Source organism: Erythrolamprus reginae, chromosome 1 (genome assembly GCF_031021105.1).
Source record: "Erythrolamprus reginae isolate rEryReg1 chromosome 1, rEryReg1.hap1, whole genome shotgun sequence".
Taxonomy (NCBI): Eukaryota; Metazoa; Chordata; class Lepidosauria; order Squamata; family Dipsadidae; genus Erythrolamprus; species Erythrolamprus reginae.
This window is the reverse complement of record NC_091950.1, coordinates 13,008,282-13,079,946: the sequence shown is the minus strand read 5'-3', so window position 1 is coordinate 13,079,946 and position 71,665 is coordinate 13,008,282. Positions and strand designations below refer to the sequence as shown.

At 44.2% G+C, this 71,665-nt stretch overlaps 2 protein-coding genes across 5 annotated transcripts in view; both read left to right on the top strand.

Moving 5' to 3' along the window:
* S1PR4 (sphingosine-1-phosphate receptor 4) overlaps positions 1 to 4,785 on the top strand; it is an 8,856-nt gene extending 4,071 nt beyond the window's left edge. The window contains exon 2 of the mRNA XM_070732232.1: positions 1,591 to 4,785. Coding sequence (XP_070588333.1) covers positions 1,918 to 3,204 — 1,287 coding nt within the window. The 5' untranslated portion in view covers positions 1,591 to 1,917 and the 3' untranslated portion in view covers positions 3,205 to 4,785. The remainder of the gene's footprint in view (positions 1 to 1,590) is intronic.
* Positions 4,786 to 12,738: 7,953 nt separating this feature from the next.
* NCLN (nicalin) lies at positions 12,739 to 61,286 on the top strand. 4 transcript variants are annotated; one of them, XM_070744695.1, is made up of 15 exons: positions 12,739 to 13,103; positions 25,071 to 25,261; positions 26,200 to 26,344; positions 30,519 to 30,613; positions 33,644 to 33,724; positions 38,513 to 38,616; positions 38,735 to 38,823; positions 43,648 to 43,787; positions 49,935 to 50,113; positions 50,665 to 50,752; positions 54,762 to 54,800; positions 54,945 to 55,105; positions 56,531 to 56,584; positions 57,958 to 58,036; positions 60,696 to 61,286. In XM_070744695.1, exons 1-15 carry the CDS (start codon positions 12,917 to 12,919, stop codon positions 60,753 to 60,755), a joined length of 1,692 nt encoding a protein of 563 aa, XP_070600796.1. In that variant the 5' UTR covers positions 12,739 to 12,916; the 3' UTR covers positions 60,756 to 61,286. The 4 variants fall into 4 exon arrangements, with proteins under 4 accessions (XP_070600796.1, XP_070600772.1, XP_070600782.1 ...); XM_070744671.1 differs by having other exon boundaries at positions 12,790 to 13,103; positions 49,935 to 50,125; positions 54,942 to 55,105; positions 60,696 to 61,261; XM_070744681.1 differs by having other exon boundaries at positions 12,795 to 13,103; positions 49,935 to 50,125; positions 60,696 to 61,266.
* Positions 61,287 to 71,665: the final 10,379 nt, after the last annotated feature.

The window sequence follows — 71,665 nt, the reverse complement described above, 5'->3', positions numbered from 1 at the left end:
GCATTGATATATGTATGGCTATGAGCTAAGAAAAAATAATTAGAAAAAAAAATAATTCAGAAGCAGTCAATATAAATTGTAAAGATACAAGCAACAAAGTTACAGTCATAGTCATTGAAGGGTTAGAGTTGTGCATGTGTAAGCTTTGCGGTGCCATAGCTGGGTTGGCAGGACCACAGAGTGAGACTCAATCCCCATTCCCCAGCAACTACAGGTATCCTCAGTTTTATGACCGTAACTGAGCTGGTATAACCGGCAGCCTCTCCTTTATAGTCCAGTACAGTGTGTCTGTGTATGTGTGTGTTTGTGCCACAAATAGCTTTGGGAGTTAAGTTTACTATTCTTTCTTTTGTTCATTCTTTTGTTTCCCTCATTTCCATCTCTCATTCTCTCCCTTCATCATTTTCTCATTTCTGTTTCTTTTTCTCCCTTTTTCTCTCTCCTCTTTCTCTTCCTTTCTTCCTCTCTATTTTCTTCTCTACCTTTTTCTTTCTTTCTCTTTCTCCCTTCCTTCCTCTTTCTCTCTCCCTCCTTCCCTGCCTCTCGCTTTCTTTCTCTCCCACCCTTCCTCTTTTCTCTCTTCCTTTCTCTCTCCCTCCTTTCCTCCCTCTCTCTTCCTCCCTCCCACCATTTCTTCCTTCCTTTCTTTTTTCTCATCCTTTCTTCCACTTTTTTCTTTCTCTCTCTTCCTTCCTCCCTCTATTTCTCTCTCCCTATTTTCTTTCTTTTTCTTTCTTTCTTTCTTCCTTTCTTCCTTTCTTTCATATTTGTTTGTTTTTTATTTATTTATTTGTCCGACATCTATGCTGCCCAATCCCAAAGGACTCATGACGGTTAAGCAGTTAAGTTAGTAATATGGTTGTTAAGTGAACCACTGCAGGTGTTAAATTGGTCACACCGTCGTTAAGCGAATCTGGCCTCCCCCACTGACTCCACTTGTCAGAGGTCACCAAAGGGAAATCACACGACCCCCAGGATTCTGCAACAGTCATAAATATGAGACGGTTGCCCAGCATCCAAGTGTTGATCACGTCGCCACAAGGATGCTGCAATGGTCATTAAGTGTGAAAACCGGTCATAAGTCACCTTTTTCAGGGACTTTGAACAGTCACTAAGTGAACGGTGGTAAATCGAAATAAAACATAAAATCAGACTTCTTTGAGGGTTTCCCCCCCCACCTAGCTTTCTTCCTGTCAGAAATTGCATTTTATTCCACTGGAAAACCACTACAAAGAGCCGAGAGGTTTGGAGTTTCTCAAGTGTCTTTGCATCCTCAAGGTCATGTACTGATCAAAGGGAAGAGAGCAGTAAACTGATTGCGCCGCACTATTGGGAAACCATCCCGCAGATTTCTCAAGGCCTTTTAAATAACCGGGGTCGCGTGCTGGCGAAGCAAGAAAAAAGCCGGTAAACTGATTGCGTTGCATCCTGAAACGATGCCAAAACTCAAAATTAAAAAACAGCGTGCTGAACGCCTGGAGAAAAGGCTTGGAAACATTGCCGGATTCTATTGCAACATTTTTAAATCTGCTTTTTGTTTTTGTCCCACCCTCCCTTTTCTTCTTCTTCTTCTTCTTCAATTTCCACCAGGCTTCCTTCTTGCGGTCTGCGGGCGCCACTACCAGGAATCGTTCTGCAACTTGGCTGGGCGAAGAATTTAAAGGTGGCTGGTGCATCGGTTCCTCTACGTGGAGATGCCCGACCGGACTTTGTGTCTTCCAATCCAGCTTCTCGGAAGACGGATTCGGACACCTGGGTTTTGCAACCTGTGTGTGTGGCTGCTGTGCTGAAAGATACTCTCTTTTCCTCCTCCGGTAAAGGCAGCTGTGGTGTCGGTTGCCACGTCTTTCTCCAACCACAAGCCCACCTGGGTTTGTGCAATTCCTGGTTTGAACAATCATTTCTTTCCTCCACAACATGACAGACCAAAGCCAGCTGTCCTCCTTCTCCTCCTCCTCTTCCTCCTTTTCCTCTTCCTCTTTCTCCTCCTCCTCCCTTACTTCTTCATCCCCTACTTCTGCCTTCAAGCCACCTCTTGGCTCAGTCCGTGGCCAGCGGTCCTGCTCCCTCCTGACCGCCACTGAGGACTTCAACATCATCCTCTACCATTACAACCTCACCGGACAGCTGAGCCACCGGCGTCCCGAGGAAGGCCACCTCAACGCCCTCAAGATCATCATCATCGCCGCCAGCTGCCTCATCATTCTGGAGAACCTGGTGGTCCTTCTGGCCATCCTCTTGAAGGTGAGAAGCCGGCGTTGGATTTTCACCTGCCTGGCCAGCATCTCCTCCAGCGACCTCCTGGCCGGGATCGCTTACTTGATCAACCTCTGCCTGTCGGGCCGGTTGACCTTCCAGCTGTACCCCTACATGTGGTTTCTCCGCGAAGGCATCCTCTTCATCGCCTTGGCAGCCTCCACCTTCAGCCTGCTGGTGACGGCCATCGAGCGCTTCAGTGCCATGGTGAGGCCCATCGCGGAGAGCGAGTCCGTCAAGACCTGCCGTCTCCGGAACTACATTTTCTTCTCCTGGTTCTTGGCCTTCGTGATCGGACTGCTTCCCTTGATGGGATGGAACTGCATTTGCGACGTGCCGCGCTGTTCCACCTTGCTGCCCCTTTACGCCAAGAATTACATCCTCTTCACGGTCATCCTGTTTAGCATCATCCTGGTGGGCGTGGTGAGCCTCTACTGCTCCATCTACTGCTGGGTCAGGAGGCGGGTCAAGCAGGGCTTTTCCAACGGAAGCCGGAAGAGATCCCTGCGGCTGCTGAAGACGGTCCTCATCATCCTGTTCACCTTCCTGGTTTGCTGGATCCCTCTCTTCCTGCTCCTGCTGATCGACATCTTCGACAGGAGCAAAGCCCTGAGGCTGCAGCAGGTCTTTGGCTGGTTTGTGACCTTGGCCGTCTTCAACTCCCTCATCAACCCCATCATCTACTCCTTGAAGAGCAAAGAGGTGAGGAGAGCCGTGGTGGAGCTCCTCTGCTGCTCCTGCATGGCGGCAGGGTGGCAGGGCCCCCGCGGCTGCCTTGCCCCCAGCGACCACTTCCCCAGCTCCTCCACCGAGGTGGGCAGCTCCTTGAAGGTGCGCGAGAGCTTCCGCAGCCCCGTGGTAGAGAAACGGGCCACCAGGAAAGAACCTCTCTCCAGCAACTCCAGCGTGCTGAGCGCTTTGGTGGGCCAACCTGATGCGCAAGGTTAGAAGATAGGCCTTCTTCTGCAACATATCTTTGAATGGCCGATGCCCGACGATGAGGGACGTGGCTCAGTCCATTGCCCTCTCCGTGACCAGTGGCCAGCCAAGGCCTGAAATGCAAAGGACGTCCTGTTCCGAGCACGTCTTCCTTGAGCAACCTCGACAGTGCACGTTCTGAAGTGGTTCCTTGTTCTTGATTTCCTCAGCTGATGTCACACCTGCCTTCCCTTCCATCCTGCTCTTTGGCCTTGATCTCTGACCTACCTAACCCTTTGCTTTCACCAACAGATTTCTTGCGGGACCCACACTCTTGGGGTCTCTATAGGAACGTGACTGAACCTCAAAAGCTAGAGCTGCATATTATCCCACGTTACTTTATCAACATGCAAATTCTTCTAACGGGTCTGAGAAAGATGAGGGAAACTCTTTTGTTAAGATAAGAGGACAGGGCGTTCTCAATTTACGTTTGGTGGCCATTCAAAGTCACAAAGGCACTGGGGGGGGAAAGGGACATTGTGACTGTTTTTCACACTTGCGACCATTGCATCTCCACAATCACCTGATCAAAATTTCAGGCACTAGGCGATTGACTTGTATTTAGAACTGTCGCAGTGTCCGGGGGGATCACGTGATCCTCTTTTCTGATCTTCTGACAAGCAAAGTCAACAGGGAAACACCCGATTCACTTAACAATCGCATTACTCATTTAACAATTGCAGTGATTCACTTAACAACCACGGCAAGGAAGATAATAAAATGGACCAAAACCCACGCAACAACTGTCTCACTATTGTGGTTGCAAACCAAAGACTACCTTGGGGCATTCTTACTGGATTGATACATCCAGTATTTTTTTTTTTAATTAAGTTCCAGCAATCGGAACAAGATAGATAAGTTTACTTCAACTCCAACAGTACAGAGGGACAATATCTGTATTTTATTAAGCCTTATTGTCCATCCATCCAGATGCCAACTGAAGTGGTCAAGGGATTATTTCAATAGAATTCTGTATCAATAGAATTTTTTTTGCGCCATGTGTGATTGGAAACAAAAGGAATTTGTGTTTGGTGCATATGCTCTCAGTGTACATAAAAAAAAAGATGTATTTGTCAAAAAATCATGAGGTACAACACTCAATGATTGTCATAGGGCACAGATAAGCAATTTCACACTTGTTTTAAAAGTTTCAACAATTACAGCACTGGCCAGTTCTTTGTAGAAAGTACAGTAATCCCTTGCTACTTCGCGGTTTTAAATCCATTAAAAATTCCTGCGGAAAACGAGGGATCAGTGTATTTTCAATGGTATATATATATATCGACTAAATCCCACTGCTAAAATACTGTATATGTTCTTTTGCCCTATGTAAGGCAGTTGAAGTTTCTTAGACTGAGTGTATTTTTTGTTTCTACAAAGTATTCTTTTATTCATGCACTGCATTTGTCTTGCAAACCCTGGTAAACTGAAACAGCCATGAATAAGAAATCTGTGTATATATGTATGTTTTCCTTTTTTAAAAAAACAAACAAACATGCCTTCAAAGTTTCTTCTTGAAATGGCAAAAAAAGTTAAATAAATAAGCTAAAAGTACTATGTGTGGTCAGAAATAGTCAATTTTGTGTTTTGTGTATTGGGAAGAGGGACAAATGCAAATTTCCAAGTGGTTTTTCCAAACTCAATAATTTTTAAGGTTGTGGGCCTTACGCAGAGGTAAAATCAGTAGCGGGTTGCAGCCGGTACGGCTGGGATTGGGGCTCCGGTAATGAACATGGAGAGGTGCACTCACCTCCGCACCCCGGACGCATGCACGCGTGAGATTTGGCTTCACACATGCACAGCAAGCAAAATCTCACACGAGGGCGCTAAAGCGCGTGAGATTTTGCCAATTTTTGCCGTTTTTTTGCTTCTGCGCATGCGGGGAAGCACAGAAATTGCTGAAAATAGGCAAAATCTCACGCACGAGAGCATCCTCATGTGAGATTCTGCTTGATGAGCATGCGCAGAAGCCAAATCTCACGCCGACGAGCACACACATGCCTGCTGGTTGCGCATGCACCTACGACAGCCCAGAAAAGTGTACCTGTAGCAGCCAGTAAGTACAACTCCACTTGGGTGAAATGCAGTGAAGGGCTACCAAAACTTTTACTACCACACTGTGGGCGTGGCTTATGCATTTTCTTTCAACGTCTTTCAGTGCAAATTGGGTGCTCTGGGGTGGAGCTCCATTTTTGCTACGCCACTGCGTTCCCCCTCATCCAGGAAGCAGCCCACCCCTGCTGAAATGCTACCAGTTCAGCCAGCTTCAGGCATACCGGTAGTGTTGGCTGCCAGTGGTTTGGAGAGCCAGTAGTGCAGAGCAAACCTCTGCCCACCTACTGCCATTTTCTTTTTTAAACCCTCTGCGCACACGCAAAGCTTTCTGTGTATGCACGTAGGGTGAAAAAGCATGTGCAATTTGCACAGCTTCTGAACTGGTAGAGAAGGTAAGAACATAAGAACCTAAGAAGAGCCATGCTGAATCAGGCCAAAGCCCATCGAGTCCAGCATTCTGTGTCCCATAGTGGCCCACCAATTGTCCTTGGGGATCTTGAGCAGAAAGAGAAGGCAAGACCCTCCCTTTCCCTTGACCCCCAACAAATGGGACCCAAGGGAATCCTGCCTGCCTCCACCAACATAGAGGTGGCACATGGACATACGTTTCAACAACCACTAATAACACTTGGCATCCATGAATCTGTCTAATCCTGCCTTGAACCTCTCCAGGCTGACAGCTGTCACGACCTCTTCTGGAAGGAAATTCCATAAACCAAGGACCCTCTGGGTGAAGAAATATTTCCCTTGGTTTGTCCTCACTTTCTTACCTATGAGCTTTAGGGAGGGCCCCCTCGTCCTAGTATTGTGTGATAGAGAAAATAATTTTTCTCTATCCACCTTTTCTATTCCATGCAGGATTTTATACACTTCTATCAAGTCTCCCCTTAAACGCTGTCTTTCAAGGCTGAAGAGACCAAGGCGTTGCAACCTGTTATCATAAGGGAAGGGCTCCATTCCTTTGATCTTTCTTGTTGCCCTTTTTTGCACCTTTTCCAGGTCCATTATATCCTTCTTGAGGTGCGGTGACCAGAACTGTACACAGGACTCCAAGTGTGGTCTCACCATCGATTTGTATAGAGGCAATACAACACTTACTGACTTATTTCCGATTCCCTTAATAATTATGCCAAGCATGGAATTTGCTTTTTTTTACTGCTGCTGCGCACTGGGTTGACATCTTCATTGAGCTGTCCACCAAAACCCCAAGATCCCTTGCTTGGGTTGTCTCAGAAAGTTTGGTCCCCATCATTTGGTAGGTATAATTGGGGTTCTTTGCCCCGATGTGCATAAATTTGCACTTGTTTAGGTTAAAATGCATTTTCCACTTTGTTGCCCACTCACTCAATTTTGAGAGATCCTTCTGGAGCTTCCGACAATCAGTTTTAGTGATTGTCGTCAGCAAACTTTGCTACCTCACTATTTACTTCTACATCCAGATCATTAATAAATAAATTAAAAAGTAAAGGTCCCAAAACTGAACCTTTCTTTCTTTCTTTCTTTCTTTCTTTCTTTCTTTCTTTCTTTCTTTCTTTCTTTATTTATTTGATTTGATTTGTATGCCGCCCCTCTCCATAGACTCAGGGCGGCTAACAACAGTGATAAAAACAGCATGTAACAATCCAATACTAAAACAACTAAAAATCCCTTATTGTAAAACCAAACATACAAATATATCATGCATAAAATTGTAAAGGCCTAGGGGGAAAGAATATCTCAGTACCCCCATGCCTGATGGCAGAGGTGGGTTTTAAGGAGCTTACGAAAGGCGAGGAGGGTGGGGGCAATTCTAATCTCCGGGGGGAGTTGATTCCAGAGGTACCTTGGGGTACACTGTAAGTAGATTTCACCGCTGTAAACTGTAAGGTACAGTAAGTAGATTTCACCGCTGGCCTTATGTCTATTCTCAGTCATCCAAGACATGGTTGCCCCAAAGATGCTTTTTTTTTTTTTAACGTTTTGCTTCCCATCCAAGAAACTTCTTCAGTTCAGTCAGAACAGAATTTGCTTCTTGGATGAGAAGGGAATCGTCTTCGAGGAAAAACAATGTTCAGTTGAAAAAACTTTAGAAAAAAAGCACCTTGGAGCATTCTGGCCTTCAACTCCCAGGAGGCGGGCTGGGACGTTCTGGGAATTGAAGTCGACACATCGTCAAGTTGCGAAGGTTAAGAAACATTAAGAAATTTTAGCAATCAATGGATGGAAAGTACGAATTGCACAGCATGGCGGAGAAAGGCCCGATTAGAACATTTTGTGCTGTACAAGTGTGTTCCTCGAAGTTTTGAGAAATTCCAAGGGAACATCTTTTCTTAAGTGAGAGGAAATGTAATTTTTTTGGATCTTACATTACTCATCCATTTACAAAAGATTATTTTGCATCCGGAGCAGCTGTTGACCAATACTCACCCATGATGTTGTAACTCTTAGCGTTTCCTACTGTGGAATAGGATTTTATAGGTTAATCATACAAAAAGGTACAAGGACCCCAAAACTTTGGTGCTTGCAAAGTACACTGCTCAAAAAAATTAAAGGGAACACTTAAAAAACAGAATATAACTTGAAGTAAATCAAACTTCTGAGATCAAACTGTCCACTTAGGAAGCCACACTGATTGACAATCAATTTCACATGCTGTTGTGCAAATGGAAGAGTTGTGCAAATGAAATATTCAGTGAGAACATTTCATTCATTCAGATCTAGGATGTGTTATTTGAGCGTTCCCTTTATTTTTTTGAGCAGTATATTTACAAACTATATATACAAACCGTTCCATGCATCTGATGCAGTGAGCTGCATTTCAAAAAGTGTTTCTGCCTTTGAATTTGAATATAATTTTGAGTTGCAAAAGGGGCTATCAGACTTCTGATGTGGGCTATCCTAGATCACAGATCTCCAACCAATCTCCTATCCCCAATCACAGATCTTCAACTCCGTCTGGGGAATTCTGGGAATTGAAGTCCTTCAGGCTTAAAGTTGCCAAGGTTGGAGACCCTATGTAATCCTGGCCTGTTGTAAAAATTGATTGTTTGGTTGGTGCAGCAAGTCATTTTTGACTCTTAGCCGTCCCATAGATTTGTGTTAAAATAAAATGGGCATAAAATAAAGGCAGCCCTCAGCTTATGGCCACAATTGAACCCAAATATTCTGCTGCTAAGGTTATGAGTTTTAGATCACGCTGCCTGAGGAATTCTGGGAATTGAAATCCACCTGTCCTAAAGCATGCTGGCTGAGGAATTTTGGGAATTGAAGTTCACCCATTTTAAAACATACTGGCTGGAGAATTCTGGGAACTGAAATACGCCCGTCTTAAATTGTGCTGCCTGGGGAACTCTGGGAATTGAAGTCAACCTGTCTTAAATTATGCTGGCTGGGGGAATTCTGGGAGTTAAAATCCATACATCTTAAAGTTGCTGAGGTAGTGAAACATTGCCCTAGGGTACCATACACTGTTTACATCCACTATTTACAATACAAGTAGTCCTTAACTTACAACCATAAATGTGCCCTAAATTTCCATTGCTAAGAAAAAGGCAGTGGTTTCATACAATGTGCTCCATTTTATGACTTTTTTTGTCAGGGTTGTTAAGCGAATTGCTGCAGTTGTTAAGTGAATCATGCAGTCAGGAAGTGAATCTGGCTCCCCTTCTTTCACTGGTAGGAAGTCAGCTGAGAAGATTTATAACTGGTGACTCCGTGATCTCAGAACACTGCAACCCCCATAATTGCATGCCAGTTTAATTTATTTAACTATTTATGCCACCCTTCTCCTTAGACTCAGGGTGGCTTACAATATATTAGCATTTAGCAATAGCACTTTTTAACAGAGCCAGCCTATTGCCCCCACAATCCGGGTCCTCATTTTACCCACCTTGGAAGGATGGAAGGCTGAGTCAACCTTGAGCTGGTGATTGGTGATGAGATTTGAACCGCTGAGCTGCAGATCTAGCAATCAGCTTTAGTGGCCTGCAGTACTGCACTCTACCCACTGCGCCACCCCGGCTCATTAAATTAATTTAATTTAATTCAATTTATATGCCTTCCAATCCCAATGGGACTCAGTTGTCAAGCGCGCCCCTTTTGATCACATGATAAAATGGGGTCATGGATCCTGCAACAGTCATAAGTGTGGGAAAAGGTTATAAGTCATTTTTTTTCAATGCTGCTTTAACTTCAAACGGTCACTAAACAATAGTTGTAAGTTGAGGACTATATGTACATAATGGTCAGTCAAATACAGAAAAGATTGTTTTGACTGGAGAGTTTGCTCACAATCAGGAGGCTGTGTGTTCAATCCTAGGTAGCAGCAGATATTCCGCTCTCTGGGCACAATGAGTATCTATAAGGATACTCAAGTAACAAGTAGGATGCTTGGCTGCATAGCTAGAGGTATAACAAGCAGGAAGAGGGAGATTGTGATCCCGCTATATAGAGCGCTGGTGAGACCACATTTGGAATACTGTGTTCAGTTCTGGAGACCTCACCTACAAAAAGATATTGACAAAATTGAACGGGTCCAAAGACGGGCTACAAAAATAGTGGAAGGTCTTAAACATAAAACTTATCAGGAAAGACTTCATGAACTCAATCTGTATAGTCTGGAGGACAGAAGGGAAAGAGGGGACATGATCGAAATATTTAAATATATTAAAGGGTTAAATAAGGTTCAGGAGGGAAGTGTTTTTAATAGGAAAGTGAACACAAGAACAAGGGGGGCACAATCTGAAGTTATCTGGGGGAAAGATCAAAAGCAACACGAGAAAATATTATTCTACCGAAAGAGTAGTAGATGCTTGGAACAAACTTCCAGCAGACGTGGTTGGTAAATCCACAGTAACTGAATTTAAACATGCCTGGGATAAACATAGATCCATCCTAAGATAAAATACAGGAAATAGTATAAGGGCAGACTAGATGGACCAGGAGGTCTTTTTTCTGCCTTCAGTCTTCTATGTTTCTATATCTGATGCAATGGAGATAGGAAGGGCATCCAGCCAGTAAACACTCAGGTCCATTCGGTCAACCCAACTCCATCCTGAGCCAAGGGATCACGACAGGGGTCTTCAAACTTTTTAAACAGGGGGCCAATTCCCTGGGTGGGCATAGCAGGTTACTGAAGAGATGTTGCTGCCTGGGTGAGGGTTAGAGACTTCTCTCTGTGTGTGTGTCTCCCTCCCCCCACCCCAGAGGCCATGCCATTTTGCACCTCCTCGGTCTCCAGTACCATTCTTCTACCTAAAAAGGGGCCTGTTTTTCGCCTCCTCGCCCTCCAGAAGGCGAGTGGGAGCTGGTGGGTAGGGGTGGGCGGGCAGGATAGCTTTGTGGTCCTGCCTGGGCCAGAATAATGGCTTCGGCAGGCCATAGTTTGAGAACCTCTGGATTATGGGATTATTAAAAGAAAAAAACCTGTACAGCTCTAATCCCTGTGGAATTAGCCATTTCTTCCCATGCAATGACAGAACTTGGGTAGGCTTTTAGGCAAATTGTAAATCCCAAATGACACATGCACAATTAGTAGTTCATTTTTACATGACAATGTGTCTGTCTTCTGGATAATTTCCTTGAAGAGTTTTGCACATTATATATATTCACTAACATGAAAAAATACTGGAAATCAATAAACCTGTTTTTTTTAAAAAAATATTATTCCCTCATTTTTTTGATAGCTGCTACTGGGATATTAACAAAATATTTTAAACTGGACTTGCTTTCTGTTCTATAGACAACAAACAAATATTTGATTATGTTTTGTGTATAAAAAAAGCAATGGATATAAATCAGTGTTTTTCAAACTTGGCAACTTAAAAGATGAGTGGATTTCAACTCCCATAATGCCCCAGATAACAGGCTAGTGCTAGCAAACCTTTTCTTCTTTGGGTGCCAAAAGATTGTGGGTGCGTGCTATCGCACATGCGTGAGTGCCCACAATCGTAATTCAATGCCTGCGGAGGGCGAAAACAGCTTCCCCTGCTCCACAGAGGCCCTCTGGAGACGGGAAATGGCCTGTTTCCCAACTTCTGATGGGCCCAGTAGACTCATGTTTCGCCCTCCCCAGGCTCCAAAGGGTTCCCCGGAGCCGGGGGAGGTAAAAACGCCCTCTCCCATGTCCCGGAGGCTCCCTGGAAACAAAAAACACCCTCCCGGAGCATCTGTGCGTGGCCGGCACACACAGGCTTGCCATCCCTGACATAGGCATTCTGGAAGTTGAACTTCACAAATGCTGACTGGGGCATTCTGGGAACTGGAGTCCATTCGTCTTAAATTTGACAAATATGAAAATAACTTTGATAAAAGTATAGTACTGTACAATTGAGAACTCCTGGGGGGGGGGGATGAAAAGGAACCCAGAATTTCAGGATCTGTACATCTTTCAGTTTACATATATCTATGGCAGGGTTCTCCGACCTTGACAACTTTTAAGACTTGTGAACTTCAATTCCCAGACTTCCTCAGCCAGCTTTGCTAATTCCTCAGTAAGCTTTGCTGGCTGAGGAATTATGGGAGTTGAAGTCCACAAGTCTTAAAGTTGCCATGGTTGGAGATTGCTGATCTATGGTCTTGTAATTGTTGCTAGGGATGGAAGGATGATAATTTTTCATCGCGTATTTTTCTAGCTTGCATTGCAGATGCCATTATGGACCAAATGTTTTTAGAAGCCTGCAATATAAAGAAGTACAAATAAAGAGACAGAATGGACGCGCGTTTAAATTACGAAGTTCACTAAATCACTCTGAAGTAATGATTCCTATCTCTTTCGGCCTTTTTCCCATCAACCAACGCGCGAATAGCTTCCCAGCAAGCTTTGCGCGACTCAATGGAGAGGTCGGGACGCCGCTTTAGGGATAGTTCTATTTCCCATCGTGCCTTGCGCACTCGGACCAAAAAAAAAGGGGGAGCGCCGTTTTAGATTTTCGGCCTGCCCTGCGCATGTCCTATGCCGCGAGACTCTGCGCATGTCCTCAAAAAAGACGATCCCAACGGCGAAAGAATCGGGGTGCAGGCTATGAAAGACTCCATTTCCCAGCATGCCTTATAAGCGAGCGTTCGCTTCCCCCCCCCGTCTCCTTTCTCTCTCCTCTAGAGCAGTGTTTCCCAACCTTGGCAACTTGAAGATATCTGGACTTCAACTCCCAGAATTCCCCAGTTAGCATTCGCTGGCTGGGGAATTCTGGGAGTTGAAGTCCAAATATCTTCAAGCTGCCAAGATTGGGAAACACTGCTCTATGAGCTCAGGGAGATAAACTACATTGACACCCCTTCCCCGCATCCCGCCGAACGCACAACTTTAGAGGAACCGCAGAAATTCCCTCCGGAGAAGCACCTCAGAAGTAGAAGGGTGTGTGTGTGTGTAAAAACGCGCCTCCGTTTCTCAGCCTGCCCGGCTCCGGCGAAGAAGGCGGTTGAGAGCCGCACGCGACCCTCGCTTCCCAGCGTGCCTTGCGCCGGAGAGGAAAGACGGTTGAGAGCCGCACATGATCCCCGCTTCCCAGAGGGCCTCGCGCTGGGGAGGGATGAGGAGGCGGGGCCAGGCGGTCGGACTCCACTTCCCGGCGTGCCCCGCGCCCCTTCTCTGGCTGAGGTGTTTCTCCTCCTCGTCCCTTCGCGCCCGGGAGCTGCCGCCGCCGTCGTCATGCTGGAAGAGGCCGGCGAGGAGGTGCTGGGCTCGGTTCTGCTGAAGGCCTCGTGCCTGCCGCTCAGCTTCCTGCTGGTGTTGCCCGCCGTCCTGCTGCTGCTGCTGGGCCCGCCGCCGGCTTCGGCCGCCCACGAGTTCACCGTCTACCGCATGCAGCAGTACGAGCTCGGGGGGCAGCCCTACGGTCAGTGAGGGGAGGGGGGCTCTCTGTCTTCTCCGGGGCCTCCCCCCTCACAAGCGCCGGACCCCAGCACCCATCCGCCACTCCCCTCTCCCACCAGGGCTGGGGACGATGGGAGCTGGAGTCCGGCCTTCTCTGGGCCCTGAGAAGCCCCCCGGGGGTGGGGTGGAGGCCTGGCTTTCGAGAAGCCTGGCGATAAAGACCCAAGGCCCCTTCCAACGCTGTAAACCCTCCCCAGCTTCGCCTTGGCTAGCCTGATAGGGGAGGGGGAAGCAGCTGATTCATGGGCGCCCCTTTGCCCCCCCCGTCTGAAAGCACCCCCTCATTTTGAAATAGGGGACCCCGCCCCCCCAAATAGGCCTTCCAGAAGGTTCCCTCTTTGGGACAATTGGCCCTGAAATTCAAGCAGGGGGCAGCTGGTAGATGAGGGGGTCCCTGGTGCTCTCTGAGACGTTTCATGACCCAACTAGTTAACGTCATCACTGCTCGAAGGGAGAACAGTTTGTGCAGAGGAGGAGGACTGTGGGGTTCTTGGTGCTTTCTGAGCTTGGTGGTTTTCTTGCAGATGGTTCATGACCCAACTAGTGCTAAAAGAGGAGTGGGGTTTACAGAGAGGAGAGGAGGACTGTAGAGCAGGGGTCTCCAACCTTGGCCACTTTAAGACTTGTGCACTTCAACTCCCAGAGTTCCTCAGCCAGCACCCCTGCTGTAGAGTGCTTGATGGCCTTTAAGCTTGATTGTTTTCTAGCTGATATTTTATTACCCACCTAGGTAACATCATCAGTGCTAGAAGGGGAGTGATACCAGGTTGTCTTGGTCTCTTCAGCCTTGAAAGACGGCATTTCAGGGGTGACTTGATCGAAGTGTATAAAATCCTGCGTGGTATAGAAAAGGTAGATAGCGAAAAATTATTTTCTCCATCACACAATACTAGGACGAGGGGGCCCCTCCCTAAAGCTCACAGGGAAGAAAGTGAGGACAAATCAAGGGAAATATTTCTTTACCCAGAGGGTCCTTGGTTTATGGAATTCACTTCCAGCAGAAGTTGTGACAGCTGTCAGCCTGGATAACTTCAAGGCAGGATTAGACAGATTCATGGATGCCAAGTGTATCATAGCTGGTTATTGAAACGGATGTCCATGTGCTGCCTCTATGTTGGTTGAGGCAGGCAGGATTCCCTTGGGTCCCATTTGTTGGGGGTCAAGGGAAAGGGAGGGTCTTGCCTTCTCTTTCTGCTCAAGATCCCCAAGGACAATGGGTGGGCCACTGTGACACAGAATGCTGGACTCAATGGGCTTTGGCCTGATTCAGCATGGCTGTTCTTAGGTTCTTATGGGGTTGAGGAAAAGAGAGGGAGGAGGAAGGAAAAGGGGAGGAGGAGGAGCAGGAGAAGAGAGGTGGAGGAAGATGACTATGGGGTCCTTGGTGCTCTCGGAGTGTGATGGTTTTCTTACAGGCATTTCATTGCTATGCTAGGTAGCACCGGCAGTGCTAGAAAGCAGTGGGGTTTGTGGACTGGAGGAGGAGAGTGCTCTCTGAGCTTGCATATGTTTCATCATACAACTAGATAACATCATTAATGTTGGAAGGGTGTGGGGTTTACAGAGAGAAGGGAGATGGCTGTAGTGCTTGAGGCTCTCTGAGCCTGATTGTTTTCTTGTGACTGTTTTATTACCCACCTAGGTAACAACATCGGTGCTAGAAGGGAGAGGAGGAGGAGGAGGAAGAATGTGGGGTCCTTGTTCTCTGAGCTTGGTTATTTTCTTGCAGACCTTTCATGACCCATCTAGCTAATATCATCAGGGCTAGAAGGGGGTCGGGTTTATAGAGAGGAGGGGGAGGAGAGTGCTTGATGCTCTCTGAGCTGGGTTGTTTTCTTGTTGATGTTTTATTACCCACCTAGGTATCCTCATCAGTGCTAGGAGAGAGGGGTGGAGGAGGACCACAATGATGAGGACAATGCCTGTGGAGTCCTTTGTGCTTTTTGAGCTGTTTTCTTGCAAACATTTCATGACCCATCTTGGTAACATCACCAGCGCTAGAAAAGGGGCAGACCTGGTGGAGAAGATGAGGTGGACTGTTTATTTATTTTATTAATTGGGCTTATATGCCGCCCCTCTCTGTGGACTCGGGGCGGCTCACAAACACTTTGGTTAAAAGATACAATATAAAACATTCCTAAGCCAATTAATAGAATAATTACTTTAAAAATTTGTCTTAAAACTAGTCATTTAAAAAACGAACAATCATATCCATACTGTCGCATTCAATACATTTACTGGGCAGAGGCTGGGGTCTAGTGACCCCCAAGCCTGCCGACATAGGTGCGTTTTCAAGTTCTTACAAAGGGGGAGGGGGGCAGTATGGATCTCTGGGGGGGACGGGACTGTTGTGGGTCTTTGGTGCTCTGTGAGCTTTTTTTTGGTAGACGTTTCACGACCCTCCAAAGCAGTGATTTTCAACCTTTTTTGAGCCGCGGCACATTTTTTACATTTACAAAATCATGGGGCACATTGGGTGGGTGCGGGCTAAAAAAAGTTTGGACAAAAAAATTCTCTCTCCCTCCCTTTCGCTCTATTTCTCCCTTTTTCTCTCACCATCCCTTTCTTTCTCTCTTTCTTCTTTCCTCTTTTTTGCTCTTTCTCTCTCCCTCCTTCCCTCCCTCTCTTGCTCTCTCTTGCTTTCTTTCTCTCTTGTTCTCTTTCTTTCTCTCTCTCTCTTGCTTGCTTTCTCTTGTTTTCTTTCTCTCTCTTTCTCTTTCTTTCTCTTTCTCTTGTTTTCTTTCTCTCTCTGAGCTTCGCGGCACACCTGACCATGTCTCGCGGCACACTGGTTGAAAAACACTGCTCCAAAGTAACATCAATACTAGTAAGAGAATAGGGTTTGCTGTCATTTTATATACTAGTGGCCGATGATGTTACCTAGTTTGGGTCATGAAATCATCTGCACGAAAACAAACAAGTCAGAGAACACCAAAGACCCCCCTCCCCCGCCATCCCTTTCTCTCCACCTTTTCTAACACTGATGATGTTACCTAGTTTGAGTCGTGAAAAGCCTGCAAGAAAACTCAGCTCAGAGAGCACCAAGAACCCCATGGTCCTTGTCTTTAAGGCTAATAGAAGGCAGACCCTTCATGACCCAAACTAGTTGTCATCACACAATGATTTTACTTAATTTGAGTAACGAAACATCTGCAAAAAAACTAAGCTCAGAGAACACAAAGGACCCCTGATTTCAGCCCTGAGTTATGAACATTCTCCTTTATGGGGGAGGGTCTGCCAAGAAGCTCTTCGGGGAAGGGAGGAGCAAGCATGACACAGCTGCTTACTTCACCTGGGTCTATCTGGCTGGGTCCACCCTTTGGCTGGAATTTCTGCAAGGTCTGGACAAAGGTCCTACTTAATGCAGCCTAACTGACAATGCCAGGATCCAATCATAGCAATGCAGGGGTGATCTTTTGGTCAATGGACCTCTCTTCTGCACTTAAGTAGGATTGTCAGACAAGTTGGAGGAAGTTTGGTATGTGAAGGGCCTATGTGTTGAAGCCATCTCTCCACCTCTCCACTGAAGGAATCCAGGTGCCCCTTGAAACTACAACCTGAATTTTCTCATTTCTTGGAACTTTTTTCATTTTCTATTGGAATCTTATTTCCCCCACTATAATTTTGTGAAGCTTTTTTTTATATAACCTTATATAAATAAGACTCAGGAGGGAAGTGTTTTTAATAGGAAAGTGAACACAAGAACAAGGGGACACAATCTGAAGTTAGTTGGGGGAAAGATCAAAAGCAACATGAGAAAATATTATTTTACCGAAAGAGTAGTAGATCCTTGGAACAAACTTCCAGCAGAGGTGGTTGGTAAATCCACAGTAACTGCATTGAAACATGCCTGGGATAAACATATATCCATCCTAAGATAAAATACAGGAAATAATATAATGGCAGACTAGATGGACCATTAGGTCTTTTTCTGCCATCAGTCTTCTATGTTTCTATGTTTATTTAGAGAGAGCTTGCTCTTTCGGGGTGAGTCCGAGGCAAAAGGCCTAAGTAACCCTGGCCTGTTCTAAAAATGGATTGGTTGGTTGGTGCAGCAAGTCATTTTCGACTCCCAGCCACCCCATAGATTGGTGGGAAATAAATGGGCACATAATAAAGGGAGTCCTCATCTTATGCCACAATTGAACCCAAATATTCTGTTACTAAGGTTATGAGTTTTGCCCCATTTTATGACCTTTCTTGCCATGGTTTTTAACTGAATCACTAGAGTTGTTACTGATTGTTAAGTGAATGTGATTGTTAAATGAATCTGGATTCCCCGTTAATTTTGCTTGTCAGAAGGTGTCAAAAAGGGATCACACAAATCATAAATACATGCCAGTTGTCCAAATCTTAATTACAGGACACTGGGGACGTTGCAATGGTCATAAGTGTGAAAAACATTCATAAGTTGCTTTGTCCAGTGCCATTGTAGCTGTCACTAAACAAACAGCTCTAAATAGAGGACTATCCCTAAGCAAGAAAAGCTAGCTAAGATTAAAGCAGAACAGCAGCGTAATTTAAAGTAGCGTCTTACTACATGGAGAAAAAGCTAGCCTGAGAAAGCTTTCTAATATTAAGAAATAGTTCTACTTCAGTAGTGGGTTATTGCAATAGTGCATTGCACTGTGATGTAATTCAGTGCTCTTGCAGAATTGCATAGGGAAGATAAATGCGGCAGGAACTCAAGCTACAATTATGGCCTGTTGTGTCTTCAAATATTGCAGTCTTTCTGTCAGATCCCTGTCCATGTAGGTAGTCCTCGATTTACAACACAATTGAGCCTCAAATTACAGGTGTAAGTCATGCTGGTCATTAAGTGAGTCATCATGTGGCCGTGATCGACTTTCCAATCTTCTTTGCAGTGGTTATTGAGCGAATGCAATCCATTGTTTTGTCATTTATGTTTCAAAAGTGCTTCGGTTCTGAAGCAGCAGCAAAATGTCTTCAAATGATCTATGATCCCGCTATATAGAGTGCTGGTGAAACCGCATTTGGAATACTGGGTTCAGTTCTGGAGACCTCACCTACAAAAAGATATTGACAAAATTGAACCGGTCCAAAGACGGGCTACAAGAATGGTGGAAGGTCTTAAGCATAAAACGTATCAGGAAAGACTTCATGAACTCAATCTGTATAGTCTGGAGGACAGAAGGAAAAGGGGGGACATGATCGAAACATTTAAATATGTTAAAGGGTTAAATAAGGTCCAGGAGGGAAGTGTTTTTAATAGGAAAGTGAACACAAGAACAAGGGGACACAATCTGAAGTTAGTTGGGGGAAAGATCAAAAGCAATGTGAGAAAATATTATTTTACTGAAAGAGTAGTAGATGCTTGGAACAAACTTCCAGCAGACATGGTAGATAAATCCACAATAACTGAATTTAAACAGCCTGGGATAAACATATATCCATCCTAAGATAAAATACAGAAAGTAGTATAAGGGCAGACTAGATGGACCATGAGGTCTTTTTCTGCCGTCAGTCTTCTATGTTTCTAAAGAAAAACCAGGAAGTCCAATTGTCCTGGATGTTTTTGGCTGGAAACTGGCAATAAACTCCGGTTTCCAGCCAAAAATGTGTTAAATGTTTGATGATGTGACTGAGGGAGTCTGGAAAAGAAGAATAGTTTCTGGAATTGGGTAATGAAAAGGACTAGGGGGTGACATGATAGCGGTATTCTGATATCTCGGGTTGCCACAAAGAAGAAGGTGTGTGTGTCAACCAGTGGAACCACTTGCCTCCAAAAGTTGTGAATGTTCCAAGAAGAAATTGTAAAATCATTTGTCTGAAGCGATACAGAGTTTCCTGCCTGAGCAAGGGGTTGGACTAGAAGACCTCCAGGGTCCCTTCCAACTCTGTTGATCTATATTCTAAAATGGTTGTAAATGCAGGATGGTTGCTGAGTCCCAAAATGTATGGCACCTATTGGAACTTCAGGTTTGGGTTTTGAGTGCCTTTGGGAGGAGTTCTGTCTTAACTTTGAATGGTGGCTGAGCCTCTGGTTTTTATTTATTTATTTATTGACTGATTGATTGATTGTTTGTTAGAGTTGGAAGGGACCATGCGGGTCATCAAGTCCAACCCCCTGCCTAAGCAGGAACCCTATAGCTTCCCAGCCAAATGGCAGTCCAATTTCCTCTTTAAAATGTCCAGAGTATTGGAGTTCACAACGTCCGCTGGTAGGTTGTTCCACTGGTTGATCGTTCTGACCGTCAGGAAGTTCTTCCTTATTTCCAGGTTGAATCTTTCCTTGGTCAGCTTCCAGCCGTTGTTCCTCGTCCGGCCCTCGAGTGCCCTGGAGAATAAAGTGATCCCCTCCTCTCTGTGGCAACCCCTCGTATACCTGCAGACTGCTATCATGTCCGCTCTGGTTGTCAGTCAAAGACTCACATGTATTATGGAACTTCAAAACTCATGGAGGAAACAACTTTTTAAAACAGAGGTCTTCAAACTTGGCAACTTTAAGACTTGTGGACTTTGACTCCCAGAATTCTTAGAGTTGAAATCCACAAGTCTTAAAGTTGCCATGTTTCTTAATTGCCAGGTCTGGTTTTTATCTCTGCCTGTGGTTAACTACCTGTTATTAAAGCCTGGGCCATCATTTGTTATTAGTTGTGACATCGTGTCCGACCCATTGCAACCCCATGGACAACGTTCCTCCAGGCCTTCCTGTCCTCTACCATTCTCTTTTCAAGCTCACGCCGACTGCTTCAGTGACTCCATCCAGCCACCTCGTTCTCTGCCGTCCCCTTCTTCTTTTGCCCTCAATCGTTCCCAGCACTAGGCTTTTCTCCAGGAAGTCCTTCCTTCTCATTAGGTGGCCATTAGAGCAATACAATCCGGTGATGGCAACCCTATGGCACGGGTGCCATAGGTGGCACGTGGAGCCATATCTGCTGGCACACAAGCTGTTGCCCTAACTCAGCTCCAATGTGCATGTGGGTGATTTTTGGCTTGCACAGAGGCTCTGGGAGGGCGTTTTTGGCCTCCAGAGAGCCTTAGGGGGGGGGGGATGTGTGAGGGCAAAACACAAGCCTTTTGGGCCCACCAGAAGTTGGGAAACAGGTTGTTTCCAGCTTCCAGAGGGCCTCGGGGGGGGGGGAGCTGTTTTCACCCTCCCCAGGCATTGAATTATGAATGTGGGCACTCTCGTGTGTGTGTGTGTGATAGCACACTCTCAGGCTCTTTCAGCACCGGAGGAAAAAAAGGTTCACCATCACTGCCTTAATCTATGATCCTTCCCTGCACAGAGGTGGCTTGTGTAACTATTTCTCTGTAATGTAAAAAAGGAAAAGCAATGTTTCTTCCTTTCCGCCATAACGTCTTGCCGACACACATCACAATATTGCATTGACGTTCTTGTTAATGCAGGTAGACTTTTGACAGTTTGTTTAGCATCTGTTCAAAGTTACAACGGGACTGAAAAAAGGGACTTGGGACCATTTTTCACCCTTCCAACCATTGCAGCCTCTCCGTGGTCACACGATCAGATTTCAGATGCATGTTCAACTGGTTCACATTTAGGACAGTTGCAGCATCTCAGGGTTACGTGATCACCTTTTGCAACCTTCGGACAAGGCAAGTCACTAAGGGAAACAGATTCGCTTAACAACGAGCTGAGGTGGCACACTGGGTAGAGTGCAACACTGCAGGCCACTAAAGCTGACTGCTTGATCGGCAGGTCAGCGGTTCAAGTCTCATCACTGGCTCAAGGTTGACTCAGCCTTCCATCCTTCCGAGGTGGGTAAACTGAGGACCCGGATTATGGGGGCAATAGCCTGGCTCTGTTAAAAAGTGCTATTGCTAACATGTTGTAAGCTGCCCTGAGTCTAAGGAGAAGGGCGGCATAAAACCCCCCGAATAAATTAATAATAATAATAATAATAATAATAATAATAATAATTCTTCATTAGATTTGTACAACAACAATGATAAAAACAATATTATAATGGCACAAATCTAATATTAAAAAACTAAAAACCCTATCATAATTAAAAACCACACAGCACATACATACCAAACATAAATTATAATAAGCCTGGGAGAAAGATGTCTCAAATCCTCCATGCCTGGCGTTATAGGTGGGTCTTAAGTAGTTTACGGAAGACAAGGAGGGTGGGAGCAGTTCTAATCTCCGGGGGAAGTTGATTCCAGAGGGCCGGGGCCACCACAGAGAAGGCTCTTCCCCTGGGGCCCGCCAGATGACATATATTATTATTATTATTATTATTAATAATAATAATAATAATAATAATTTATTAGATTTGTATGCCGCCCCTCTCCGAAGACTCGGGGCGGCTCACAACATAACAGTAGTACAGTACAGTACAGTTAGTAACTGTGTTACTAAGCAACAATGGCAAGAAAGGTGGTAAAATGGGGCAAAACTCATTCAAGTGTCTCGCTGAACGACATAAATTTTGGAGTCCACTGTGGTTGCAAGTCACGGACTACTTTACACATTCAGGAGTGGAATCTGTCCAGTTCCTGTTGGACACTTCAGCTTGGTGTGGGTTTATGTCATACATTGTGATGTGTTGGCAATGCATCTTGTACCCATTTACTTTGATATCAGAAGAAAGATCAGAAATTCTGGCAGGTTCTGAATTGCTTTTCCAATGTTATGTGGGTTTCTTTATTAACACACATATACTTTATTTATTTTATTTTATTTATTCATTTTGTCCAATACACAATACATAGAAGAGAATAGACATGAGGTAATATATATAAAGAAAAATAGGAAGAAAAAAAGGAAGACAATATATATGATATATGAAATAAAGGAAAGACAATTGGACAAGGGACGAAAGGCACACCGGTGCACTTATGTACGCCCCTTACTGACCTCTTGGGAACCTAGAGAGGTCAATCGTGGAGAGTCTAAGGGAGAAATGTTGGGGGTTAGGGATTGACACTACTGAGTCTGGCAATGAGTTCCACGCTTCGACAACTCGATTGTTAAAGCCATATTTTCTACAGTCAAGTTTGGAGCGGTTAATATTAACTTTGAATCTGTTGCGTGCTCTTGTGTTGTTGCGGTTGAAGCTGAAGTAGTCGTTGACAGGTAGGACGTTGCAGCATATGATCTTGTGGGCAATACTTAAATCGTGTTTTAGGCGTCGTCGTTCTAAGCTTTCTAGACCCAGGATTGTTAGTTACTGCTTAGTTAGAGTTAGTTAGTTATTGTTACTGCTGTTTGAAAAAGTAAATCTGGCATTTATTAAACTTGCATGGCACCCGGCTCTACAATAATTTATGGGCATCCAATTATATGAAACAATAAAACCACAAATAAGGGTCATAAATTTAAAGTTGAATTAAACTAAAGCTCCTCAGAATGCAGAGGGAGAGAGCAAAGGGTACACCGGAAGGAGGCAGGGTGTCACACACTCTTATTCACCTCCAAAGTGCCACATCCCCATTTTGGGAGGGAGGGGGAAGGGACTTTAAAAAAACCCAGCCCAGGCACACTTTCGGCTCTGCCTGCCTTGCTGTTAATAAACTAGACAAATTGAAAGTAACGAGAGCTGTAATATCTAACCTAGTGGAAGAAAAAGTGCTTAAATATGTTAAAGGGTTAAATAAGGTCCAGGAGGGAAGTGTTTTTAATAGGAAAGTGAACACAAGAACAAGGGGACACAATCTGAAGTTAGTTGGGGGAAAGATCAAAAGCAACATGAGAAAATATTATTTTACTGAAAGAGTAGTAGATGCTTGGAACAAACTCCCAGCAGACTTGGTTGGTAAATCCACAGGAACTGAATTGAAACATGCCTGGGATAAACATATATCCATCCTAAGATAAAATACAGAAAATAGTATAAGGGCAGACTAGATGGACCAGGAGGGCTTTTTCTGCCGTCAGTCTTCTATGTTTCTATGTTTCTATTCTTGCTCCCCCGCTCTCCGTTGCTGTAATAAACGTGGGAAATCTCTAAAGATCTCCTCCTCCCCAATTAAAATCCGTTAATGAGCTCCTCCCTCCAATAGTTTTGACTCCAAAGGGAAAAGGAGATTATATATGTGGAAACGCTAGAACATAAACACACATACAACCACGCCCAGTTTATATACCTTGTCAGCGCTGTCCAGTTTTCATTTTTTCCCTTTTCAAAAGCAAATTTTTTTTCACACTGAAATTTACTAGGTATGTCTTCCACCCCCCCCCCCACCTGATGATTTTTCTTAGTTCACCTCCCAGCTCTGCTGTTCTGCATATTTCAGCAAGTTTGCTGTTCAACCCAGTTGAGAATAGAACATAGAAACATAGAAGATTGACGGCAAAAATGACCTCCTGGTCCATCTAGTCTGCCCTTATACTATTTCCTGTATTTTATCTTAGGATGGATCAGTGTTTATCCCAGGCATGTTTAAATTCAGTTACTGTGGATTTACCCACCACGTCTGCTGGAAGTTTGTTCCAAGCATCTACTACTCTTTCAGTCAAATAATATTTTCTCACGTTGCTTCTGATCTTTCCCCCAACTAACCTCAGATTGTGCCCCCTTGTTCTTGTGTTCACTTTCCTGAACAATTCTGAAATAGTCCCAAAGGTGCTTTTTCAAGAGGCAACTGGGCTTGTTTGGTTTTTCTTTGAAGACATTTTATTTCTCATCCAAGAAGCTGAAATAGCTACTACATATCCTCTGTTAGTTCTTTTTAAATGCATTCTTCAGAACACATGATAGGACGGATCCATCCATACCCTTGTTAGGGAATAACAAAGTTTGAAGGGGCTTTGGAGGTATTCTAGTCCAATCTCCTGCTTAGGCAGGAAACCCTACACCAGTGATGGTTAACCTTTTTTTCCTTGGGTGCCGAAAGAGAATGGGCCCCCATCCATAATTCAATGCTTGGGGAGGGTGAAAACTGCTTCCCCCGCTCCATATAAGCCCTCTGGAGGCTGGAAACAGCTTGTTTCCCAACTTCTGGTGGTCCCAGTAGGCTCGTGTTTCATCCTCCCCGGACTCCAAAGGCTTCCTTGGAGCCAGGGGTGTGTAAAAACGCCCCTCCCCATCCCCTTGGAGGCTCTCTGGAAGCCAAAAACACCCTCCCAGAGCCTTTGTGCAAACCAAAAATCAGCTGACTGGCACACACATGCATGTTGGAGCTGAGCTAGGGCAACAGCTCATGTGCCAGCATATATGGCTCTGCGTGCCACCTGTCGCACCCAGGTCATAGTTTCGCTATAGAAACATAGACACATAGAAGTCTGACGGCAAAAAAAGACCTCATGGTCCATCTAGCCTGCCCTTATACCATTTTCTGTATTTTATCTTAGGATGGATATATGTTTATCCCAGGCATGTTTAAATTCAGTTACTGTGAATTTACCAACCACGTCTGCTGGAAGTTTGTTCCAAGGATCTACTATTTCAGTCAAATAATATTTTCTCATGTTGCTTTTGATCTTTCCCCCAACTAACTTCAGATTGTGTCCCCTTGTTCTTGTGTTCACTTTCCTATTAAAAACACTTCCCTCCTGGACCTTATTTAGCCATCACTGCCCTTACACCATTTCAGACAAATGGTTATCCAATCACTTCTTTAAAACTTCCAGTGTTGGATCATGTGACCCTTTGGGAAATTGCCAACCTTGCCCAAGAGCTATAATCTTTTTGTAAAAGTTTCTGTGAACTGCAGTGGTGTAGTGGCTAGAGTACAGTACTGCAGGCTACTTCTGCTGCCTGCAGTTTTGACTGTTCAAACCTGACCGGGCTCAAAGGTTGACTCAGCCTTCCATCCTCCCAAGGTTGGTAAAATGGACCCAGATTGTTGGGGGCAGCAGGCTGCCTCTGTAAATCGCTTAAGGAGGGATGTAAAGCACCATTAAGTGATATATATAACTCTTAAGTGAGTTTGCTATTGCTATTTTGTGGCTCCAAGATCCCCAATCGTTAAGTCTCTCCTCTCTTTTTGGCAGGCACCCGGAACGCCGTGTTAAACACCGAGGCGCGCACCGTAGAGGCAGATGTGCTAAGCCGCCGCTGTGTGATGATCCGGCTGATGGACTTCTCATACGAACAGTATCAGAAAGCTCTTCGACAGTCAGCCGGCGCCGTGGTGATAATCTTGCCGCACAACATGGCATCGGTGCCTCAGGATGTCATCCGGGTGAGTTTCCTGTTCTGAGTGCGAATCACAGGGCTAAATCTAAGTTGGACGTTGGCAACCTTCCTCCTGCGGTGTAGCCTTTTGCCGTGTGTAAAGCCATCTACCGCCATCTTTTTGTTAGAATTCTGCCGGATACTTGAGCCATGTCACCAGGCTGGTTTTCTTCATAATACAGGCAGTGATGGGCTACTACGGGTACTGTCAGGTATGCAGAACTGGTAGAAAATTTTTGATTTTTTTTTCTTTTTTTCCCTTCTGGGCTCTGGCTAAGTTTTTCCTATCGCAGTTAATGAGGTTGAATGTGTATAATTTTAGAAGAGCTGTGTGTGCGTGCGTGTGTGTACATACACATACAGTTTATATAGTAGATAATGCATATTTTTGTGTGCCTGTGTGTAATATGTCTGTACACATATAGCATATACGCATAGAATGAAATAGTATACAGTGATACCTCGTCTTACGAACTTAATTGGTTCCGGGACGAGGTTTGTAAGGTGAAAAGTTTGTAAGATGAAACAATGTTTCCTATAGGAATCAATGGAAAAGCTATTAATGCGTGCATGCCCAAAACTCACCCCTTTTGCCAGCCGATAATAAATAAATAAATAATAAATAAACAAATATCTGTTTATTTGTTTGTTTGTTTGTTTGTTTGTTTGTTTGAAGCAGTAGTAGTGACCTGCAGATGGGCCTGTGCACTCGCTTCGGCTCTATGCCATCCTAGTTAGCCATGTTTTTAAGCCATGCGCGTGCGAGCGAAGGCTGCGCCATTACTCATCTTAAAGTGGCCAAGTTTAAGAAAAAACTGGTGTGGTGGACTCTGCAGCCTCTTCAGAAGGTTGGCCTTAATGACTCCTTCCAGCTCCATCCCATGAAGATAAGCCTTGCCCTTCTTGGCAATGCTGAGGCTGATTCCCTGTTCTTCTCTCCCGAAGCAATTCATGGACATTGAGCCAGAGATGTTGGCCATGGAGACCATAGTGCCCGTCTACTTTGCCAAGGAAGACGACGAGCTGCTCTCCATCTATGAGCAGACCCAGGCCGCTTCGACATCGCAGGGCTCGGCTTCGGCTGCCGAAGGTCAGTGTTTTGGGAAAGTTTGGTTGGGATTCGCCTCTCCCCCGGTGTGGACCTCTCCAAAAGATGTATTGACCGGTGGCCTTTCAGTTCAGGACATAGAAACATAGAAGACTGACGGCAGAAAAAGACCTCCTGGTCCATCCAGTCTGCCCTTATACTATTTCCTGTATTTTATCTTACAATGGATATATGTTTATTCCAGGCATGTTTCAATTCAGTTACTGTGGATTTACCAACCATGTCTGCTGGAAGTTTGTTCCAAGGATCTAAGGACTAACCTCAGACAAAGATTAAAAATAAACATTGTTAAATAATTAAAAAATAATGCATTAATTTAAAAAGAAGGCCAAAATCAGATAAACCCAAAGGGCATATGGATTGGACCACTGGGTCTTTTTCTGCCATATGTTTTCTATGCTTCTGTCCTTTTTTTAAAAAAAAAGATTGAATAGGCTTCTTTTTGAATTGCATAGGATACACTCTTGTCTTAAATGTGTGACTTGTTTTAAACTGACGTTTGGCCTCTGGATCCAAAAATAACCACAGTTTTTGTCTATCATGTCAACTTTTTAAGCTACAGGATACCCTCAAAAGTCATACAAATAGAATAGAATAGAATTTTATTGGCCAAGTGTGATTGGACACACAAGGAATTTGTCTTGGTGCATATGCTCTCAGCGTACATAAAAGAAAAAGAGACATTTGTAAGAATCATGTGGTACAACACTTAATGATTGTCATAGGGGTCAAATAAGCAGTGAAGAAACAATCCATATTAATAAAAATCTTAGGATACAAGCAACAAGTTACAGTCATGCAGTCCTAAGTGGGAGGAAAAGGATGATAGGAATGATGAGAAAAACTAGTAGAATAGAAGTGCAGATTTAGTAAAAAGACAGTGTTGGGGGAATTATTTGTTTAGTAGAGTGATGGCATTCGGGGAAAAACTGTTCTTGTGTCTAGTTGTCTTGGTGTGCAGTGCTCGACATTTTGAGGGTAGGCGTTGCAACAGTTTATGTCCAGGATGCGAGGGATCGGTAAATATTTTCCCCGCCCTCTTTTTGACTCATGCAGTATACAGGTCCTCAATGGAAGGCAGGTTGGCAGCCATTGTTTTTTCTGCAGTTCTGATTGTGCATATAAAGGAAACAAAGTAAAAACTTACCAAATATAGTGTTGACAGAGAATAATTTTATTCATACAAAGGCTATAATAGTTAGTGCAAGTTAAATTGTGTTCATACAAATAGTTGTTTTTTAATCGAATGCTAATTATATTAAGGTAAAGAAAATTGCTTAAAGCTTTTTCTGGAGTGTTTAATTTGTGGACATTCTCGCTTGATGCGCCAACAATAGTCAGCCATCATATGTACATCCCATCTGCCTTGATACTGTGCCTCCATGACTTTCAAATCTTGGTGGAATCGTTCACGCTGCTCATCACTGACTGCAACAAGATTTTCCAGGAAGTTAGCAAGAGGGCTATGTAAAAAATGCAATTCGATGCTCATGTTGCCTAATTAACTATACAGTGATCCCTCGATTTTCACGGGGGTTGCATTCCCAGACTGCCCGCGAAAGTTGAATTTCCGCGAAGTAGAGATGTGGAAGTAAAAACACCATTTTTGGCTATGGACAGCCAAAAACTATCCCCGCGCACCCTTTTCCAAGGCCGCACAAGGAGCCGGGCTTGAAGTTGGGGGCGGGGAGCGATGAAAGTGCGGAGGCCGGCAAAGACTGTTTTGAATGTCGGCCGCCCCCGCCCCCTCAGCGCCTCCGGTCCCCTCGCCGCTACCCCCTGCCCGCCCGATCCGCCCATCTCACCGGCTTTCTTTGGGCATGGGTCCTCCTGCAGCAGCGCTGGCGGCTACGGCTTCTTGTCCTCCTCATTCGGCCTATCTGAGCGCTTTGAGAATGCCCGCCCCGCCCCTCTCGCAGTCCCTTAGCTGAGAGTGCTTTCGTCCCAGCTGTCAGCGAGGGGGCTGCAGGAGAGGCGGGGCAGGCGTTCTCATAGAGAGAGAGCAACAGACAGAGCGAGATAGAAAGGCGAGAGGGAGAGAGAGAGAGGGAGAAAGAGAGAGAGAGAGAGCAAGAGGGGGGAGAGTGGAAGAGAGAGAGAGAGAGAAATGATAGAAAAAAGGGAAGAAAAAAAGAGAAATGAGAAAATGATTGAAGCAGAGAATGACAGAAAAGAGAGAGAAAGAGAAAGAGAAGTGACTCTTGGTGATGACGTATGACGTCATCGGGTGGGAAAAACCGTGGTATAGAAAAAAACGGTGGAGTATTTTTTAATTAATTTTTTTTTAAACTGTGGTATAGCCGTTTCGCGAAGTTTGAACCCACGAAAATCGAGGGATCACTGTATTATATATATATCAGGGGCAGAGAAAAAACTTGATGTGGTAGAAGAAAACTAACTACAGTTTTGAATCCAGCATGCCTAATTAACTATAAAAAAGCTAAAAAATCCAACTCAGCAGAAATTGTGTTACAAATTGTTCCCCAGTGATATAGGTAGTCCTTGACTTATGACCGGTTGCTTAATGACTATTCAAAATTACAACAGACCTCAACAGGGCTACTTACAACTCTGATTCTAAGTTCCAACAACCAGCCACCACCCTTGCAGTCCCACGATTGCATTTGACATAGTCTGCAACCAGCCGACATTCACAGTCATTTGCAGTGTTGCAGTTTATGCAGGGTTTTTTTTTTGCCACAAACTGGCATTTGTTTTCAAATTCTGCTGAAACACCCCCCCCCTTCACTATGGACAATGGACTTACTTAATGGCTCCGATCATTCACTTTGATCACCACAAGAAACATGATTTATGAACATATCTCAGGGACCGCCTTCTGCTACACGAATCCCAGCGACCAGTTAGGTCCCACAGAGTGGGTCTCCTCCGGGTCCCGTCAACTAAACAATGTCGCTTGGCGGGACCCAGGGGAAGAGCCTTCTCTGTGGCGGCCCCGGCCCTCTGGAACCAACTCCCCCCAGAGATTAGAATTGCCCCCACCCTCCTTGCCTTTCGTAAGCTGCTTAAAACCCACCTCTGCCGCCAGGTATGGGGGAATTGAGATACTCTTTCCCCCTAGGCCCTTACAATTTTATGCATGGTATGTCTGTATGTATGTTTGGTTTTTATAATAATGGGTTTTTAACTGTTTTTAGTATTGGATTATTATTATATGCTGTTTTATTATTGTTGTTAGCCGCCCTGAGTCTGCGGAGAGGGGCGGCATACAAATCCAATAAATAAATAAATAAATAAATAGTTCTGAGCTCCACAACAGTCATAGGTCAAAGACTATTGTATCTGCAGGAGTTCAGCGGGGAAGCATTTGCAATGCATATAGAAGCTCTTGAGGCCAGCACATGGGACTTCTGAATCAGGGGACTCTTTGCTGCATGTAGAAGTGCCACACTTCTACACTGGTTAGAAGCAAATTCGTGGGCTGTCCATTTCTTATAGAACCAGTAGTAAACTGCGGGTGACGTCACAGAGCTAAATTGTCAGTGCTGGTCTATTGATGGTGCCATCTTTTTAATTTATTTTATTTTGGGAATTTTTTGCTGAGTTTTTGACACTGCGCCTGCACCACCATTTTGGTTTCAACTTCCCCCCCCCCACTATTTTTTGCTGTTTTTTGCAAGTTACTGAGCATCCCAATTTTGATCTTGTGGCCATTGTAAAAGGTCACAACTGTGACAAATTGTCCTAGGACACTTTTTTCAGTAACGTTGTAACTTTGAACAGTCACCAAATGAATGTCATGGTTTGTCACCTTTGGGACAGCCATGACCTGGATGACTTGATAACCTCTACAGACATTTAGCTCTACAATTGGGGATGAACACCCTTTGAATGGTGTGGGAGTAGGGATGGATTTCCAGGTGAAACAACACCTTCTCAGGTAACCTTGAAGATACAGACAAACCTCCAGGTGGCCTCAATGACCCTCTCAAAAGGGTGCAAATGACCAGCTGTCTGCAAGGAGTATAAGTCCTTCCCTTCCCCACCATCCAGTCAGAGCTGAAGAAGCTTCTTGGATGAGAAGCGAAACATTTTCAAAAGAAAAACCAAAGTCCAGCTGCCTCCGGAAAACACCTTTGGGTCAAGACCTACCTGTATTAACACCTGTCTTTTAAACCCTGTTTTTCCTTCCTAGTCCTTTTGCACACCGCAACAGCCAACGGCTTCCAGATGGTGACCAGTGGAGCTCAGAGTAAAGCCGTCAACGACTGGCTCATCACAAGTATAGAAGTGAGTTTTGGAGCTTTTTGTTGTGCAGGGTGCACTTTTTTTTCTCACTCGGGGTGCTGCCTACGATTTGCAAACCCACCATCTTCCCAGCATCCGCCCTTGGGCCTTGCTTAGCTGCTTTGATATCATTCAAAAGCACGTCAGCCAGGGTGCTGGCCACTTGGGTGGCTTATAAATCTAATAAATTTAAGGAGTGTTGGCTTGTCTCGGTTTAGCTAGGCTATGAAACCTTCGACAACACCGAGCCAGGTTCTTAAGTAGAAAAGTTTGTAAGTAGAAGCAATTTTTCCCATAGGAATCAATGTAAAAGCAAATAATGCGTGCAAACCCATTAGGAAAGAAATAAAAGGTCGGAATTTGGGTGGGAAGAGGAGGAGGTAGAGGAGGAGGAAGAGGACAGTCGCTGCTCAGAGCAAAGGGAGCTTTTCTTTTCTCTGGGTGCTGGCAGAGGTTTATACCCTTTCCAAGCACCCCGAGAAAGGAAAACGCTCTGTTCACTCTGGACTGCCAAAGCCTCCTTAAGCGCCACCGAAAGGCTCCTCTGGCAGCCCAGAAAAGCCTGAGATGGCTGGGATTAAAGGGGGAATGGCAGGAAAATGGCCGGGCCTTCACGCCACTCTCAAATCTCCTGGGAAATTTTTCCAGACTCGGGTTCTTAAGTAGAAAATTGTTCTAAAGAGGCAAAAAAATCTGCAACACCCGGTTCTTATCTAGAAAGGTTCTTAAGTAGAGATACCACTGTACAATGTAAATAAATGAAATATTTATGTCATTGTTGGCTTGTCTCGGTTAGCTAGGCTATTAAACTTTCGACAACACCGAACAGAGAATTTTAACAGAGCGTGGAGGTGTGATAAAGCCAAGACACAGACTTAGTTAAATAAGTATTATTTACATATAAACAAAATATAAACAATCCAGAATAAGCACGAAGCAAATACAGAATAATAAGCACTGAGCAATTACAAGATAGAAGCACAAAGCAAAATACAATATAGATAATAAGCACGAAGCTAATACAAGCACGAAGCTTAAACACAACTCCCCCATCTCTCAGGCAAAATTAAAAGAAGTGACTGAGCAGAATAATGAGCTTTTATAGCTTCAATGAGGAAGTGAACTCTTTGAGTGCACATTAACTCTTTCAGTACAAGTTTGGTACAAGTTTACAATATGCAGTTTACAATGGAAATCCCTAACAACCATGTACCCTCTACTAACAAGGAGCAATTGGAAGGAAGGCGTTTGGTTCCATTTTTGAAGCCAAAGTCTTTGGAGAGGGGCGGCATAGGCATCCAATTAATAGAATAAATAAATAAAATAAAGCAACAGAGGACAAATGCTTGAGCACTGATGGTGAACCTATGGCACAGGTGGCACGCTAAGCCATATATATGAGGGGATGCGATGCTCCTGGTGATTGGCCCAAAGCGACCAAGCCGGGTTTCCTGACTAAGGTAGGACTAGAATTCAATGTTGCCTGGTGATTGGCCCAAGATCACCCAGGAGGCTTTCATGCCTAAGGCAGTACAGTGGTACCTCGACATACGAGTTTAATTCGTGCCAGAGCCGAGCTCCTATGTCGATCAATTCGCATCTCGAACGAATGCATTTAGATTTTGCTTTTCGCGCCGAGATAACTGGAAACATGGAATTCTTGCGCCACCTAGTGGACGCTCGGCTCGTATCCCGAATTTGAGCTCGGGTGTCGAACAGAAATTTTGCTCGCATCTTGGCTTGTAACTTGGAATACAGTGATCCCCCGCTCGTTGCGAGGGTTCTGTTCCAGGACCCCCCGCAACGAGCGGGTTTTCGCGAAGTAGCGCTGCGGAAGTAAAAACACCATCTGCGCATGTGCAGATGGTGTTTTTACTCCCGCAGCGCTAGCGAGGAGCCGAAGATTGGGGGCGGCGCGGCTGTTTAAAAATGTCGCCGCCGGCATGGGGGGCTTCCTAGCAGCCCCCCAAACCCGGGTTGGGGGTCCGGGGGGTGCTGGCAAGCCCCCCATGCCGGCGGCGACATTTTAAAACAGCCGCGCCGCGCTGGCTGTCGGCGCTTTCGAGCTGAGTCCCGGAGCGAATTCGCTCCGGGACTCAGCTCAAAAGCGCCGACAGCCAGCGCCAGCGAACGGCTTCTCCGCGCTGGCTGTCGCCGCTTTCGAGCTGAGTCCCGGAGCGAATTCGCTCCGGGACTCAGCTCCAAAGCGCCGACAGCCAGCGCCAGCGAACGGCTTCTCCGCGCTGGCTGTCGCCGCTTTCGAGCTGAGTCCCGGAGCGAATTCGCTCCGGGACTCAGCTCCAAAGCGCCGACAGCCAGCGCCAGCGAACGGCTTCTCCGCGCTGGCTGTCGCCGCTTTCGAGCTGAGTCCCGGAGCGAATTCGCTTCAGGACTCAGCTCGAAAGCGGCGAGAATGAACGGCGTGGGCGGGCGAAGGGCGGGCGGCAGCGAGGAGTTTGCGTGGGCGGTGGGGAAACTCCTTGCTGATGCCCGCTGCTCGCCCTCCCGCCAGCAAGAGGGGGAAGACCCAGGGAAGCCGCCCAGCAGCTGATCTGCCGGGCGCCATCTACACATGCGTGCCCATAGAAAAAAAAGGGCACACATGCGCAGATGGTGTTTTGACTTCCGGGTTGAAAAATCGCAAATGACCCTGTTCGCAATGGTCGGGGACGCAATAACCGGGGTATTACTGTACTCGCGTGTGGAGCAGCTCGTATCTAGAGGTACTACTGTACTAGGACTCCCAGACTCCTAGTGATTGGACCAAAGTGACCAACCAGACTTTCGTGCCTAAAATGGGGCTAGAACTCACGACTCCTGGTGATTGGCCCATGGTCACCCAGCTTTCTTTCGTGCTTAAGGGCAGCCCATACTAAGCCAGGTTTGTATTTTAAAACACACTTATCCCCTTTTCAGCAAATTTAAAGCCCTTTATATATCACAGATGTCAATCTTAAAGAGGAAATGTATCTTGTGCTGATGTGGGTGCGAAGATTTTGCCGCAACTCTTTATTTTACCTCTTTCCTTGCAAGGGGCGGCTGACAGGCCTGGGAGGAGAAGACCTGCCTACCATTGTACTAGTTGCTCATTACGACTCTTTTGGAGTTGCACCGGTAAGGACCTGCTGGCAAATGTCTGTATTTTGGCTCAGTCATTTTGAGCTACCTATAGGTTTGTAGTATGTGCTGATTACATTGTTGCCGGTATGTATTTGCTTGCTGGTCAACTTTGCTGTTCAACTCATGTTTATTTATTTATTTTATTTATTTATTAGATTTGTATGCCGCCCTTCTCCGTAGACTCGGGGCGGCTAACAACAAATACCTTCTTTTAATATTAGATTTGTTACATTGTATATTGTTATTATTATTGTTGTGAGCCGCCCCGAGTCTGCGGAGAGGGGCGGCATACAAATCTAATAAATAAAGAAAGGAGAATATTTGTAGCTCGGGGATGAAATGAGGGGTTCTTGCTTGTTTTGCTGCAGATTTGCAGATCCAGATTTCTGTTGCTAAGTGAGACATTTCTGCCGCACGAATCCCAGCGACCGGTTAGGTCCCACAGAGTTGGCCTTCTCCGGGTCCCGTCGACTAACCAATGTCGTTTGGCGGGACCCAGGACAAGACCCTCTGGAACCAGCTCCCCCCGGAGATTAGAACTGCCCCCACCCTCCTTGCCTTTCGTAAAGTTCTTAAGACCCATCTTTGCCGTCAGGCATGGGGGAACTGAGATATCTCCCCCGGGCCTATACAGTTTATACATGGTATGTTTGTGTGTATGCTTGCTTTTAATAATGGAGGTTTTAGTGTTTTTTAAATTATTAGATTGGTTCTTACATTGTCTTTGTTATTGTTGTGAGCTGCCCCGAGTCTACAGAGAGGGGCGGCATACAAATCTAATAAATAATAAATAATAATAATAATTTGTTAACTGAGTTTTGCTCCATTTCCTGCTACAATTGTTAAGTGAATCACTGCAGATGTTGTTAGTGACACAGTTAAGTGAATCTGGGCTCCTCCATTGATTTTGCTTGTCAGAAAGGCGCAAAAGGAGATCACATGACCCCGGGAACGGTGTGACCATCCTAAATAATAAGTGTGAAAAGAGTTCATAAGTCACTTTCTTCAATGCCGTTCTAACTTCAAACGGCCACTAAATGAACTATTGGAAGTTGAGGAGGACTTACCTGTACTTTAATTTGGTCCACCTAGGAAGTTACCGAACTACTTCTCTTCTTTACAAGTGGCCCTTGACTTATGGCCATCGCAGTCACAAGTCATGATGGTTTTTAAAAAGAGTCAGTCGCATGACTGACTTGATTTTGCGACGTTAGCCCTTCAGGATGATTTGCAGGAACCGGGTTTTTATAGAGTGGAAAATCTGTTCTGTTTCTAATCTGAAACCAAACTGTTTATCTCCTGAATGTTCTGCCAAACGCATAAAAAAACCAGGAGTGTTTTACTTAGTCTAGGTTTGGGAACGAGGAGTGTCTCATGGCCGGGCGGCTTGTGTATATCCTGTGCTGTTCCTCTGCTTGACCCCTGTGCTTCTGTGCCTCTTTGCTTTGCCCTCCTCCCCCCCCTCCCCCCAATGTCCCATTGCTGAGTAAACCCACCCCCAATCCTTGTTTCTCTCCTGCTTTCACTTCTCCTATGTAATTTTTTATGTATGATATGACTGTATGTATGTTTTTTTATATATTGGGGTTTCTTGTTTTTTAGACTTTTTAAATGTATTATTGTTATTTTAGACTCTTAACTATTTGATTTGTTATTATATATTGTTTTCATCATTGCTGTAAGCCGCCCCGAGTCTACGGAGAGGGGCGGCATACATAGAAACATAGAAACATAGAAGTCTGACGGCAGAAAAAGACCCCATGGTCCATCTAGTCTGCCCTTATACTATTTTCTGTATTTTATCTTAGGATGGATATATGTTTATCCCAGGCATGTTTAAATACAAATTTAAACATGCCTGGGATACAAATCTAGTAAATAATAATAATAATAATAATAATAATAATAATAATAATAATAATAATAATCCCAGTCAAGATTCGGCCTGGGGGGCCCTGATTTGGGTTTTTCCCTCTACCATGGACACAAATTATTATTATTATTATTATTATTATTATTATTATTATTATTACATAGAAGAAACATAGAAGTCTGACGGCAGAAAAAGACCTCATGGTCTGACGGCAGAAAAAGACCTCATGGTCCATCTAGTCTGCCCTTATACTATTTTCTGTATTTTGTCTTAGGATGGATATTATTATTATTATTATTATTATTATTATTATTATTATTATTATTAAGATTTGTATGCTGCCCCTCTCCATAGACTCGGGGTGGCTCACAGCAATAATAAAAACAATGTACAACAAATCTAATATTTAAAAATATCTAAAAACCCCTTATTTAAAAAGCAAGACATACACACAAACATACCATGCATAAACTATATAGGCCTGGGGGAGATGTCTCAATTCCCCCATGCCTGACGGCAGAGGTGGGTTTTAAGGAGTTTACGAAAGTTTACAAATGACATGATAACAGTCTTCCAATATCTCAGGGGTTGCCCCAAAAAAGAGGGAGTGAAGCTATTCTCCAAAGCACCTGAGGGTAGAACAAGAAGCAATGGATGGGAACTAATCAAGGAGAGAAGCAACCTAGAACTAAGCAGGGGGTGGGACTAGGAAACTTTCAAGGTCCCTTCCAACTCTGTTATTCTGCTATTTTGAGTGTTATGGCATATAAAAGTAGATAGAATTTAAATGATAATGATTTCAGCCATGCAGGCCACAATGTCCTTGCCTTTCGTAAACAACTTAAAACCCACCTCTGCCGCCAGGCATGGGGGAATTGAGATCCTCTTTCCCCCTAGGCCTTTACAATTCTATGCATGGTATGTATGTATGTATGTTTGGTTTTTATATTAATTGATTTTTAATCATCAATACCAAATTACTATTGTACACTGTTTTATTGTCGCTGTTAGCCGCCCCGAGTCTCTGGAGAGGGGCGGCATACAAATCCAATAAATAAATAAATAAATAAATAAATGTAAAAGAGATGTGAAGGCTCTAGAAAGAGGGCAGAGAAGAGCAACAAAGATGATTAGGGGACTGGAGGCTAAAACATATGAAGAAAAGTTGCAGGAACTGGGTATGTCTCTAGTTTAATGAAAAGAAGGACCAGGGGAGACATGATAGCAGCCTTCCAATATCTCAGGGGTTGCCACAAAGAAGAAGGAGGCAAGCTATTCTCCAAAGCACCTGTAGAACAAGAAGCAGTGGGTGGGAACTAAATGGACCATGAGGTCTTTTTTCTGCCGTCAAACTTCTATGTTTCTAAATAAGGAGAGAAATTTCCTGACAGTCAGAACCATTAATCAGTGGAACAGCTTGCCTCCAGAAGCTGTAAATGCCTCCAACACTGGAGGTTTTCAAGAAGATGTTGGATAACCATTTGTCTGAAATGGAATAGGGCAGTGATGGTGAACCTTTTTTCCTTGTGGTGCGCACGTGTTCCCACACCCATAATTCAATGCCCACACCCCTACGCAGGCACGCGCAACCTTCCTCCCCTGCACATGCGTGCCTGACACACACACACACCGTTTTTTAAATAAGTAACATGCTTATTAAGTGGATCTGGCTTTCCATATTGACTTTGCTTGTCAGAAGGAGATCGCCTGACCCTGGGACATTGCAACCGTCATCAATGTGAGACAATTGTTGAGTATGCAGATATAGGTCCCACGGGGCTAGCACTGATGATGTTACCCAGTTAGGATAATAAAACGTGTGCAAGAAAACCTCCAATCCTAGGTATTCACAGAGCACTCATTTCAACCTCCACGGACTGCATTGGCTACCAATCTGTTTCCGGGCACAATTCAGAGTGTTGGTTATGACCTATAATTAGAATTTTAAGATTGTTCTTTAAGGTATAATTGGATTATTATTGTTTCCTGTTTTTCTGTACATGCTGTGAGCCGCCCCGAGTCCTCGGAGAGGGGTGGCATATAAATCCAATGAAAGAAAGAAGGAAGGAAGGAAGGAAGAGGAAGGAAGGAAGGATGTAAGGAAGAGAAAAAGAGAAAGAAAGATGAAGAGGGAGGGGAGACAGAAGGAAAGAAAGAAGGATGAAGAGGGAGGGAGGGAGGAAAGAGAAAGAAAGAAAGAGAAGGGAGGAAGGAAGGAAAGAGAAAGAAAAGGAAGAAAAAGAAGGAAGGGAGGAAGGAAAAAACAGGAAGAAAAAGAAGGAAGAAAGAAAAAGAAGGAAAGGAGGAAGAAAAGAAAGAAAGAAAGAAAGCCCTACATGGCATCAGACCAGATTATCTACGAGACCGCCTTCTGCCGCACGAATCCCAGTGACCGGTGAGGTCCCATAGAGTTGGCCTCCTTAGGGTCCGTCAACCAGACAATGTCGGCTGGTGGGACCTAGGGGAAGAGCCTTCTCTGTGGGAGCCCCGGCCCTCTGGAATCAGCTCCCCCCAGAAATTAAAATAGCCCCCACCCTCCTTGCCTTCTGAAAGAGCTTAAAAACTCATCTTTGCCACCAGGCTTCAGACTTTTAGATCTTCCCCCTGATCAGTGAATGTTTCAAGTATGATTGTTGAATGATTGGTTTGATAGGTTTTCCTTTCTTTTAATAGAATTTAATGGTTGTTTTTAATGTAGTATTAATTGGATTTATATTATTGTTCTGTTTTTGTATATGCTGTGAGCCGCCCCGAGTCCTCGGAGAGGGGCCGCATACAAATCCAATTAAATAAATAAATAAACAAACAAACCTTGAACTACAGATGTTCTCCTTTATGGGTCCTGCTCTATAAAGTTCCCAATTCTGCCTGCTCAGCCTTGGCTAAGACCCCTTCTTTTACCCTCCCAGTGGCTGTCCCACGGGGCTGACTCCAACGGAAGTGGGGTCGCGATGCTCTTAGAACTCGCCAGGTTGTTCTCCCGCCTCTACACCTACAAGAGGACCCACGCCGCGTAAGAACGGGATCGGCTTTGGGGTAGGGAAACCTGCGCACGAGGCAAGGTTGGGGGGGGGGGCGCACACGATCCAATGGAAACCTGCCCATTGCCCACGGTCTCTTTCTCCGCGCAGGTACAACTTGCTGTTCTTTGCATCCGGAGGTGGCAAGTTTAACTACCAGGGGACGAAGAGGTGGCTGGAAGACAACCTGGACCACACAGGTGTGATGGGGATTACTGCATTCTTTGATATGCTTGGGATTTATGGAGGTTTCGGCTTTGCTTATGAGATAGTCAAACAGCTGAGAAGGGGCTGTCGGGATAGAAGCCTTGGCATAATAAGGGTTTTAGTTGTTTTAAGATTGGATTGTTACATGCTGTTTTTATCACTGTTGTTAGCCGCCCCGAGTCCACGGAGAGGGGCGGCATACAAATCCAGTAAGTTAGTTAGTTAGTTAGTTAATCAATCAATCAATCAACTAACTTACTTACTTACTTACTTACTTACTTACTTACTTACTTACTTACTTACTTACTTACTTACTTACTTACTTACTTACTTACTTACTTACTTGATTTGTATGCCGCCCCTCTCCGTGGACTCGGGGTGGCTAACAACAGTGATAAAAATAGCATGTAACAATCCAATGCTAAAACAACTAAAACCCTTATTAATTAATTAATTAATTAATTAATAAACAAACAAACAAACCTGTTTTAAGTAGCAGAAGAGGTCATAACTTGGCTTCTTATACTTATTTATGAGCTGGATGCCATTCCTCGCTTTTCATTTTTCAATGGCTTATTCCTTCAATTCAGTTTTTATGGCTGCCCATCTCGCCCAGGTGACTCTGGGTGGCTGACGATAGGTTAAAGTGGTGGGATTCAATATTTTTTTTTACTACTGGTTTTGTGGATGTGGCTTGATGAGTGTGAGTGTTGCTTCTCACCCAGGAAGCTTCTTCAGCTCTTCTTCTTCTTGGATGAGAAGGGCAACTGTCTCCGAAGAAAAACCAGAAAGTCCAATTGCCTCTCAGGGGTGTGAAGACACACTTTAGAGACAACCACTATCCGTGAGCTGTATGAGACTGTGGGTTCCTGGGTGCGATTCAAGGTGTCGATTGTCACCTTTGTAAGCAGGGGTCTCCAAACCTTGGCAACTTTAAGCCTGGCGGACTTCAACTCTCAGAATTCCACAGCCAGCAAAGCTTTAAAAAGGGTTTTAAACCCTTCATGGCTTGGCACAGTTTCTCACCGGTGGTTTCTACCTGTTCCTCCAGTTAGACAGGATGGGTCTTATCAGTTTAAGGAATGCAGCTTGATAGGGCTGGGGTGGAGCCTTTCTACTGTAAAACTCACTTTCTGGAACATTCTTCCTGCTGGTCTTTCATAAAACCTTAAAAGACCTGCCTTGTTGTTGCGGACTTGAAGCCCCAAGTGTCTGACATTCGTTCGTTCGTTCGTTCGTTCATTCATTCATTCATTTGGACTTATATGCCAATTTAATTTTTAAAAATATATTTTTATTGATTTTATAATGTAAAACACACACACACAACATATAACAAGTGCTCAGTGATTAGGGCCCGCCACCAGACAACATTCATACCCCTCCACCATTTTGTATATATCATTTTAACTCAAGAGCAATATATCTATTTACATATTATATTTACAATATATCGATATACATATTATATCGGACCAGAATATCTCCGGGACCGCCTTCTGCCGCACGAATTCCAGCGACCAGTTAGGTCCCACAGAGTTGGCCTTCTCCGGGTCCCATAGACTAAACAATGTTGTCTGGCGGGACCAAGGGGAAGAGCCTTCTCTGTGGCAGCCCTGACCCTCTGGAACCAGCTCCCCCCAGAGATTATAATTGGCCCCACCCTCCTCGCCTTTCGTGAGCTCCTTAAAACCCACCTCTGTCGTCAGGCATGGGGGAATTAAGATACTCCTTTCCCCCCAGGCCTATACAATTTATGCATGATATGGTATGTCTGAAGGTCAGCGGTTCAAATCTCATCACTGGCTCAAGGTTGACTCAGCCTTCCATCCTTCTGAAGTGGGTAAAATGAGGATCCGGATTGTGGGGGCAATAGGCTGGCTCTGTTAAAAAAGTGCTATTGCTAACATGTTGTAATCCGCCCTGAGTCTAAGGAGAAGGGCGGCATAAAAATTGAATGAATGAATGAATAAATAAATAAATAAATAAATGTTTGTGTGTATGTTTGGGGTTTTTTTTTAGTTATTTTAAATATTAGATTTGTCATACGCTGTTTTATTATTGTTGTTAGCCGCCCCGAGTCTATGGAGAGGGGCGGCATACAAATCTAATTAATTAATCAATCAATCAATAAAGTCATTCCAATTTATTCCTTGTAGCTTGGTCTCGAATTCTACTGACCATATAACGTCCCATCAGTTCCCGCAGATCAGTTTCATTGGCCAAATTCATCCTCTTATCCATAATCTCAAACTGAATATGATCCACCGTGTACCGATACCAGTTTTGTATTGTGCATTTTGTCGCATCCTTCCAGCCTAGGACTATTACTGCCTGAGTGCTTTCTATCGCTGCTTCGTTTATTTCTCTAAATTCTCCCATCTCGTTCTTTTTAAGTAATACCGCCATTTCCTTTGTAATTGTCCATCATATATTTAACATCCTATTAATGTCCTCTTGCAGTTTTTTCCAAAAGGTCTGCACTACCGGGCATTCCCAAAACATATGCATAAACACCCCCTTATCTTGACACCCATGCTTAACCTTCTGCTGAAAGTATGCAAGTTGAACAGGTGTGTGATACCACTTGTGTAATATTTTCCTTCTCATTTCCCTAACCCTTGTATTCTTAATTTTCCTTATATTCTCCACTATATTTTTCATCTCTTGCAAATCTACCTATAATTCACTCTGCCATCATTTAGCCAGTCCTTGGATCACACACCTGTCTGCCTGCACGAACATATATTACTTGCTTGCGCCTTGGTGCCCCCACTTTTTTATTATTCTTATACGCCAATTTAAGATATATAGGGGAAGAGCCTTTTCTGTGGCGGCTCCAGCTATCTAGAATCATATCTGCCTCTGCCCAGCAACACTGAAATATTCCGACCCTCTGCCACCCCAGAGATCGGTGTCCCTCCCTCCCCTGTCTCCCGAGCGTCAGGTGGGCCAAATCTGTCATTCACACTACTATCAATCAACTCATCCATACCATATCCCCCCCACCCCCACCCCCCCAATCATACCAGTCATTCCATTCATACCCACAAGTATATGTACCCCAGTCACCCATTATATAAAACCCCAATTATGTTAAAAAAGCAATTAAATTGATAGCAGTATAAAAATAGCAATTTAGAACGATATTAATATTAAAAACACTATTAAAACTGAATAAAAATAACAATAAAAATACAAACATAGGTAATAATGAATAATTCAATTCGATTAGGAAATACGGTCAGCAGCAACTAATAAAAGTGCTAAAGTTCTCAAAGTGCCAAGTTTCCCAAAGTGCCAAGTTTTTCAAAGTGCCAAGTTTTTCAAAGTGCCAAGTTCCTCAAAAGTGCCAAGTTTTTCAAAGTGCCAAGTTCTCAGGGGCAGAGGTTATTCAAAAGTCAAGGATCATTCAGCATCTCTCTCTCTCCCCCCCCCAGACTAGGGAGGGGGGCATCCATGTCTGTAAAACTCTCCCACCATCAGACCTTGATCTACCAGTCCTCCTCCCTTGGCCTCCTTTCAATCTCCTCTCTCCTATCGCAATGGTCGGTCCTCCGTCCGCCAGGTCTCCTCCAGCGCCGAGCGCACCCACCGCACAGCTGCTCGGCGTCTTGGTCTGCCTGGCTGTCAAGTTCGCTCGCTCCACAGCGGCCGCCATCTTCCGAGCCCCAGCTGATCGAGGCTCCCAGCTCTTAACTCTCCCACGGCAAAACCAAGGAGAGGACGCACACACAGGAACCGGACACCGAGACAAGGAACTTTCAACTCACTAAATATGCACACTGGCGTTCAAACTAATTCAAAATTACCTATATTATTGTTGTCATCACCGTAGTCCGGCGGAGCAGCGGCATCCCTCCTTCCTTCCCGCTGCTCTGCCGGAACCGGAAAAGAAAAACCGCCAGCAGCCCCCTCCGGTCCTCAGCTGGGCTGGACTCCTCAGGAGACGCCCAGGTCGCAGCGGCTCTCACCCGCCCCCACGCTGAGCGTCTCGGATGTTCCTCAGCGTTTCTGGCGTCTTGGGGGATCTTAAGTAGCCGCCAGCAGCCCCTTCCGGTCCTCAGCTGGGCTGGACTCCTCAGGAGACGCCCAGGTCGCAGCGGCTCTCACCCGCCCCCACGCTGAGTGTCTCGGATGTTCCTCAGCGTTTCTGGCGTCTTGGGGGATCTTAAGTAGCCGCCAGCAGCCCCCTCCGGTCCTCAGCTGGGCTGGACTCCTCAGGAGACGCCCAGGTCGCAGCGGCTCTCACCCGCCCCCACGCTGAGCGTCTCGGATGTTATATGACTTCTATGCCATTTATTTGGACTTATATGACTTCTATGCCATTTATTTGGACTTATATGACTTCTATGCCATTTATTTGGACTTATATGACTTCTATGCCATTTATTTGGACTTATATGTGATGTTGGTGGTAGTCTTTGACTTAAAACCACAATTGAGGCCAACATTTCTGTGGTCTGAAGTCAACTTTGCCCCATTTTACGAACTTTCTTGCCGCAATTGTTAAGTGATTTGCTGCAGTTGGTAACTTGAGTAACAACGGCCGTTAAGTGAATCTGGCTTCTCTCATTGACTTTTCCTGCCCGAAGGTCGCCAGAGGTGAGGACGTGACTCCAGGCATTGCAGCCCATCGTAAACATGAACTGGTTGCCAAGTGTCTGTATTCTGATCGCATGATCAAAAGGGTCCTATGGCTGAAAACTAGCCAAGTCCCTTTTTGGCAGTTGCCGTTGCAACTTCAAACGTTTCGCTAAGCAAATTGTTGTATGTCGAGGACTGCATGTAATTGTGCGGCCTTCTCTTCATTCCAGATTTCAGCCTGCTGCAGGACAATGTGGCGTTTGTCCTCTGCCTGGACACGCTGGGGAGAGGCAACAGTCTTCATCTACACGTCTCCAAGCCTCCCAAAGAAGGGACGCTTCAGCACACCTTCCTGAAGGAGCTGGAACAGGTAAAGGGGAGGTGGGGTGCCCTTGGGATGAGGGCTGGGGCAGTAGCTGCCTCTTTCCCCAGCCTGGGTTGGTGCATTTCCCTTGTCTCTCTCCTCTGGGAAGCTGCGATAAGGAAAACAATGGAGTGAGCCATGTCTCTTCAGAATAGAATAGAATTAGAATAGAATATATGGAAATAGAATAGAGTAGAGTGGAATAGAAGGAGAGTTGTTGAGGCTACTTGAAGGTTTCGTCTGGGGCCTCAATGACTTTCTAAAAGAATACAAAGGACCAGCTATCTGCAAGGAGTATAATAGAACAGAATAGAATTCTTTATTGGCCAAGTGTGATTGGACACACAAGTAATTTGTCTTTGGTGCAGATGCTCTCAGTGTACATAAAAGAAAATATAGATTTGTCAAGAATAGAACAGAATAGAATAGAATAGAATTCTTTAGTGGAATTGGACACACAAGGAATTTGTCTTTGGTGCAGATACTCTCAGTGTACATAAAAGAAAATATAGATTTGTCAAGAATAGAATAGAATAGAATAGAATTCTTTAGTGGGATTGGACACACAAGGAATTTGCCTTTGGTGCATATTATCTCAGTGTACATAAAAGAAAATATAGATTTGTCTAGAATAGAATAGAATAGAATAGAATAGAATTCTTTAATGGGATTACACACACAAGGAATTTGTCTTTGGTGCATGTGCTCTCAGTGTACAGTGGAACCTCGACATACGAGCAGCTCTACTTACGAGCTACTCGAGATAAGAGCTGGGAGGGGAGCGACATTTTTGTTCGCCTCCCGAGCTCACATTCGGGATACGAGCGCCAAGGAGCTGTCTCCTGAAGCCGAAAGCTAACTTCCGCGTTCGGCTTCAGGAGACAGCTCCTTGGCGCTCGTATCCCGCGTGTTTTAAAAGGTTGCAGCCGGCCTGGGGGGCTCGGGGGGGTGCTGGCAAGCCCCCCAGGCCGGCTGCAACCTTTTAAAACACGCACGCCGCTTCGCAGCTGTCTCCTGAAGCCGGAACGCTAACTTCCGCGTTTGGCTTCAGGAGACAGCTGCAAAGCGGCGCGCGTGTTTTAAAACGTGGCAGCCGGCCTGGGGGGCTCGGGGGGAAGCCCCCGAGCCCCCCAGGCCGGCTGCCACGTTTTAAAACACGCGCGCCCCTTCGCAGCTGTCTCTGAACGCTAACTTCCGCGTTCGGCGGCAGCGGGTTTTTTTGTTGTTGCACGGATTAATTGATTTTACATTGTTTCCTATGGGAAACAATGTTTCGTCATACGAGCGTTCTGACTTACGAGCCTCCTTCCGGAAGTCTCGTAAGTCGGGGTTCTACTGTACATAAAAGAAAATATAGATTTGTCAAGAATAGAATAGAATTCTTTAGTGGGATTGCACACACAAGGAATTTGTCTTTGGTGCATGTGCTCTCAGTGTACATAAAAGAAAATATAGATTTGTCAAGAATAGAATAGAATTCTTTAGTGGGATTGCACACAAGGGATTTGTCTTTGGTGCATATTGTCTCAGTGTACATAAAAGAAAACACATTTGTCAAGAATAGAATAGAATAGAATTCTTTAGTGGGATTGCACACACAAGGAATTTGTCTTTGCTGCATATGTTCTCAGTGTATATAAAAGAAAATATACATTTGTCAAGAATCACAAGGTAAAACACTTAATGATTGTCATAGGGTACAAATAAGAAATCAGGAAACAATAAAAATCTTAAGGATACAAGCAACAGGTTACAGTCATACAGTCATAAATGGGAGGAGATGGGTGATAGGAACGATGAGAAAAAATTAGTAGTAATAGTAGTGCAGACTTAGTGAATAGTTTGACAGTGTTGAGGGAATTATTTGTTTAGCAGAGTGAGGGCGTTCAGGGAAAAACTGTTCTTGTCTAGTTGTCTTGGTGTGCAGTGCTCTGTAGCGACTTTTTGAGGGTAGGAGTTGAAACAATTTACATCCAAGATGCGAGGGGTCAGGAAATATTTCCATAGCCAGCATGCTACTGTAGTCCTTGCTTTACATCTCTAATGTAGCCCATGATGGTCATAAAGCAAGTCATTATGTAGCCAACTCAGTTGTATGGGGTGGTCTTTTTTGCAGCGGTCCTTAAGCGAATCCAGTGTCACTAAGCAAATGCATGATGAAGGCATTTTTCCTGAAACTTGGAAATAAATGTCAGTTTCTTGGCCCCCCAAAAAATGGTCATAGGGATATTGACATAACTGTAAATGCAGGCCAGTTGCTGAGCGATCACGTGACTGCCCTTTTGGAACTTCCAAACTGGGTTATAAGTACCTTTTTGGAGGATTCATGACTTTGAATGATTGCTAAGCAAACCAGTCATTCGTCAAGGACTAACCTGTCATGCCCAGAGCAATGGCTCCATCTGCTGGCTGCTTAAAGAGTGGATGCAAAGAAGAGAAAATGTGTGTATCTCGGGGTTGAAGTGGGTCCTTGGCGCTTTCCGAACTTGGCTGTTTCCTTTGGGAGGTTTCATTACCAAACTTGGTAACAGCCTCAGTGCTAGCCTTCTCTGTGGTAGCCCCGGCCCTCTGGAATCAACTCCCCCCAGAGATTAGAACGGCCCCCACCCTCCTTGTCTTTCGCAAATTACTCAAGACCCACCTTTGTCGCCAGGCATGGGAGAGTTAGGATATTCCTTCCCCCTAGGCCATTACAAGTTATGTATGGTATGTTTGTGTGTATGTTTGGTTTTTATAATAAGGGTTTTTAGTTGTTTTATTAAATTGGATTGTAAAAATGTTGGTTTTTATCATTGTTGTTAGCTGCCCCGAGTCTGCGGAGAGGGGCGGCATACAAATCCAATTAATAATAATAATAATAATAATAATAGTAATAATAATAGTAATAATAATAGTAATAATAATAATAATAATAATAATAATAATAATAATAATAATAATAATAGAAGGGGGTGAGATTTGTGGAAAGGAGGAGGAGGAATATTCACACCATTCAAGAGAGACCATAAAAAAAAGCTAAGAAGGGAACAAAAAGACCACAATTTTCTCCAAAAGCCAAAACCCAGATAAACAGATTGTCAAGGTTCCAGGTAACATCCAAATTTAAATCAGAGTCCAAGTCCCGGCATTCCTCAGAGTTCCAATTTATTCCCGGAGCCCTCCTGGCACCTACACTGGGGGACCCGAATTTGAGCTTCCCACCCAGTTGAAAGTTCACCCTGATCCTTTTTTAAGCCAGCTGTGTGTGGCAATAGCCCCAAAACCAAGTAGTTTTAAGTAGACCCTTAACCTTTAAAGCCCTACATGGCATCGGACCAGAATACCTCCGGAACCGCCTTCTACTGCACGAATCCCAGCGGCCAATAAGGTCCCACAGAGTTGGCCTTCTCCGGGTCCCGTCGACTAAACAATGTCGTTTGGCGGGACCCAGGGGAAGAGCCTTTTCTGTGGCGGCCCCGGTCCTCTGGAATCAACTCCCCCCAGAGATTAGAACTGCCTCTACCCTCCTTGTCTTTCGCAAATTACTTAAGACCCACCTGTATCGCCAGGCATGGGGGAACTGAGACACCTCCCCCAGGCTTTTACATTTTATGTTTGGTATGCGTGTGTTGCATGTTTTTTTAAATGATGGGTTTTTAACTGTTTTTTTTAAATACAGTATTAGATTTGTTTCCATTGTAACATTGTTTTATTGTTGTTGTGAGCCACCCCGAGTCTTCGGAGAGGGGCGGCATACAAATTTAATATATTATTATTATTATTATTATTATTATTATTATTATTATTATTATTATTACAGTATTATTATTATTAAGTAAACACTTCCTAACAATTAACCAGTGGAACAGATTGCCTCCAGAAGTTGCGAGTGCTCCAACACTGCAGGTTTTTAAAAGAAGATTGGACAGTCATTTGTCTAAAATGGGCATGGATGACTAGCCTTGTTCTCATCATGTGCTGAAAGCGCACGCAGGTCTGACAGCTTGCACGTGGGCATGCCGTCATCCATAATGCAATGCCTCCGTGACGCACCCTCCCTGCCACTTCCGGAGGGCGTCCGGAGCCTGGGGGGGGACTGTTTTCACCCTCCAGGAGGCACGAGAAAAGCCTCGGGAACCTAGGGAGGGCAAAAACCGGGCCTTCCGGAAGTCCAGAAACAGATCTGTTTCCCAGCCTCCAGAGGGCCTCTGGAGCTCAGGCGAGATAGTTGTCATCCCCCAGGAGGCTCAAGGAAACCCTCCGGAACCTGGGGGTGTGCCAAACCCTCTGCACATGTGCGGCAGATACCAAAAAAATCAGCTGGCTGGTGGGAAGTACACACATGTGTGGTGCTGCTGAGCTAAGCAACGGCTGGTGTGCCTGCAGAGAGGGTTCTATGTGCCACCTGTGGCCCTCGTGCCATAGTTTCGCCATCACGACTATAGAGTTTCCTGCTTGAGAAGGGGGCTAGACTAGAAGACTTCCAAGCTCCCTTCTGGCTCTATTCTGATTGATTCTGGAGGGCACAATTCAAGGTGTTGGTTATTACCTATAAAGCCCTATATGGCTTACAGCCAGATTATGTACGGGACCATCTCTTGCCACATACTTCCCAGAGACCAATTAGAGCACACACAGTTAGCCTCCTCCGGGTCCCGTTAGCCAAGCAGTGTAGACTGGCAGGACCTCGGGGGAGAGCCTTCTCTGTTGCTGCCCCGACTCTTTGGAATCAACTCCCACCCAATGGCCGCACTGCTCACACCCTGCTGGCTTTTCATAAGGCCATGAAGACCTGGGACCCTTAAATCAACAACTAGGTTGACCACCTGTATGAATATGATTCTGTATGAAGGGTATGTACACGTGTTGTTGAGTTGCTCTATTGCAAGTTTTAATTAGGGTTTTAGAATTTAGATTTTCTTGACTTCTTTTTATTTATAATTTTATATGGTATATGATAGGTGTTGTGGTTGGCTCTGGCCCAGCTCCTGCCCCAGGGAATGTGGAGGTGGAGGCAGGGGAAACGTCAACATGTCCTAGGCCTGTTTTGTTGCCGGCAGAGTCAGGTAGTGCAGTTTCCTCGGACGAAGAAGAAGGTGGGGGAGACTTGGAAGAGGGGGGCTTGGCACACAGCCCAGGAAGCCAATCTCCATTATCTTCGGTCGATTCGGATGACGAAGTGTTAGACCCATGCAGGCGCAGACTTATGCATCGAAGAGACCAATTGAGGAAATATTACAGGAGATAAGAGAGGCCACCTGTGTTGGATGGGGCTCCAGTAATTAGAGCTGCTGCTATAAATAGCAGCGTGCTAGTTTGGCTGTTGTGGAAGATTATCTGATCAAAGTTCTTCAGGATCGTGCCTCGCTGTGTCTGAACTTTGTTTGTGGATATTTCACGCCTTTGACACCAAAGCAGAGTAAAGTGTGTGAGTGTTTCACTTCGTGGGAAGAAGGAGGGCTGTGACGTTTCTTCATAGCTACTAGCTAAGTACTTAAGGACTGATTAAGGGACTTGTACAGCCTACAAGGTTGTTTTGGGGGAGAGTGCTCTTTGCAATACAAAAAGGGTGCTTTGTTTCTTTTGAATTTTGTGATAAAGGACATTGTTTTGAACTTTCAAATGTGTGTGTGTGTCTGAAATTTGTACCCTTGAATTTTCGAGATGATAGATAGATAGATGATAGATAGATAGATAGATAGATGATAGATAGATAGATAGATAGATGATAGATAGATAGATAGATAGATAGATAGATAGATAGATGATAGATAGATAGATGATAGATAGATGATAGATAGATAGATGATAGATAGATAGATAGATGATAGATAGATAGATAGATAGATAGATAGATAGATAGATAGATGATAGATAGATGATAGATAGATAGATAGATAGATGATAGATAGATAGATAGATAGATAGATGATAGATAGATAGATGATAGATAGATGATAGATAGATAGATAAATGATAGATAGATAGATAGATGATAGATAGATGATTGATAGATAGATAGATGATAGATAGATAGATAGATAGATAGATGATAGATAGATGATAGATAGATGATAGATAGATAGATAGATAGATAGATAGATAGATAGATAGATAGATCCTGCACTGCTTCCCCTCCTGACCCTGTTCGTCTATCTCCTCTTTCATCTCCAGGTCATCGCCCACCATTTCCCAGAGGTGAGGTTCTCCATGGTACACAAGAAGATCAATCTGGCCGAAGACATGCTGGCCTGGGAGCATGAACGCTTTGCCATCCGTCGCCTCCCATCCTTCACGGTTTCTCACCTGGAGAGCCACCGCGACGGCCTGCGCAACAGCATCATGGACGTCAGGTCAGCTGCTGGGTGAGGAGGCGCCACATGGACTGACGGGAAATTGGCGGTTCAGGAAATATCAGGGAATTCATGAAAAAAACAGAATAAATCAGGGGGGGGGGAAACCAAACTGTGTTAAAATGTTTAAAAGTCAGGGAAAAATCATGTAGAAAAGAACAGATTGTGCTGCCTGGCAGAGTCAAGCAAAAATGAACATAACTGTGGCAAGAACTCGCTTTCTCAGCTATCGATATTTCTCCATGGCTTAGCCGTTTGGTATAATAATAATAATTTATTTGATTTGTATGCCGCCCCTCTCCGAAGATTCATCTGCGGCTGCGCCTTAAATGGATCGCAAGTTACAGGGAAATGTCCGGGAATTTCAAAATGCTTTTCCCCTGGACACCCTGTGTCCCCCAAATGTTGATCCCATCGTCTAAACTGGGCTCGATCCCGTGTGGGCTGTGATCCTGTGCAAAGTGCCCTTGTTTCAGAAGCCTCACCTACCTCAGCGTGTCTCCTTTCCCAGAAACCTAGTTCTGACCCGGCTCCTGTTTTCCCTCTTTTAGGCCGCGGGTGAACCTCCAAATCCTAACCCGCAACACCCGGATCATTGTAGAGGCTCTGACAAGGGTGGTCTACAACTTAACAGAGAAGGTGAGAGGAGTTTTGTCTTAGGGTGGATGAAACGGCTGCTGGAAACATCTGCAGAGGGTGGGGCTGCTCAGTCTAGGGTGCGGTGCTACACCACTCACTTCGCTGCCCCCAAATCAGAGGGTGATGGTCCGTGGGAATGGCCTTGTAGGAGACGGCTGAGACCGATGGAGGGGTCAAAGGCGTCATCAGCCTTGAGTCCCTTCGTGCCCACAAGATATACATAAACCATTTAAATTATATCAGAGTTTTTAAGTCTTTTTAGCTATATTAATTGGATTTTTAGATGTATAGTGGTACCTCTACTTAAGAACTTAATTTGTTCTGTGACCAGGTTCTTAAGTAGAAAAGTTTGAAAGTAGAAGCAATTTTCCCATAGGAATCAATGTAAAAGCAAATCATGCGTGCAAACCCATCAGGAAAGAAATAAAATCTCAGAATTTGGGTGGGAGGAGGAGGAGGAGGAAGAAGAGGAGGAGGAGGAGGGGAGTCACTGCCGAAGGAAGAAGGTGAGGTGAGGCATGGGGGAACTAAGACATCTCCCCCAGGCTTTCTTATATTTTATGTTTGGTATGTATGTGTTGTATGGTTTTTAATAGTTGGGGTTTTTTATATAATTTTTATTATTAGATTTGTTCCATTGTATACTGTTTTTATTACTGTTGTGAGCCGCCCCGAGTCTTCGGAGAGGGGCGGCATACAAATCTAATAAATTATTTATTATTATTATTATTATTACTGTATTATTATTATTATTATTATTACAGTATTATTATTATTATTATTAACGCTTTAAAAAAAAAGAGGGACTCTGAGGCGGCGAGGAGAAGTATGCGTTTCCCATACACCCAGTGCGAGGCTGCCTTCCATACACTGCGCCAGAGAGAGAAACCCAGGGGGAATGGCAGGAAACTGGCGGGGCCTTCGTGCCGCTCTCAAATTTCCTGGAAAACTTTTCCAGGCTCGGGTTCTTAAGTAGAAAATGGTTCTTAAGAAGAGGCAAAAAAATCTTGAACACCCAGTTCTTATCTAGAAAAGTTCTTAAGTAGAGGCATTCTTAGGTAGAGGTACCGCTGTATTGTTATATTGTTCTGAGCCGCCCCGAGTCCTCGGAGAGGGGCGGCATACAAATCCAATTAATAATAATAATATAATAATAATAATACCGAAAAAGTGATCGAAAATGAGCAAGCAAAACTACTGTGAGAATTCCGACTTCAGACTGACCGAATTCTGAAGCATAACACACCAACATTGTGATCGTGGAGAAAAAGAAAGCATGGATCATCGACATCGCAATCCCAGGGGACAGCAGAATTGAGGAGAAGCAGCTAGAGAAATTAGTGAAATACGAAGTTCTAAAAATCGAGCTGCAACGACTCTAGCATAAGCCCGTGAAAGTGGTCCCAGTGGTCCTTGGCACGCTGGGCACAGTGCCAAAGGATCTCAGCGGACATTTGAAAACCATTGGAATTGACAAAATCTCCATCTGTCAATTGCAAAAGGCCGCTTTACTGGGATCGCCGCTACATCACGCAATCCTAGGTGCTTTGGAAGCGCACGACTGGTGATGAAATACAAAATCCAGCATAGTGATCTCGTTTGCTGTGTTGTACTGACATAATAATAAGAAGAATAAGAATAAAAAATCAGAATTCAGCACACAGCAATAACCGAGAACGTAACAGTCATAGCAGAGAAGAATCGGGCTTCTTGCTCCCTTTTATGGCTAACTGCAGCACTAATTCTTCAAGCAATAGTATTTTAATATATTTAAACATATATTGTTAAATTGTTTATATATTGCCAAACCCAACCAGTTATGTAAATAGTACTAACAAGACGCAGGCAGCACACCAAAGCATGCCCCCCCCCCCCCGATCCATGGGGGAAAAAACTCTTGCCCTGGAACTGGTCCCTGTTGACCCAAAGGTTGGAGGCTATTGCTTTATGAGATGGTCCAGGATATCTCTGGCACCATCTTTCACAAATGGAAAAGTGGTGGCAGGAAGAGCCAACTGCAGTCTCCATCAGCCAAGGAATTTCGTATGGTGGGAGCCCTTTCTACCACGGCCTGAAGCTCCTTTCCCAGCTAACACATTTTATTAAAACAGCTCACAGACCTGTGGAAGAGGGTGGCTTTAATTTAAATTCCACTTAATTCTTCCATCACTTAGGACACGTCTCTTTCTTGCTTAGAGAGGGCTTTAAAGCACTGTGATGTATAGAAATCCAAGTGCTATTGCTAAGTACCCTGTTTCCCCGAAAATAAGTCACCCCCGAAAGTAAGACATAGGAGAGGTTTCATAGAATTGCCTAATAGATAGATAGAATTTTTATTGGCCAAGTGTGATTGGACACACAAGGAATTTGTGTTGGTGCATATGCTCTCAGCGTACATAAAATAAAATATACATTTGTCAAGAATCATGTGGTACAACACTTAATGATTGTCATAGGGGTCAAATAACCAATGAAGAAGCAATATTAATAAAAATCTTAGGATATAAGCAACAAGTTACAGTCTTACAGTCAACATGGGAGGAAATGGGTGAAAGGAATGATGAGAAAAACTAGTAGAATAGAAGTGCAGATTTAGTAGAAAGTCTGACAGTGTTGAGGGAATTATTTGTTTAGTAGAGTGATGGCGTTCGGGAAAAAAACTGTTCTGGGTGTCTAGTTGTCTTGGTGTGCAGTGCTCTGTAGCGACGTTTTGAGGGTAGGAGTTGAAACAATTTGTGTCCAGGATGCGAGGGGTCAGTAAATATTTTACCCCGCCCTCTTTTTGACTCATGCAGTATACAGGTCCTCAATGGAAGGCAGGTTGGCAGCCATTATTTTTTCTGCAGTTCTATAATATAAGGCATCCCCTGAAATTAAGACATAGGAGACCTTTCGTTTCGCAACATTCCTGAACAGAACATATATAACACTGCTGTCCATAAATTGCATCCCCAAACGCTGCATCAATTAGTTTTAAAACACATCCAATACGCATCCAACATGCGGCTGCGTGTTTGAATGCATTTTTGCTGCAGCAGGACACAGGATACAATTAATTGGAAATAAAATAAGACATCCCCGGAAAGTAAGACATAGCACATCTTTGGGAGCCCTCAGAGAGGATTCGCAACATGAGCGTCCTCCTCGATCCACAGCTCACATTAGAGAAACATCTTTCAGCTGTGGCAAGGGGGGCGTTTGCCCAGGTTCGCCTGGTGCACCAGTTGCGACCCTATTTGGACCGGGAGTCACTGCTCACAGTCACTCATGCCCTCATCACCTCGAGGCTCGACTACTGTAACACTCTCTACATGGGGCTACCTTTGAAAAGTGTTCGGAAACTTCAGATCGTGCAGAATGCAGCTGCGAGAGCAATCATGGGCTTCCCTAAATATGCCCATGTTACACCAACACTCCGCAGTCTGCATTGGTTGCCGATCAGTTTCCGGTCACAATTCAAAGTGTTGGTTATGACCTATAAAGCCCTTCATGGCACTGGACCAGATTATCTCTGGGACCGCCTTCTGCACGAATCCCAGCGACCAGTTAGGTCCCACAGAGTGGGTCTTCTCCAGGTCCCGTCAACTAAACAATGTCACTTGGCGGGACCCAGGGGAAGAGCCTTCTCTGTGGCGGCCCCAGCCCTCTGGAACCAACTCCCCCCAGATATTAGAATTGCCCCCACCCTCTTTGCCTTTCGTAAGCTGCTTAAAACCCACCTCTGCCGCCAGGCATGGGGGAATTGAGATACCCTTTCCCACTAGGCCTTTACAATTTTATGCATGGTATGTCTGTATGTATGTTTGGTTTTTATAATAATGGGTTTTTAACTGTTTTTAATATTGGATTATTATTATATGCTGTTTTATTATTGCTTTTAGCTGCCCTGAGTATCCGGAGAGGAGCGGCATACAAATCCAATAAATAACAATAATAACAATAATAATAATTGCTGTTGCCATAACAGGATTTTCTTCAGCTCTCATTTTTTTCTTCCTCCCCTCTTTAGGGCGTGCCTGCTGACCTCCAGATCTTCACTGAGCACATGGTAAGCTTCTGGCCAGAGGGTTCTGTGGGTGTGAGAGAGAGAGAGGAGGGAAGGTGGGAGGGTGAAAGGGAGAGGAGGATGTTTGGGGGTTTTCATCTGCAGAACCGTCCAGCTTCCTCTCTCCCCTCTCCCCTGACTCAGCAGATTCAGCAGGAGCAGATGGAGTCGGTGATGGACTGGCTCAGCAGTCAACCCAGGGCTGCCCAGCTGGTGGACAAAGACAGCACGTTCATCAACACTCTGGAGTACTACCTGAGCCGCTACCTGAAAGATGTCAAGCAGCACTACGTCAAAGCAGACAAGCGGTGAGGATGGGGCAGTGGGGTTCCCAGGTGGTTCAACCGGACCCTCATCCCCCCCCCTTTATTTATCTTTTTTTTAAAAAATTCTTTATTGTTTTCAAAAATATTTCTCACATGTTTTGTTTAAGTTTTACAGATCTTATTCCATCTCTATTACCTTTTGTATATATCTTCCATTTCTCTATATCACTTATTTAATAGTATACATTCAATTATATATATCCTTGGTATAATACATATTTAATCAATTATATATATCCTTGGTATAATACATACTTAAAATAACAGGAAAGAGGGAATATTCTTCATTTCTATTGACATTCATAAGGTATTTACTACTTTTTCTATATATACTGTTACTTTGTATTGTAATATTTTTAGTTTTTCTTTTGAATCCATTCATGCCATTTGTACCATGATCGTTTTGATTCTTTGATTTTAGTTCCCTTAATTGAATTTGTGATTCCATCCATCTCTACACATTTGTATATTTTGTCTATAATTAGGCTTTCTGATGGGATCTTTTCATTCTTCCACATTTGCGCTAGCGATATTCTAGCTGCGGTATTTATATGAGTATTTATTTATCATAGAATCATAGAGTTGGAAGGGACCTCCAGGGTCATTGGGTCCAATGCAGGATATATTAAACCATCCCAGAAAGATGGCTGTCCAGTCTCTGTTTGAAGACCTCCAGTGAAGGCGAGACCACCACTTCCTGTGGCAAACTGTCCCACTGGTTTATCACCCTTGCCGTTAGAAAGTTTTTTTTGATATGTAATCTAAATCTACTCCCTTGCAGTTTTGTTCCATTGTTTCTAGTCCTTCCATGTGCTAATGAGAACAATGCTGATCCCTCTGCTCTGTGATAGCTTTTTAGATATTTGTAGACAGCTATCAAGTCTCCTCCTTTGGAGACTAAACCTCCCTAGATCCTTTAACCGTTCCTCATAGGACATGATTTTCAGACCACTCATCATTTAGCTCTGATGATGTTACCTAGTTTGGTAATGTGACGTCCGTAAGCTCAGAGAGACCAAGGACCCTGCATGCTGCAATGGTCATCTGGAGAACTTGCCCTAAGTCACGTGTTTCAGTGCTGCTGTAACTTTGAAGGGTCACTAAAGAAATGGTTGTAACTCTAGGAATACCTGTATGGCCTAGACCAGGGATAGGCGGAGTTGGCTCTTCCATGACATGTGGACTTCAACTCCCAGAATTCCTGAGCTGGCATGGAGTGGCTCGGGAATTCTGGGAGTTGAAGTCCACAAGTCATAGAAGAGCCAACTTTGCCTATAAGTATGTTTTCTCTTGGCATAAAGTCATCCCTGGGTTTTCAGTCCTGCCTTTATTTATTTATTCGATTTATTCGTCGCTCTTTTAACACTCCTTGATATTTCTTTTTTTTATATATATACCTATGTACAGGGATCCTGAATTTGTTTTCTATGACCAGCTGAAGCAAGTAATGAATGCATACAGGTAAGTGTGGAACAACAGCAAAACATCTTTTGGAGTTTGACTGGCCCCGGGCCTTTCGTTTAAGACTTTAAAAAGTCTTAAAGAATGTGCGTAAAAAGCACATTCTTTATGTTAGCAGATTTGAGGCAATATAATACAAAAAGGGTGCTTTGTTTCTTTTGAATTTTTGGGATAAAGAACATTGTTTTTGAACTTTCAAGTGTGTGTGTCTGAAATTTGTACCCTTGAATTTTCGGGAGACTCTTACCATAGAGCCCGGCAGAACAGAGTCACTGAAGCAGTTGGTGTGAGCTTCAGTGGACTCCAGAGGATGGGAGAGGACAGGAAGGCCTGGAGGAACATTGTCTGTGGGGTCACGATGGGTCCATCACGACTTCGCAGCTAACAACAATACAAAATCTGTCCCTGCATAACACACCATAAACAGATTAAACAGGAGAGTTTTAGTAGCCAATAGACGATGTTAAACTTGTATGCTGCATCGTAGTGATTCTGGATGGATGGCAAGCATCAAAATTGGGCCTGTCTTTTGGGGCTGGGGGTACACCAAGAGGTAAGAGAAGAAAGAGGTCTTAGATGGAAGCAATGATGGGCTGCCAAAATATTTCACTGTGGGCATGGCTTATTTTGTGGGTGTGGCTTGATGGTCATGTGACCAGATAGGGGTGGCTTGCCAGCCATGTGACAAGGTGGGAGTGACTTGGCAATCATGACTGGCGTGGCTTAAAGGTCATGTGACTGTGGGGGAGTGGCTTACCAACGAAGATAGGTTTTCAAGGTGCTTGGATTCTTTTTCAGATGATTAAGACCCATTATTTGAATAGGACAAATGATAGACAGCATTATTGGTGAAGGAGCGCAGTAACATTTTAAGGTTTTGTACAGGACCCACAAGGTTCAGTATGAGAACAGATTAGGCAAGTAGCTCAATTTTCTTTCATGGCTATAAAAGTTCAGTTCTAGATAATGATTAAAACGATTAAAGCGTTTATGGATAAAAACATACTGTTTGATTATTTCCTATTTTAAAAGTAATTAAGGATCATACTAAGGCAGTGTTTCCCAACCTTGGCCACTTGAAGATATCTGGACTTCAACTCCCAGAATTCCCCAGCCAGCATTTGCTGGCTGAGGTATTCTGGGAGTTGAAGTCCAAATATCTTCAAGTGGCCAAGGTTGGGAAACACTGTACTAAGGTACTAGAGAAGGACAATAAAAAAACAATTAATTATTCAATAAATAGGGCATCAACTTACTACCCCCACTGCGTCCCCACCACTACCACCGTTGGGGCAGCAGCCCATTACTGGACAGAGGAAGGGGATCTCCAGCGTCCCATGACTGGGTGTGAGAACATTTCTTGTGTCTTGCAGGGTCAAGCCGGCCATTTTCGACTTGCTCCTGGCTCTCTGCATAGCAGCCTACCTAGGTGTGGCGTATGTTGCTGTCCAGGTGAGTCCCACACACGCTGCTTCGCTACAGCATTTTTTGCAGTATGAAATGAAGGAGTGGGACCCTGCTGGATTAGGCTGATAAGATAAAAGGTTTGCCTTGTCCAGTTATATCCGACTAGGAAGCGGTGTTCAGCTCCATTTCTTAGCTAAGGGAGCCAGCAGTTTCCAAAGACGCTTCGGTGGGTTATGTGATGGGCATCACTATACGCCTGAGGCACATGGAACGCTGATACCTTAGGCCAGGGGTCTCCAAACCTGGCAACTTTAAGACGTCCTGTCAGTTCCTTTTCCTATGTCAGTGACTTTACCAGCATGGCTTGACTTCCTGTCCGTTTCCCACAGCCGTCCCCCCTCTTCCTACAGCGGTATGTTGAGTCCTAAACAAAGGCGATTACATGGACAACATTTTCAATGACAAAAGACACAGAATACAAAGTCTGTCAAGTTTTGAAGCAGTCAAGTACCTGTGATACCACTATATATCTATGTCTCTATCTTTTTATGTCTGTCCGTCCAGCCAGCCAGCCAGCCATCTATATACCTTTATCTATCTATCCATCCATCCATCCATCCACCCTGCCCACCCACCCACCCATCTATCCATCCACCTATGTTTTTTTCTGTCGAATCACCCTGTTATACCCAAATATGGGAGGAGTTTAATGCTTCCTTTTGCCTCTTGGCCCAACTCAGGGCCATATCCAAGGCAGTTAATTTTTTCATAGCCGACAAACTATAGCTGCTCCCTGTGCCTCTAGGTTAATTGTCTGCCTTACAAGGCAAAAGCTGCAGATTTATTATTTATTAATTGGATTTGTATGGACTCGGGTTCAAATCCCAGTGAGGGTATGGCTAGCTGATGAGAGGAAACAACCTTGAAATAGATCTATATAGTCTCCCTTCATTTTCAATTCAACAAAAATATGTTACACACACACTTAAATCTAGATACTGATCCCAGATTGACATGGCATAAACTTCCTTTATAATGTCTCGTGCTTTGATGCACCAACACTTCCTGGTTTTGCTTCACACACGGTCCTGGTAGTTGAAGGTCACACGTCTTAAAAGTTGCCCAAGTTTGGATTTTAAAAAAACAAAAACCATTCCCGACATATCGTGTTTCACCGAAAATAAGCCCTTATGTGCTTTTTAATATTAGATTTGTTTTCGCTAGAATATTGTTTTTATTATTGTTGTGAGCCGCCCCGAGTCTTTGGAGAGGGGCGGCATACAAATCTAATAAATTGAATTGAATTTCTGAAAATATTATCCGCATGTACAGTCGGTCCCTGCCATTTCCTCTGGTTAGGGCAGTGTTTCCCAACCTTGGCAACTTGAAGATATTTGGACTTCAACTCCCAGAATTCCCCAGCCAGCAAATGCTGGCTGGGGAATTCTGGGAGTTGAAGTCCAGATATCTTCCAAGTTGCCAAGGTTGGGAAACACTGGGTTAGGGAGACAGAGGATCGAGTAAGACCGCAAGAGGAGCTTCATTCTTGCTCCACACGCCCCAAAATAATAAAGACCTCCCAAAAATAAGGCCAAGCACTTATTTTGGCCTTCAAAAAATTGTAAGGCGGTCTCCGTAGCGCAGTAGTTAGAGTGCAGTACTGCAAGCTACTTCTGATCACCCGCTGCCAGCAGTTTGGCAGATCGAATATCAGCAGGCTCAAGGTGGACTCAGCCTTCCATCCTTCCAAGGTGGGTAAAATGAGGACCCAGATTAATGGGGGCAATAGGCTGACTCTCTGCAAACACTTAGAGAGGGCTGTAAAGCACTATCATCATCATTATTATTATTATTATTATTATTATTATTATTATTATTATTATTATTATTTATTGGATTTGTATGCCGCCCCTCTCCGCAGACTCGGGGTGGCTAACAACAGCAGTAAAACAGTACAACAAAATCCAATCCTAAAAAACAGTTAAAAACCCATTATATAAAAACCAGTCATACATACAAACATACCATGCATAAAATTGTAAAGGCCTAGGGGGAAAGTGTATCTTAGTTCCCCCATGCCTGGCGGCAGAGGTGGGTTTTAAGCAGCTTACGAAAGGCAAGGAGGGTGGGGGCAATTCTAATCTCTGGGGGGAGTTGGTTCCAGAGGGTCGGGGCCACCACAGAGAAGGCTCTTCCCTGGGTCCCGCCAAGCGACATTGTTTGGTTGACGAGACCCGGAGAAGACTCACTCTGTGGGACCTAACTGGTCACTGGGATTCGTGCAGCAGAAGCAGTTCCGGAGATAATCTGGTCCGGTGCCATGAAGGGCTTTATAGGTCGTAACCAACACTTTGAATTGTGACCGGAAACTGATCAGCAACCAATGCAGACTGCATATTTGGGAAAGCCCATGATAGCTCTCGCAGCTGCATTCTGCACGATCTGAAGTTTCCGAACACTTTTCAAAGGTAGCCCCATGTAGAGAGCGTTACAGTAGTCGAGCCTCGAGGTGATGAGGGCGTGAGTGACTATGAGCAGTGAGTCCCGGTCCAAATAGGGCCACAACTGGTGCACCAGGCGAACCTGGGCGAACTGTGAAGCGGTATTTAAGTCTAAATGCTATTGCTATTATTTTTGTGGAGACACAAATAGGTAGAGCTGGGTGTTTGCTCACTCTGTCTTCCCTTCTGCCCCCCTTTTTTAGCATTTTGGCCTCCTTTACAAACTGGTCCAAAGGGTCTCTCGGAAATCCAAACAGCAATGAAAGAACTGCACAAATCTCATCCTGGTGTCGTTTCTTCCTCCGTCGGATCCTGCTTCTCTTCTTCCTTCTTCCTGCTCTCGTCCCCTGCAGGGACAGGACGCAAAGCTCAAGATGGTAAACTAAACAAAAAAACCCACCAAAGCCAACAACAACAACAACCACCACACACTCCCACATCCTTGTTTTTCCTCCCTCTTTTCCTGGCGCGGAACCGCAGAGAGACTTCCAACCCCTGATCAAACCTTTGGACACGATTTCTACCCACTACAGATGGAAAAACCTTCTCCTGGATAAAATGACTTATTTTTTTTTCCATCAACCTGTTGCTGCTGGTTGAGAAAAGAACATGTGCCATAATTCTAAGCTGGGGTGGGAGGGAGGGGAGGGGCAGGAGCCTGGAGTGGGGAGGGCCCCACGCCTGCCTGTCAAGAGAACTTGAAAGGGGGACGTGGTTGATTTTTTAAAAAATGTGCACATGTAAATTAAACTATTATTAAAAAAAACCCTTATCTGTGAGCTTGCCTGATTTTGACGTACATTCATAGAAACATAGAAGACTGACTGCAGAAAAAGACCTCATGGTCCATCTAGTCTGCCCTTATACTATTTCCTGTATTTTGTCTTACAATGGATCTATGTTTATCCCAGGCATGTTTAAATTCAGCTACTGTGGATTTACCAACCACGTTTGCTGAAGTTTGTTCCAAGCATCTACTACTCTTTCAGTAAAATAATATTTTCTCATGTTGCTTTTGATCTTTCCCCCAAATACTTCAGATTGTGTCCCCTTATTTTTGTGTTCACTTTCCTATTAAAAACACTTCCCTCCTGAACCTTATTTAACCCTTTAACATATGTAAATGTTCGATCATGTCCCCCCTTTCCCTTCTGTCCTCCAGACTATACAGATTGAGTTCGTGAAGTCTTTCCTGATACGTTTTATGCTTAAGACCTTCCACCATTCTTGTAGCCCGTCTTTGGACCCCGTTCAATTTCATCAATATCTTTTTGTAGGTGAGGTCTCCAGAACTGAACACAGTATTCCATTTATTCATTTATTAGATTCCTATGCCGCCCTTCTGCTGGGACCCGGCAGCTTACAACAGGGCAAATACAACATGTGAGAAATGTAACGTTTAAAATACTAAAAACATCAAATCTAAAAACATGTAAAAAATTAGAAACTATCACATTCTAAAACCCCTGTTTCATTTAAAAATCAACCATTTGCACTTCATAGTAACATACTTCTATCTTTGGGTATAATTTTTTTAATTTTTTCCCCCACACCTTAACAGAAATACAAATTCAAATTAGAATATGATACAATATAGTATCAATTGCCAAATTCTTAATCAAAATTCTTAATTATTTTATCTGCTTTGTTTTCATTCATCTCGTGCTACCTCCTTTTCTAATTTTGTCACCTGGATTTCAAAGATTGTTTTTATTTGTTTGTTTATTAGATTTGTATGCCTCCCCTCTCCGAAGACTCGGGGTGGCTCACAACAATAAAAACAGTGCAAATCCAATGTAGTTAAAACAATTTAAAACCCTTAATATAAAAAAGCAATCATACATCTCATACAAACCATGCATAAAACGGAATGGTCCAGGGGAATCAATTTCCCCATGCCTGACGACAGAGATGGGTTTTAAGGAGCTTACGAAAGGCAAGGAGGGTGGGGGCAATCCTAATCTCTGGGGGGGAGTTGATTCCAGAGGGTCGGGGCCGCCACAGAGAAGGGTCTTCCCCTGGGTCCCGCCAGACGGCATTGTTTCATTGACGGGACCCGGAGAAGGCCAACTCTGTGGGACCTAACCGGTTGCTGGGATTTGTGTGGCAGAAGGCGGTCTCGGAGATATTCTGGTCCGATGTGTAACATTTTTCTATCGATTCAACCATAGGTCGGGGTAATTCCTCCTTATTTTATTTGTATTTTTAAATATTCATTTGTTCATTCATTCATTCATTCATTCATTCAAATTTGTAGGCCGCTCTTCTCCAGTTTGTTTTGTTTTATTTTATTTTACTCTATTTTATGATGCCGTGGCTCAGCAGCTAAGACACTGAGCTTGCCGTTCAGAAAAGCCAGCAGTTCGGCGGTTTGGCGGTGTATTGGTAGATCCCAGATTAAACATGAGTCGACAGTGAGAAGCAGCTGCAGAAAAGGCAAACACAATCCTAGGATGCATCAAGAGGAGTATAGAATCTTGCTCGTGTGAAATAATTATTCCTCTCTACAGTATTTTGGTACGACCACACTTGGAATACAGTGTTCAGTTCTGGGGAGCCCAATTTAAAAAAGATAAGTTCAAAGGAGAGTTACAAGGATGGTGAGTGGTCTGGAAACCACGTCCTATGAGGAACGGTTAAAGGATCTATGGATGTTTAGTCTGCAAAGGAGAAGACTGAGAGGAGACTTGATAACCGTCTACAAATATCTGAAGGGCCGTCACAGAGCAGAGGGGTCAGCATTGTTCTCATTAGCACATGTAAGGACTAGAAACAGTGGAGTGAAATTGAAAGAGAGTAGATTTAGAGTAGATATCAGAAAAAACTTTCTTGTGGGTGAAAAACCGGTGGAACAGTTTGCCACAGGAGGTGGTGAGCTCATCTTCACTGGAGGTCTTCAAACAGACTGGACAGTCGTCTTTCTGGGATGGTTTGTGAATCCTGCATTGAGCAGGGGGTTGGACTCGATGACCCTGGAGGTCCCTTCCAACTCCATGATTCTAGCATTTATATACTGAGCTGAGAGGAAGTGACTGGCCCAAAGTCACGAGAAAAGTGACACCAGTGACTCAGAAAGGTGAGAGGTCATCACTGCAATCAGAAATTAAGGAGCCTTCTCTCAGGAAGGGTTTAATGTGGGCTTTTCAGGGCTTGGTCTTGATCTCAGGGTTTTATTCCCCCAATGATAATTTCTTTACACAAAACACTATTTCCCCTCTGGTGGTGGGTTGCCTATAGCAGTGTTTCCCAACCTTGGCAACTTGAAGATATTTGGACTTCAACTCCCAGAATTCCCCAGCCAGCAAATGCTGGCTGGGGAATTCTGGAGGTTGAAGTCCAAATATCTTCAAGTTGCCAAAGTTGGGAAACACTGGCCTATAGAACATGGGAGAAAGGAATCGGTTGCATGGAAAGAGATCACGGCAAAACCTCATTTTGGGAATAAGTTGGTTTCACCAAGGAATCTTAATGAAGTGTGTTATTGCAGGATAGACCGGTGATGGCGGGCTATTTTTTCCTCGGGTCCCAAAAGAGTGTGCACACACCCTCTTGCACATGTGCGAGTGCTCACACCCATCATTCAATGCCTGGGGAGGGCGAAAAAAGTTTCCCCCGCTGCCCAGAGGCCATCTGGAGACCGGAAAGAACCTGTTTCCCAAGTACTGATGGGCCCAGTAGGTTCATGCTTCGCCCTCCCCAAGCATCCCTGAAGCTGGGGAAGGGTAAAAACGCCCTCCCCCATAGAAACATAGAAGACTGATGGCAGAAAAAGACCTCATGATCCATCTAGTCTGCCCTTATACTATTTCCTGTATTTTATCTTAGGATGGATCTATGTTTATCCCAGGCGAAACAAATTGGAATCACTTTATAATATGTAAATAGATATTTTGCTCTTGGGTTAAAATGGTTTCTTGTATACAAGAAACACCCCCGATTGTTGGTGGGGTATGAATGTTTGTCTGGTGGTGGGCACATTTCACATAAACACTTGTTTTATGTTGTGTGAGTCTTATAATGTAATTAAAACTAATAAAAAATTAATTTAAAAAAAGAGAAACATAGAAACTGATGGCAGAAAAAGACCTCATGTTCCATCTAGTCTGCCCTTATACTATTTCCTGTATTTCATCTTACAATGGATATATGTTTATCCCAGGCATGTTTAAATTCAGTTACTGTGGATTTACCAACCACGTCTGCTGGAAGTTTGTTCCAAGGATCTACTACTCTTTCAGTCAAATAATATTTTCTCACGTTGCTTTCGATCTTTCCCCCAACTAATCTCAGATTGTGCCCCCCTTGTTCTTGTGTTCTTTCCTATTAAAAACACTTCCCTCCTGAACCTTATTTAACCCTTTAACATATTTAAATGTTTCGATCATGTCCCCCCTTTTCCTTCCGTCCTCCAGACTATACAGATTGAGTTCATGAAGTCTTTCCCAATAAGTTTTATGCTTAAGACCTTCCACCATTCTTGTAGCCCGTCTTTGGACCTGTTCAATTTTGTCCATATCTTTTTGTAGGTGAGGTCTCCAGAACTGAACACAGTATTCCAAATGTGGTCTCACCAGCACTCTATACAGCGGGATCACCATCTCCCTCTTCTTGTTATACCTCTAGCTATGCAGCCAAGCATCCTATTTGCTATGCAGCCAAGCATCCCATCCCCCCGGAGGCCCTCTGGAAGCCAAAAACACCCTGCCAGAGCTTCTGTGCGAGCCAAATGTCACACATGCACATTGGAGCTGAGCTAGGGCAACAGCTCACGTGCCAGCCGATATGGCTCTGCGTGCCACCTGTAGCACTGGTTCGCCATCACTGGAACAAACCATCACTGGGATAGACTTAGAAACATAAAAGACTGACAGCAGAAAAAGACCTCGTGATCCATCAAGTCTGCCCTTACACTATTTTCTGTATTTTATCTTAGGATGGATATATGTTTATCCCAGGCATGTTTAAATTCAGTTCCTGTGGATTGACCAACCACATCTGATGGAAGTTTGTTCCAAGCATCTACTACTCTTTCAGTCAAATAATATTTTCTCATGTTTCTTTTGATCTTTCCCCCAACTAACTTCAGATTGGACCCCTTGTTCTTGTGTTCACGTTCCGATTAAAAACACTTCCCTCCTGGACCTTATTTAACCCTTTGACATATTTAAATCTTTCGATCATGTCCCCCCTTTGCCTTCTGTCCTCCAGACTATACAGATTGAGTTCATGAAGTCTTTCCTGATACATTTTATGCTTAAGACCTTCCACCATTCTCGTAGCCCGTCTTTGGACCCATTCAATTTTGTCCATATCTTTTTGTAGGTGAAGTCTCCAGAACTGGACACAGTATTCCAAATGGGGTCTCAAATGTAGACCATGAATTGTGTCTTGAACCAGACCCTGGAGGGACAGGACGTCAATAACCAGTCACTATTTTGCTCAAATCCAAACGCCTTTATCTCAATGCTTCCCAAACTTGGGAGCTTGTAGATATGTGGACTTCAACTCCCAGAATTCCTCAGCCGGCATCCTTGAAGCACACACATCAAGCTATTAGGGCTGGGAGGAATAAAGTAGTCCTTGACTTACAACCGTTCATTTAGTGACTCTGAAGTTACGACAACACTGAGAAAAGGCGACTCGTGACCATTTTTCACGCAACCGTTGCAGCAGCCCCACAATCATGCCATTTACATTTGGATGTTTGACAACCGATTGACATTTATGACGGTTGCAGGTTCTGGGGGTGGGGTCAGGTGATCCCCTTTTTGTGACGTCAACGGGAAAGCCAAATTCACTTAACCGTGCGACTTAAGGACTGCAGGGATTCGCTTAACAAACCCGGTGAGAAATGTTGTGTGAAATGGAGTAAAACCCTCTTAACAAATTTCCCACTTAGCAAACGGGAATTTGGGGCCCAGTTGTGGTTGTAGGTTGAGGGCTACCTGTGTGAAGGACAGAAGTACACAACTAATAAATCCCAGCGGACGGTTAGGTCCCACAGAGTTGGCCTTCTCCAGGTCCCGTCAACCAGACAATGTTGTTTGGCGGGACCTAAGGGAAGAGCCTTCTCTGTGGGGGGCCCAGCCCTCTGGAATCAGCTCCCTCCAGAGATTCATACTGCCCCCACCCTCCTCGCCTTCCGCAAGAGTCTTAAGACTCATCTATGTCGCCAGGCTTGGGGCAATTAGCAATTGGAGTTGGATTTTATCATACACTGCTCAAAAGACTTAGAAGAGGTTCAAATCTCATCACCGGCTCATGGTTGACTTAGCCTTCCATCCTTCCGAGGTGGGTAAAATGAGGACCCAGATTGTGGCGGCAATAGGCTGGCTCTTTAACAGAGCTATTGCTAACATGTTGTAAGCCGCCCTGAGTCTAAGGAGAAGGGCGGCATAAATAAATAAATTAGATCTAGACCCCCTGACCAATAAATGTGATGCATGGTGTGATTGGATTGACTGATTGAGTAATATATAGGGTTTTTAGCTGTAGTTTTTTAATGTATTAGATTTGTTTTGTACGCTTTGTTTCTTTATTCTGTAAGCCCCCCTGAGTTTTCGGAGAAGGGCAACATACAAATCTAATCTAATAATAATAATAATAATAATAATAATAATAATAATAATAACAACAACAACAACAACAACAAAACAACAACAATAATAATAATAATAATAATCATCATCATCATCCTAGACTTACAACCCATGCAACCATTCTAAGTTTCAGCGGCACTGAAAAAAACCTGACTTACAACCGGTCCTCACACTTACAACCGGTCCTCGCACTTATGACCGTCATAGCATCTCCACACAGTCACTTGATCAAAATCTGGGTACTAGAGGAGGGGGCTGAACAGTCGGACGGGGGAGAGGAAAGTCAGGAATGGGACGAAGGAGAACAGCATGAGAGCCCTGGGGGGGGGCTCTCCCCAGCCAGTAGCTTGGAGTCATTAGGTGATGAAGCACAAGCCATCATTGACATGCAACAGTGACATTCCGATCAGAGAAAGGAGCAATTAAAGAAGTATTATCAGCACTGAATTAGGAACAGCTGGGCTTGGGTGTGGTCCTCCTTAGCAGGGTTTAAAAGGCAGGCAAGCCCTCGAAGCCATGTGGAGTGTTATCAATTGGAGTTACGGTGTCCTGCTTTGTTCTCGGCGTCTCTGTTCCTGGCTTGTGGCCCAGCAGTTTGGAAGACCCGTGGGAGGTGTAGGTCTGCTATCTACAGCCTCGTATTGGCAGCAAGAATTCTGTATTGCTGCATGGACTTTTGCCTTCGTTGATATATCTGAAGATACAGCATTTTCCTGTTTGTAAGGACATTTTCTGTTACCTGTGTTTTTTCTTGAATTTTATAAACTGCCTTTGCCTTTTATCGGTGTGTCCGGCTTCTCTTTTTGGGTTGGTATTGGCTTCCAGAGTGACCCAGACAGAACAGATAATTACTAAGGAAATGGCAGTACAGTGGTACCTCGAGATACGAGTTTAATTCGTTCCGGACCTGGGCTCTTAAGTCGAGCAGCTCTTATCTCGAACGACTTTTCCCCATAGGAATTAATGTAAATAATTTTAATTGGTTCCAGCCCTCAAAAAACTCACAAAGTTAGTCTAAATTATGCAGAAAGACATGTTTTTAATGAAGAAATGTACATGTACATATAAATGAATAATGAAGTTTCTTTCACTTAATTTGTAAACTTTCTTAAACTTTTAAATTTACATATGTTCAACTTCTCTGCCACCCAATCCTGTAGGACAGAGGTCCCCAACCCTTTTTGCACCAGGGACCGGCTTTAAGCGATCAAGAGAGGAATGGGTGAATGAATGGACGGAGGGTGGGAAGGAAGGAAGGAAAGAGGGAAGGGACAGGAACAGAGGAAGGAAGCAAGGAAACTTATGAAAGGGGAGAGTAAGAGAGGAATGAGTGAAGGGAGGGAGGGAGGGAAGAAGGTGGGAAGGAGAAAGAAAAGAAGAAATAGAAGAAGGGAAGGTAAAAGAGAGAAAGAAAAAGAGAAAGAAAGAAAGAAAGAAAGAAAGAAAGGGGGAAGGGACAGGAACAGAGGAAGGAAGCAAGGAAACTTATGAAAGGGGAGAGTAAGAGAGGAATGACTGAAGGGATGGAGGGAGGGAAAAAGGTGGGAAGGAGAAAGAAAAGAAGAAATAGAGGAAGGGAAGGTAAAAGAGAGAAAGAAAAAGAGCAAGAAAGAAAGCTGCAAGCATCCCCCCGAGCCCCCCAGGCCGGCTGCAACCTTTTAAAACACGCGCGCCGCTTCGCAGCTGTCTCCTGAAGCCGAACGCGGAAGTTAGCGTTTGGCTTCAGGAGACAGCTCCTTGGCGCTTGTATCTCGAATTTGGGCTTGTAAGTAGAACAAAAATATCTCTCCCCTCCCAGCTCTTATCTCGAGTTGCTCTTAAGTAGAGCAGCTCTTATGTTGGGGTTCCACTGTATTAGTCAAAAGTAATGAGATGGGAGAATTTAGAGAAATAAAACAAGCAGCGATAGAAAGCGCTCAGGTGGTAATAGTCTTGGATTGGAAGGAGGCGACAAAATGGACAATGCAAAATTGCTACCGGTGCATGGTGGACCACATTCAATTTGAGATTATGGATAAAAGAATGAATTTGGTTAATGAAACTGACTTGCGACAACTGATGGGACGATGGGACAAGGTAAGACAATACATGGCGAGTAGAATCGGAGACCAAGCTACAAGAAACAAGTTGGAATCACTTTATAATATGTAAATAGATATTTTGCTCTTGGGTTAAAATGGTTTAGATAAGAAACACCCCCGATTAGTGATGGGGTATGAATGTTTGTCTGGTGGTGGGCACAATTCACATAAACACTTGTTGTTTTATTATTATTATTATTATTATTATTATTATTATTATTATATTATTATTATTATATTATTATTATTATTATTATTATTATTATTATTATTATTATTATTATTATTATTATTAATTGGATTTGTATGCCGCCCCTCTCCGCAGACTCGGGGCGGCTAACAACAATTATAAAAAGCAACATGTAACAATCCAATTTAATAAAACAACTAAAAACCCTTATTATAAAAAACCAAACATACACACACACAAACATACCATACCTAACTTGTAATGGCCTAGGGGAAGGGATATCCTAACTCCCCCATGCCTGGCGACAAAGGTGGGTCTTGAGTAATTTGCGAAAGACAAGGAGGGTGGGGGCCGTTCTAATCTCAGGGGGGAGTTGATTCCAGAGGGCCGGGGCCGCCAAAGAGAAGGCTCTTCCCCTGGGGCCCGCCAAACGACATTGTTTTGTTGACGGGACCCGGAGAAGGCCAACTCTGTGGGACCTTATCGGCTGCTGGGATTCGTGCGGTAGAAGGCGGTTCCAGAGGTATTCTGGTACGATGCCATGTAGGGCTTTAAAGGTCATTACCAACACTTTGAATTGTGACCAGAAACCGATCGGCAGCCAGTGCAGGCCGTGGAGTGTTGCAGAAACGTGGGCGAATCTAGGAAGCCCCACGATGGCTCTCGCAGCCGCATTCTGCACGATCTGAGGTTTCCGAACACTTTTCAGAGGTCGCCCCATGTAGAGAGCGTTGCAGTAATCGAACCTCGAGGTGATGAGGGCATGAGTGACTGTGAGCAATGACTCCCTGTCCAAATAGGGCCGCAACTGGTGCACCAGGCGAACCTGGGAAAACGCCTTATGTTGTGTGAGTCTTATAATGTAATTAAAACTAATTAAAAAATTAATTAAAAAAAGATAGTGGAAAGCCAGTGGATTGACTCAGAAGGTGAGAGGAGTTACATAGCAAAAGGTGTTAGATTACATCCTTAACCTCTTTGAAGTGTGATGTCACACCCAGGCAGTATAAAGGCAAAGGATTGTGGGAAATGGGGTGTGGAGATTCAACATCCAATGGAAGAGACGTGAGGCTGGGAGGGAGGTGTGATTGAACAAGGCTTAAAAATAATGATTCCTGCTTCAATAAAAGACATTCTTTGTTGGATGCTGTGCTGGGAAGCTTTCCGTGAGCAAATGCAGAATGAATGGACCTTATCCAAATGTAAAATAATGCACTTGGGGAAAAGGAATCCTCAGTCTGAGTATTGTATTGGCAGTTCTGTGTTAGCAAATACTTCAAAAGAAAAGGATTTAGGGGTAATGATGTCAGACAGTCTCAAAATGGCTGAACAGTGCAGTCAGGCGGTAGGAAAAGCAGGTAGGATGCTTGGCTGCATAGCTAGAGGTATAACAAGCAGGAAGAGGGAGATTGTGATCCCCTTATATAGAGCGCTGGTGAGACCACATTTGGAATACTGTGTTCAGTTCTGGAGACCTCACCTACAAAAAGATATTGACAAAATTGAACGGGTCCAAAGACGGGCTACAAGAATGGTGGAAGATCTTAAGCATAAAATGTATCAGGAAAGACTTCATGAACTCAATCTGTATAGTCTGGAGGACAGAAGGAAAAGGGGGGACATGATCGAAACATTTAAATATATTAAAGGGTTAAATAAGGTTCAGGAGGTAAGTGTTTTTAATAGGAAAGTGAACACAAGAACAAGGGGACACAATCTGAAGTTAGTTGGGGGAAAGATCAAAAGCAACATGAGAAAATATTATTTTACTGAAAGAGTAGTAGATCCTTGGAACAAACTTCCAGCAGACGTGGTAGATAAATCCACAGGAACTGAATTTAAACATGCCTGGGATAAACATAGATCCATCCTAAGATAAAATACAGAAAATAGTATAAGGGCAGACTAGATGGACCAGGAGGTCTTTTTCTGCCGTCAGACTTCTATGTTTCTATGTTTCTATCCAAGGAACGCAGATAAGGCCGAGGTTTTGGCCCATTTCCCAGACATAGATCAAGTTAGCTCTAAAGAGAAAGAACACTTCTTCTGTGCCCTTTTAAAACCTGAGTTTCATTTATGTCTGCTTGTGTTCAAATAAAGAGTTGGATTTTATCATACACTGCTCAAAAGACTTAGAAGAAGAGGAAGTAGAAGAGGAAGTAGAGAAAGAAGGAGGAGGGGTGGAGAGAGGAAGGAAAGAAGGAAGGAGAGAAGGGAAAGAAGATAGATTTAAGAGATGGAGAGAGTGGGAGGGGAATGAGAAAGAAAAACAGGAATACAGACTGATAAACTATTTATTATTA

Bases quoted from the DNA above. Each gene is read 5' to 3' on its own strand.
- NCLN (XM_070744671.1), top strand. From the start codon at position 12,917: ATGCTGGAAGAGGCCGGCGAGGAGGTGCTGGGCTCGGTTCTGCTGAAG. The intron at 50,753-54,761 runs GTGAGAGGAGTT...TCCCCTCTTTAG, and splicing joins TCTACAACTTAACAGAGAAG to GGCGTGCCTGCTGACCTCCA. The intron at 58,037-60,695 runs GTGAGTCCCACA...CCCCTTTTTTAG, and splicing joins TGGCGTATGTTGCTGTCCAG to CATTTTGGCCTCCTTTACAA.